At 35.0% G+C, this 72,089-nt stretch overlaps 2 protein-coding genes across 8 annotated transcripts in view; both read right to left on the bottom strand.

The window, feature by feature from the left end:
• Window positions 1-28,874: 28,874 nt before the first annotated feature.
• On the bottom strand, window positions 28,875-46,457 carry LOC114380020 (germinal center kinase 1-like). Of its 7 annotated transcripts, none has more exons than XM_028338906.1 (21): window positions 46,354-46,457; window positions 45,659-45,804; window positions 39,859-39,915; window positions 36,085-36,112; window positions 35,867-35,989; window positions 33,915-34,026; window positions 33,737-33,774; window positions 33,569-33,622; window positions 33,420-33,488; window positions 33,166-33,282; window positions 32,973-33,041; window positions 32,555-32,634; window positions 32,100-32,228; window positions 31,750-32,026; window positions 31,287-31,376; window positions 31,008-31,178; window positions 30,548-30,675; window positions 30,328-30,460; window positions 29,704-29,828; window positions 29,435-29,602; window positions 28,875-29,151 (listed from the first exon to the last, which is right to left on the bottom strand). In XM_028338906.1, the coding sequence occupies exons 2-21, from the start codon at window positions 45,751-45,753 to the stop codon at window positions 29,112-29,114; spliced, it is 2,103 nt and encodes a 700-aa protein (XP_028194707.1). In that variant the 5' UTR covers window positions 45,754-45,804; window positions 46,354-46,457; the 3' UTR covers window positions 28,875-29,111. The 7 variants fall into 7 exon arrangements, with proteins under 7 accessions (XP_028194707.1, XP_028194705.1, XP_028194706.1 ...); XM_028338904.1 differs by having other exon boundaries at window positions 30,328-30,472; XM_028338905.1 differs by having other exon boundaries at window positions 31,287-31,379.
• Window positions 46,458-68,428: 21,971 nt separating this feature from the next.
• The window catches only part of LOC114378945, a 24,801-nt gene continuing 21,140 nt past the window's right edge, over window positions 68,429-72,089 (bottom strand). The window contains exon 3 of the mRNA XM_028337524.1: window positions 68,429-69,192. Coding sequence (XP_028193325.1) covers window positions 68,429-69,192 — 764 coding nt within the window. The remainder of the gene's footprint in view (window positions 69,193-72,089) is intronic.

A 72,089-nucleotide genomic window follows, 5' to 3' on the forward strand; every position in this document is an offset into this window, starting at 1 on the left:
AATTGGTTTTAAAATTACATATATATTAAATTAAATTTTATAATTTTGTTTTTTTATTTTTTTTAAATAAAAAATATACAAATAAAGAATAATAAAAAAATTGGATAAAATTAGAGTACAATGTTTTAGTTACTTTGTATGTACTTTTGTAGTTAAATTTATGTGTTGATATTTTTTTTGTTATGTTCGTTAATTAAAAAAATAAGAAAATTAGTTAGTAGTATTAAAATAAACTACAAAACACAGTAAAAAAATAATTGATACATCTATCTTATACAATAGACATAAAATTTCAAAGAGTAGTAGCTGCTATATTGAAAATATCTTGAAAAATATTTATTTAGCCGTTATTTTTGGCTTAAGTGATAAGAATTGATATTTTTATTATTTATGGCTTGCAGATATGAAAAGAAAAGGTTAAAATATCCAAAAGATACTGATAACTACTAAATATGTGATATTTTTTATAATAAAAATATATTAAAAATATCTTTAAAGATATTTAATTAGCAATTATTTTTTGCTGTCACCCGAATCAATGTGCAAGAATATGGACGAGATCAATGGGGTCCTAATCCAAGGAGAAAGAGGACGACAAAGGGTCGTCCGTTTCAACTCGCATGCCTACTAAGATGGACGAAGAAGAAAATGAACGGAAAAGTAGAAAAAAAATGTGGAATTTGCCGGCAAAGATGGTCATAACAGAAACAATTGTCCTAACATATCTCCATCTTAAGTTTTTCCTTAGTCAAGTGTAATTTTTTAAGTATTTTATTGATAATGCAATATAATGTTTTTCTATAAATAAGTTGTTAAGCAAAAAGTCTTCTCATTTTTAATTAAATCTAATGACATAAATAAACTAATTATATTTAGTAATATAATTATATTAAAAATAATTATATTAGAAAATTCAGATTTTAAATAAAAATATTCACCTAAAAAATATATTAAGTAAATTAAATAATAAAACAAAAATAATTATATTTAATAATATCATTTTCTTTAAAAAAATTATAAAATTTAATTTAATAAATAAGTAATTTTAAAACCAATTAAAAAAATTATATAATATAATATTTATATTTCATAATATTTTAAATTAAAAAAACAAAAAGGAGAAAGAAAGTCCCAAGTAGTGTATATTGGGAATTAAATTTCAAAGTAGTGTAGATTAGGAAAAAACATGAGAGAGAAGGTGTATTTACGGGAAAAAACCGAATTGGAACCTCAAAGGCCATTTATTCACCAAGTATAAAGAGAAGAATAAGAAGAAAGATAAGAAGTTTTATGTGATTTTTTTGCTTTAATCTTTCTAAGCTCAAACTTTCATGCTCTTTGTTGTTACAAAGTTTTGTAACTAAGCTTATCTTGTATATCTTCTCTATTGAGAGTTATCTTGTAAGTCTTTAAAACTTAATTGGTTTGTGAAAGCTTGGAAAGGCTCAATATTAAAGAATACATAGGTTAAGTGATTTTGGTTATAGATAGCATTGTTGTAATTAGGGTGCCTCAAGAGGTTGTGAAGAATACTTAGTTGTAATCCAAAGTTGGTTAGTGAAAATCCTTGAAAAAGAATGGACTAGACATAGTTTCAAGTTATAAATAGATGTATAAAATCTTTGTGTTCTCTTCTCTCTATCTTTTTTCTCCTTTTACATTTTCCTTAGTGGACACTCTTATTTTTGAACTTATAGTTGTATTTTGCAAAAAACACTTTTAAGTACGTTAACAGACAAATCAAGCCCCTTTCTTATGTTTTATCGATTTATTTCAACAAGATACTTACACATGCAAACAATTAGAACATTGGCTAGTACCACCATTCTTAATCTTATAATAGCATAGCATTAATTTCAATGGTCAATATTATTTAATAATTTGAATTAATCTAATAATTCAAAATAATAATATTGATTTCACTAAAAAAAACTCAACAATTTTTGACTTGGATAAAACCAATTAAACTATTAGAGATTAAAAATGATTACTAGAACCAAATATCAATCGGTTTCAAGTACATATTGATATGGAAAAATATTACAAGTGCACGGTTTTCGTTGGTTAAAAAATATTGAATTCGTAGAGACTATGTTTTACAATTATCATTTTATTATTAATAAAAAAGATTAAAAAAATGGGAGATTTAATAATTTAAGGAGAAAGAATAATGAGAATCAAGATAAAAGATGGGATAATTGTTCATTTTTCCCCCGTAGTTACTTTTTGTCCAATTTTTCTTCAACTATATTCAAGGGAAATGAAACACCGGAAAGCGCACTAGGTCATCGAGTATTTAAAATTAAAACGGAGTGATCCGAGTATCGAACTCAGGGAACTTGCTTATTAGGCAGAGTTTTATTCAAAAGTAAGGCATTGTTGGAACAACATTGATAATCGATGGTTAAAAACAAAAATAAACTACTTCTATGGTAAAAACAGTAAATGCAAGTAAGTAAAAGTTGACAGCAATAGGTAAAAAGCGTTGGGTCTTTCTAACAAACAAGCTGATGCATATGAAGATATTTCTCTGATCAATCATACTTTTGTGTTCTATGTTGTAGCCTAAAATACTAAACCTCGATCCTTCGTAAGTTTAGACTAATTCAACCTATGCTTCGTCCGCAAATTCCTCTTATAAGACTAGGCTTAACTTAAACAGCATTATCATAATAGCATATTCAGAAAACCAAAACCCCAACAATCCATCCCTGGTAATGTGGTTATTCAGTCCTGCTTCTATCAAGTTCTAAGGCAACAGTACATTTCCCAATGCTAAAGTCACCTAACTGTACACACAAATGGGTGATCAGACCAAGAGCATGCAGAAATTAAGCATTGAAAGAAGCATTGAACACATAAAATACAATTAATTAGATATTAAAGTAATTACATCAGTTGTTCCTTAGAAATCCCCAACAAGGGTGTTTAGCCAGCCATTACAGAAAAACCCTAACACAAATGAGATTGAGAGTATAGAATAATTGTTCCTTACACAAGAAAGGGGATCCCTCTTCCTCCTCTTAGCACCTCACAATCACTCTACAACTCACTAATCTCTCTCTAATTGAAGAACCCTAGGCTTCTCTGCAATGCTGCTCCTCTTGCTGCCTCCAGAGCTTCTATCTCGAAATTAGCACTGTGGTGTACTTGCTCTGGAATTTAGTACTGTCGGCTAAAATTCTCTGCCCTAATTATGCACAAGACAGGCTTTAAGTAGGCTTTGAATCCGCGACGCTGCGCTTAGCGCCACCCTCGCACTTAGAGCGAGTAAGTGGATTTGGGTTTGGCGCCAATCTTGCGCTGAGCCTAGCAAGAGACAAACGTCTCGCTTAGCGAGCTGATCTCGTGCTTAGCCCGCGACCTTGATCCTTATGCTCTTCCATATTCCCTTGTCACGCTAAGCGCGCTGAAGTTGCGCTTAGCGGTGGATGCGCGTTGAGCCCAAATGGTCCGCTTAGCACGACTACTCCTTTTAGCACGTCAAGATTTTAGCCTCTTTTGACCTGAAATTGAACATATTTCATCATTAAATCAAATGGAAAATATTCTAGAGACAACTATAACAATAAAACAAGATTTATTTACAAATCCCTACAAAATAAGTATAAATTGGTTAAACTATACAAGTTTTAGAAAATGTTTTCTATACAAAAGTTAGTCGTATAAGACGACTAACAAACTCCCTCATATTTACAGTTTTGCTTGTCCTTAAGCAAAGAAAGAACAGTTCACTTGTCCTCAAGTGACAAAATACAGTGGTCAATCCAAATGGTGTTTGCTTCACATATAAATTCAATCATATGAAATGAATATCATGGAATGTTTCAATCAATTGTTGTTTACAAACATGCAGCTTTTCAAAGATAGGAACATATGCATTAGAGTCACAACTGAAATAAGCTACTGACAATGTTAGATATCAAGGAAAGAATCATCAACCAAAGCCTCACAGTCATTGTTTCACTCAAGCTCAAGTGTTTAGGCCTATTCCATTATAAACAACTAACACAAGTCCCAACTTTTGCAAATGATCTCATACCATACTGAAATAAACACACAAAATGAATCTGAAGGACTTTCTAGGCTTGTAATGAGGTTAGGCTACCAACAAATCATGGTTTTTCTAGGATTCAAAAGCTTATATTCTAGGAGAGCATTCATCCAGAGATGAACCTTTACTCTTTTTTTATTCCTACCCCATACTTGCCTTTTATTTAAGCACTTAGCATCGTTTCATTACTTTGCAGCATACACACTTATTAAATTCATTTGTACTTACAGTTTTTTTAACATATATACAGAAACAGTATGTGTATATACAGAAATAGCGTGTGTATGCTATTTACTTTAACCATTTCAATTCTTACCCAATATTTCCCCCAAATTTGGAACAAATTTACCTTGGCAATTACTCCCCCAAATTTGGGACAAATTTACTTTGAACCAAGCTTTCTGTGGATGATGCTCTCCTACACCCTAAAACAAGGTAGTAGGAGATAACACTGTATAGGCTCAAGGTTCAATCAATCAATAATTCATTTAGCTCAAACTGGGTGCAAGGGATAAATCATTCAAGCACAAGGTCAGCTTTTTGGCTAAGTAGCTATCACAATCAAAACATGGCCTTCATCATCCTCAATTCATGCTTTCAATCCATACTTCAGAGATTCATGCAAAAATCAGTAGTAAATTATAGTCGTTTCTCTCAAAATTTAAGGATCACACTCTCACCAGGATACAATCAATGCATTCCTTCACAATCAATCTGACAAACTGACTAACATTTTCAGTCATACTTCTAATCACATGTTCTTTTTCTTCTAATGGTTGCAAGCTTGATCAAAAAAACATCTAATCATTCCAGTCCACTCAATTCATACATGATGTAAGCTCCATTGGAGCATGTAGGCCTAGGATCTTCTTCATCAATGGATTCCTTTGCTACTTGGAAGATGAATAGCAGCAGAATGGAGAAGGAAGAGATAGAGGAGATGCCACTTCAAGGAGAAGATGAGTCTAGAAGAAGCTCACCACCATAGGAGGTCATGGATAAGAGCTTGGAGGAAAAAGGAGATGAGTGAAGGGAGAGGAAGAGAAGAGCACGAAATTTTGTGCTCTAAAAGAGCTCTGAAATCTGAAGTTTAATTTTCAAATGATCAAAGTTGGAAAAATGCACACACATAGCCCCTAATCCAAGATCAAGTCCACGATTCTCCAAGATCAGCCCACTAATCCAAGATCAAGTCCAAGATTTTCCACTAAGTGTGCTTAGGTGTCATGAGGCATGTAAAGCATGAAGGACATGCACAAAGTGTGACTATATGATGTGGCAATGGGGTGTAGCACGCAAATACTCACCTCCCCCTCTAAAATTTAATTGGATTGGGCTTCTCCCAATTCAATTAAATTTATTTCTCAACACACACATCAAATATTCACTTAATGCATATGAAATTACAAAACTACCCCAAATACAAAAACTAGTCTAGGTGCCCTAAAAGACAAGGGCTGGAAAATCCTACATTTCTAGGGTACCCTGCCTACATTATGAAGCCCTAAATACAAGGCCCAAAATTAATGAAACCTTAATCAAATTTGTATAAAGATAAGTGGGCTCATACTAAGCCCATGGGACCGAAATCTACCCTAAGGCTCATGAGAACCCTTTGTTGGATCAAGTGGCCTTGGAATAATTAAGAAGGGGGGTTGAATTAATTATGAACGACTAATTAAAAATCTATCGTTCTTAATGTTACCAGATTCAATTAGGCTTTTGCTACTAAGTTAAAAAAATAAAGAACAGAAATAGAAACTTAACCAAAAGTAAAAGCGATAATTAAAAGTACAGTGAAAATTAAAGAGTGTAGGGAAGAAGAAGAAAAACAAAAGATTTATACTGGTTCGGCCACAAACCGTGCCTACATTCAGTCCCCAACCAACCTGCGGTTCTTGAGATTTCTTTTCAACCATGTAAAATCCTTTACAAGCCAAAGATCCACAAGGGATGTACCCTCCCTTGTTCTTTCTGAATAACCAAGTGGATGTACCCTACACTTGAACTAATCCACAAGAGATGTACCCTCTCTTGTTCTCGGTATAAAAATCTCTAAGTAGATGTACCCTCTACTTGTACCACAAAGGATGTACCCTCCAATGTGTTGGGACAAAGAATTCTCAGGCAATTAGTCCTTTGAATCTTTGTAAGGGGAAACAAAAGATATCTCAGGCAGTTAGTCCTTTGAAATCTTTTGCTTAAGGGGAAGGGAAGAATCAAAATAATTCTCAGGCGGTTAGTCCTTTGAATCTTTTGTAAGAGAGAAGAGAGACACAAAAGAATTTAGGCGGTTAGTCCTTCTATTCTTTTGGCAAAGTGAGAAGTGAATGAAAAAGATGAATAGCACAAGTTTTTGAACAAAGAAATTTCCTTGGAAGAGAAAGTGGTGAACAAAAACTTTTTAGAAAGATGAAGAGAAATGAATTGCAAAATTCTGTTGAAAGTATTGAAAGAGATGAAAGAAGATATTGAAAGATCATTTTTAAAATTCATGTCATGGTCACATATTTATAATCTCTTGATGACTCAAGTTAAAGTTTGTGACTCTTGACAATTTCTTTAAAACTAGTCACCTTTTAAAGTTGTGACTCTTCTGAAAACTAGTCACTTAAAAAGTTGTGACTTTTGGAAAAATCTTCAGAAACAAGTCACTTGAAGAATTGTGACTTTGGAAATTTATTTTTCGAAATTAGTCACTGGTAATCGATTACCATTAAGGTGTAATCGATTACACATCAACAGATGTGACTCCTCAGTTTAAATTTTGAAAATCAAAACGTTTAGAAGCTCTGGTAATCGATTACAAGTATTGTGTAATAGATTACACAAGTTTAAAATGGTTTGAAAATGTTTGAACACAAGTTGTGACTCTTGAAATTTGAAATCTAACGTTTTAAAACACTGGTAATCGATTACTACCTTCTGGTAATCGATTACCAGAGAGTAAAACTCTTTGGTAATGATTTTGTGAAAACTTCTTGTGCTACTCAATGTTTTGAAAAACTTTTTTAGTACTTATCTTGATTGAGTCTTCTCTTGATTCTTGAATCTTGAGTCTTGAATCTTGATCTTCAATCTTGATTCTTGAAACTTGATTCTTGAATCTTGTATCTTGAAACTTTGGAATTTGCTTTACTCTTGATTCTTTAGCATCATCAAAATAATCTTGGAAGGCATTGCTTCCACAATCTCCCCCTTTTTGATGATGACAATCCTGAAATGAAGAGAGTACATACAAGTTTTGTTCTACCGTTCACTCATCCCTTTCTCCCCCTTTCTTTTTGAATTTATGCTTAATTTTAAAGTTTTAAAAAAAGTAATATCTTGATTTCTTAAAATACCCATTTTTCTCTCCCCCTTTGGCAACATCAAAAAGGCCGAAGTGCGTAAAACATACATAATTTAAAACATACACAAAGCTTACTTTGTAAAACAAACATAAAAGATTCTAAACCATTCATGAAGCAAGACATGAATAAACCAAATTAAAATGCAAACCACATAGTCATATATCACAATCCATAAATATTCAGTCATACTAAGCAAATATTAAAAATACTAAGTGTTCAAATGTCATAAGCATATAGCCAAATACAAGGCTTTAGAAACAAAATATAATAATAATAATAATAATAATAATAAAGTCTAAACTGATGGTGGTGGTGGAGGTAAATCAAGGCAGTCACGAATGATGGTGACATCTTCTTCAACCTTTGTGATCCTTGAGTCCATTGCATCAAATCGCATGTCCACTTGTCGTTCCAAAGCATCAAACCTTTCACCAACATAGGTTTGGAGTCCATCGAACCTGTCCAAAATACTCTGAAGGAGAGAAGAGTCCCCTTCAACCGGTAATTGTCCTTCATCATCATTTGGTTGAGCACCCTTTTTTACCCAAAAGCCATCATGCTCTTTGTGGTAACCAAAGGACGCAACCACAGAGCACCGATCAAGAAAGATCTCTTGATTGGAATATATGGTTCAGAATCAAGAGGGATGTTAAAATGTTGAAGGAATAGAGTGACTAAATGTGGATATGGTAAAGGAGCATTTAATTGCAATGCCTTATGAATGCAATACCGGACTAAGTGTGCCCAATCAATTATTTGGCCAGTATGAAAGGCCCACATGACTATAAGATCTTCTTCAGAAACCTGTGCAAGGTTTGAAGATCTTGGGAGTAAGATACGAACAATAAGATAGTGAAGGATGCGGCTTTCAAGAGCCAATGAACTGGCAAGCAACCTTCCGATCATATCAGCTTGGTTAGTGCAAACCAACCAACGGGCATCATGCATAGAAAAATCAAATTTCCAATCATCATCTAGTGTACCTTCAAATGGTACACCTTCGCTAGACAATTGAGTCAAATCATAGAAGAAGGATTGGTCAATGACCATCTTTATCCATTAAACTTCTGAAATCAAGGTACTTTCTTGAATTTCAAGATTAGAATAAAAAGCTTTTACCAATTCAGAATACACAGGTAATTTTAGAGACATAAAAGGAATGAGATTTGAGTTTTGACATGCTTGAATGCATTTGAAACTCTCATTAGAAAAGAAATCCATATCTATGAACTTAGGGTCTATGATAGAACGAGAGGAGAAGAGATTTGTGTACCGTATACGTTGTTTTTCTGATGAGAACAATGCGGAGGAGGAAATGGAGGAAGGAATTGGAATATCCTGAGCCTCGGAGTGTCGTTGGCTTCTACTTGAAGAACCTTTGTGCTTCTTTGATGGTTCCACCATTTGAGAGACTTATTTGAAATTTCAATCGGTTGAAATGAAAGAGAATGAAAAAGATGAATTTTGGGCTTTGTGGAAAGTGATTTGGATAAGAAATGAGTGAGTTATGGTAGAAAGAAAAATTGGGAACGAGGGTTTCGCGAGAGAAATGGAGGTTCTGGTTTGTGAATTCTGAAATTTGAATTTATAAGCACCAGGGACACGTTGTAATTGATTACAGCATTTGGTAATCAATTACACTTAGCCTGACTCGTTGTAATCAATTACATATTGTGGTAATCGATTACCAGAGATCTTTTTAGGAAAAACTAAGTGCTGAATGAATTCTTAGAGTCAAAGGATTTGAAAAGGGGTCAAAATATTTTATATCTAAAAACTCTTATATGAAAATAAATATATATAACATAATAGATTTTAAAAAAGCATTATGAATATCTTTTAAGCAAGTAATTCACATATCATAAAAAAATCATGCAAGAATCATATGTACTATTAACTATTTGTTTTAATAATAAACATCATGCTTCAAGAAAGAAAATAACTCAATCAAACACAAAATTCACAATAGCAATCAATCAAGACAAACCAATAAAATTTTGTTAGTCATCATATAAACAAGTTAATTGAAAGGAAAGTTTCAACCAACTTAATTTAAAAGAGAATGGTTTTGATGTTACCTTTTTCATGATTTAAGTGCCTAGATCTTCAAAGATGGAAGTCAGACTTTTGCTTTTTGCTTAATCTTCTTGAGAGATGTTCTCATCACTTCCATAGTCCTTGGATAGAAGATTGATCTCCTTCTCCGAACCATCGGATGAGTCATTGTCATCCCAAGCAACATACGCCTTCTTGGATCTTCTTTCTTTATAGCTTTTCTTCTCATTCTTCTCGGGCCATGACTCATTTGAGGGGCAGTTTGCTTTCATGTGATTGGGTTGATTACACTTATAGAATTTAAGTGTTGGAGAAACTTCTTGGGATCTTTTCCCATTGTTGAAGTTACGGCTTCTCTCGATTCTTCTATTTTTGACGAATTTATGAAACTTCTTCACAAAGAGTGAGAAGTCCTCTTCATCATCAGATTCTTCTTCTTCTTCTTCTTCTTCTTCTTCTTCTTCTTCTTCTTCTTCTTCTTCTTGTATTGAGGAGGCTTTGAGTGCTATGCTTCTTTTCCTTTTGTCGGTCTCTTCATTTTGGTTGAGACATTGAAGTTCCATTTCATGTTCCTGCAATTTGCCAAACAAAGTGGCAAGAGACATAGAGGAAAGATCTTTACATTCAGAAATGGCAGTTAACTTGGGCTGCCATTCCCTACTTAAGCATCTTAAAACTTTATTAATTAAATCTTTATTAGGGAAGATTTTTCTTAAGGAGGCAAGATGGTTAACTATGTGTGTGAATCTTTTCTGCATACTTTGGATGTTCTCATTAGGGTTCATCCTAAATAATTCATATTCATATGTAAGGGTATTGACTCTAGATCTTTTCACATCAGTGGTGCCTTTATGTGTAAGTTGGAGAGTATCCCACATCTCATTTGCATTTGAATAGTTTGACACTCTAAAATATTCATCAATTCCTAGGGCAAAAGTGATAATGTTTTTGGCTTTAAGATTATATTGGATTCTTCTTCTATCCTCTTCAGTCCACTTATCTCTAGGTTTTTGTGTTGTTGTGCTAGTGCTTGCATCTACTATGATGGGTATGTAAGGTCCTATTTCTATTGCTTCCCAAATGTTTAAGTCTATGGCTTCAATAAAGATTTGCATTCGGGTTTTCCAATAGTGGTAACCCTCACCATTAAAGATAGGTGGCCTATGGATGGAGTTTCCTTCAGGAAACAGAGAATTTGAGGAGGCCATGAATCTTGAAGTTGTGACACTTTCTACAAGATACCTGCTCTGATACCACTTGTTGGATCAAGTGACCTCAGAATAATTAAGAAGGGGGGTTGAATTAATTATGAACGTGTCTTGACTAATTAAAAATCTATCCTTCTTAATGTTACTAGATTCAATTAGGCTTTTACTACTAAGTTAACAAAATAAAGAATTGAAATAGAAACTTAATCAAAAGTAAAAGCGATAATTGAAAGTACACAGCGGAAATTAAAGAGTGTAGGAAAGAAGAACACAAACACAAGATTTATACTGGTTCGGCCACAAACCTTGCCTACATCCAGTCCCCAAGCAACTTGCGGTTCTTGAGATTTCTTTTCAACCTTGTAAAATCCTTTACAAGCCAAAGATCCACAAGGGATGTACCCTCTCTTGTTCTCTTTGAATAACCAAGTGGATGTACCCTCCACTTGAACTGATCCACAAGAGATGTACCCTCTCTTGTTCTCAGTATAACAATCCCCAAGTAGATGTACACTCCACTTGTACCACAAAGGATGTATCCTCCAATGTTTTGGGACAAAGAATTCTCAGGCGGTTAGTCCTTTGAATCTTTGTAAGGGGAAACAAAAGATATCTCAGGCAGTTAGTCCTTTGAAATCTTTTGTTTAAGGGAAAGGGAAGAATCAAAAGAATTCTCAGGCGGTTAGTCCTTTGAATCTTTTGTAAGAGAGAAAAGAGACACAAAAGAATTCAGGCGGTTAGTCCTTCTATTCTTTTGGCAAAGGGAGAAGTGAATGAAAAATATGAATAGCACAAGTTTTTGAACAAAGAACTTTCCTTGGAAGAGAAAGTGTTGAACAAAAACTTTTTAGAAAGATGAAGAGAAATGAATTGGAAAATTCTGTTGAAAGTATTGAAAGAGATGAAATAAGATATTGAAATATCATTTTTAAAATTCATGCCATGGTCACATATTTATAATCTCTTGATGACTCAAGTTAAAGTTTGTGACTCTTGACAATTTCTTTAAAACTAGTCACCTTTTAAAATTGTGACTCTTTTGAAAACTAGTCACTTAAAAAGTTATGACTTTTGAAATAATCTTCAGAAACAAGTCACTTGAAGAATTGTGAGTTTTGGAAATTTATTTTTCGAAATCAGACACTGGTAATCGATTACCATTAAGGTGTAATCGATTACACATCAACAGATGTGACTCCTCAGTTTAAATTTTGAAAATCAAAACGTTTAGAAGCTCTGGTAATCGATTACAAGTATTGTGTAATCGATTACACAAGTTTAAAATGGTTTGAAAATGTTTAAACACAAGTTGTGACTCTTGAAATTTGAAATCTAACGTTTTAAAACACTAGTAATCGATTGCATGCTCATGGTAATCGATTACAGCTTTGTAAATCAGTTTGAAAAACAATGTTGGCTAGTGCTAATCGATTACTACCTTCTGGTAATCGATTACCAGAGAGTAAAACTCTTTGGTAATGATTTTGAGAAAAATTCTTGTGCTACTCAATGTTTTGAAAAACTTTTTTAGTACTTATCTTGATTGAGTCTTCTCTTGATTCCTGAATCTTGAGTCTTGAATATTGATCTTAAATCTTGAATCTTGATTCTTGAAACTTGATTCTTGAATCGTGTATCTCGAAACTTTGGAATTTGCTTAACTCTTGATTCTTTGGCATCATCAAAATAATCTTGGAAGGCATTGCTTACACACCCTTGGGCTTTCTCTTGCATCTTTGGTCCAATCTTCTTAGAGTCTTCTATCCAATGCCCTTGGGGGGTAGGATTGCATCAATACATTTGCTCATTCAAGTCATTCACAAACACTCATTTCATATCAAACAAACCATTGAAACATGATTCAATCATTTCACTGTTCAAACAAGCTTTTTGTACAAGCAATCAACAATAAAATAACTGGAATTTAAATGACTGAAACATAAAGCAACTAAATAACTAATAACTAAATTGTTCATGATTTGCAGAAATTAAAACAAAACAAAATTTAAACATCCTACTCATCTTGTGGCTGATCTTCATTTAAATCCAACACTGGAGCAGCTAGTACATCTTGAAGAATGGGCTGCTCTGGCTCCATGGCTGGTGCTGATGGCATGGTGTCCTCAGATATGGGTACTGGAGAGATAGGAACTGGAGAAGTAGGCTCTTGAGCTGTTGCTTCCTCCTGAGCGACTGGATCAGTCTAAAAAATAAATGGCTCAGGAGGAACAAGCTCATCCTCTGCATTTGGCACAGGCTCCTTTGCTGGCACAGGCTCTTGGGCTACAGAAGCCTCACCCCCTCCAGTAGGAGAAGGCTGGACTCCTGGCCAAGCCACTTGTGCAAGAAACTCATCCACACTCATAGTTGGCTGCTGGCCAAAGCTCTGCAATCTCTGTATGATGATGATCTAGCCTCTATGCAGGCTTTGCAGCATGGCAAATAATGTCTCAGATGTGAAAGAAGATGGTCATGTAGGACGAGCTAATAAGGGAGTGAGAGCTGAAGCTGGTAACTGTGGAAGATGTGGAGTCAAAGTAGATGGTGCTGAAGGATCTGGTAAAGCAAATGAAGAAGGAGTAGAAGCATCTATTGTTGCTGAAGTAGGGGGAGCCTCAGGTTTCATACCCCTGGCCTTCCTTGGCCCTCTGAATGTCACTGTTGGATCATCTAGATTCCAACAGTTCTTCTTTATATATGCCAAGTTAATGGCAGGGCTAAGGCTCTCCAAAGATCTAGAATCTGATGTGACTCCTCTAGCTTTACACAAAGTTATGATTAAGGCTGGAAATCCAAGCCTAGAGAAGTCATGTTGGGCAATGATAGAAATCTGGTGGGAGATGAGGTACCTCAGATTCATGTCCATCTTCATGATAATGCCATAAATCAACTTGGCCCGATCCAGTGTGATGTCAAAAGTGTGGGAGGTAGGGACCAAGTTGAAGTAAGAAAGAACATTAAGCTCAAATGCCCTCCCTGCGATGCAGAGCTTAGCAGCCAACTCTTGAGGATCAGGCCTGAAGAGTGCAAATCTAGAGTAGGCAGGCAGCTCTTCCCCCTCCTCAATTATCACAAGGGTCTTCAAGAAAGTGTTCAGAGTGTCTACATCAAAATTCACCAAATGGCCTCTCACCCTCACCTGCTTAGGTGATTTATCCTCGGGATCATAAAGATTAGCATAAAACTCTTTCACAATGGCAACATCAATGTTGCCTTCATCAAAACTGGTCAATTCCTCATCCCATTTTCTTATCTCCAGTTCTTCCTTGAACTCATCAAACTCAGTGTGGTAGATTACCACATTTCGCTCTGGGATTATCTTTCTGGGTACCACAATATCAGTGTACCTTTCCCAGGCCTCAGGAGAAGTGAACCTGGATCGTTCATATCAGACCTGGGAAGGTGTGGCAGGTGCCTTTCTCTTCTTTGATGCCATCTGAAAATATAAGATCAAACAATAAGATTAATCAAGTTTATTTTCAACAAAATAGAAAAATAAAACTAAAAATTTGACTGGGCGCTTAGCTCAGAAGGCTGGGCTTAGCGCACCTTATAAAATTTTACTCATGGGCTAAGCGCAGCAGACTCGCACTTAGCCTAAAGACATAGAAAATATTTTTTTGCAAATTAGGCTTAGCGCAACATGTTGGGCTTAGCCTAAATCTACAATTTTCAAAACAAAAGAGGGTCTAAGCTTAGCGCAACATGGCGCCCTTAGCTTTAGCCTAATAAAAAAAACTCAAAAACAGTGAGAGAGTTGAGCTTAGCACAGCAAGGCGCGCTAAGCTCAACCTCCTTGACACACAACAAGGGCTTAACGCAGCAGCTGCACTTAGCCTTCTTTAAAGGCTGAGACAAAATTTAAAAAGAATTCAAAAGCGTCTAAACATTGGTGACGCTTAGCGCGAAGGTGCGCTTATTGTCTTCGTCGTTCGTGTTCATTAGAAGTGATGAACGTGCTTAGCGCGACATGGTCAGCTTAGCACAATCAACTGGAAAATCCAAAAATTTTGTCAGATGCGATGAACAGGCTAAGCGTAGCAGGCACGCTTAGCGCGTTCGTTGCGATTCTCAGCAGAACGAAGGGGTCTTGGCCCCTTTCAGCCACATTGCCCCTAATGGGCTTCTAAGTTACCTAAAATCTTAAAATGACTAACCCTCAAACTAAAAACCCTAACTTAACACACTACTAACTAAGAAAGCACGAAATCATCTACCCTATGGTTTGAAAGATGAAAATGAAATTGAAAATGTACTCACTTACTTGGATTATGATTGCAATGTAGAATAAAGCAAGAACAATGCAGACAAGTAGGTTTCAGTTCACAGTAGAAAACGCAAAAGCTCAGGGTTAGCAAAGGCAAAAGCTTTGGTGTAAAGGTAATTCCCATTGGCAGTTCTATATAATTTTAACATTTTCGTTTGGCGTGCTTAGCGCATAGCTGCACTTAGCGTGCCAACGTGACGTTTGAGTTTAAAACCCATGCGCTTAGCCTAACCTCGCGCTAAGCCCAACTTGAAGTTTCAAATTCCAGTGAGCATCTGGGGCTTAGCGTAGTAAGTGGGGCTTAGCGCTTTCTACAACACAAAAATTTCTGCAATATGCGCTTAGCCTGAGATGTAAGGCTTAGCGTGCAATCACACTTCAACTTACAGAGAGTAGTTTAGGCTTAGCGCAACAGGCGCGCTAAGCGCACTTCCAATAATTCAAAAACAGTAAGGTATTGGCGCTTAGCGCATCCTACCGCTAAGCCCAACTCGTGAAAGTTCAATTCCAGAATGGGTATGGGGTTTAGCTCAAGACAGCGCGCTTAGCGCTACCACAATAATTTTTTCTAGAGAAGAGGTGGCTCTTAGCGAATCATCTCCGCTAAGCCCACTGTTTGAAGTTTACTTCCAGTAAAGATGTTGGGCTTAGTGCAGTGATGTGCGCTTAGCTGAACTATTCAACCAACTAGCCAGGGGTCTAAGTGCTTAGCACAAGCAAGCTCAGGCTTAGCGCATGAAGACATGGCGCTTAGCGCAAGGGTTGCGCTTAGCGGATGGACAACTGAAAATTTTTTTCTGAGTCTTTTCTGTCCATCTCTTCACCTAGGCTTAAAAACCCCCCTTGTTCACTACTAAACAAGCTGCAAAATTAATCACAATCACAAGCAACTATCCTAACTACATGCAAGAGATACAAAATGAAAAAGAGAAAAGGGAAAGAAAAGTTGGGTTGCCTCCTAGTAAGCGCTCTTTTAACGTCATTAGCTTGACGCATCATCCTGTTATCCTGGGTCCAACAAGGTTCCAACTTCCAGAACCTTCTTCTCTAGTCTCATTTCCTCCATCACAATCACCTTCAAACAAACATTTTGGTTAGGCAAAGCTTTCTCTTCATGAAACATATCAAAACTGATTTGCTGGTCTTCTATGGCCATTTGTAGTTTCCTCTTCCCTATGTCTACCACACAGCTTGCGGTAGACATAAAAGGTCTTCCAAGAATTAGGGGAATGTCAGCATCTTCTTCAATGTCTATCACTACAAGATCAGCTGGAAAGATCAAATGTTTGACCCTAACCAAAACATCTTCGATCACTCCATATGGTCTTGTGATGAAGAGATCAGCCAACTGGAGGGTCATGCGTGTGGGCATTATCTCTATCACTCCAAGTCGTCGGCACATGGAAAGAGACATTAAATTGATACTAGCTCACAAGTCTATGAGAGCTTTACCCACAACAACCTCGCCAATGGAACACGGTATAGTGACACTTCTGGGATCCTTATGCTTGGGTGGAAGGATGCGTTGAATAACCACGCTACAATTGCCCTCCACAACAATTGTGTCACTATGAATGTATCGATTCTTCTTGGTTAGCATATCTTTCAAGAACTTGGCATAGAGGGGCATTTGTTGGAGAGCTTCTCCAAAAGGCAAAGTAATTTCCAGTTTCTTGAAAATATCAAGAAATCTAGCCAAATGTCGCTCTTTATCGTTCTTGGAAGGTACCAATGGATATGGTACTTCCTTGCCTTCAGCTGAAGTAATCTCTCTCTTTTCTCTCTTGAAACCTCACTCTTGCTCTTCTTTTTCTCCTCAACAACCTTCTCTTTTTCTTTTTCATTTTTCTAATTTTTTTCTTTTTCTACTTCTTCTTTTTCTTTTTCTTTTTCTTTTTCTTTTCTTGATCTTCCTTCATCTTTATTCCTATTTCACTCTCTTTTATTGGTGTCTCTCTCTCCTTTTGGTCATCTTCATCTTCCACAACTTCCTCAAGTTCAATAAGATCAAAAACTGGTTCCAATGTCGGCTTAGTTGTCGACTGTTGTTTATATCCCTCCACCTTCTCTTTAGCTCTACCTTCATCAGCCTGAATTGCCATTCTGCTCCTTGTCATTATAGCTTTACATTCTTCCTTCGGATTCTTCTCAGTGTTGGCACTAAAGCTGCTTGATGGCCTATCCGCTAACTATTTTGTCAACTGTCCCACTTGGACTTCCAAATTCTTTATGGCAGACTCTGTGCTCTTATTGTTTGACATATATACCTGCATAAATTGAGCTAGAGTCTCTTCCAACTTTGTTGTTCGATCATAGAGACTAGGCCCTTGCTGTTGTGGCCTTGTAGATGGAGCACCCTGGTCTCTGTTGAATTGGTTACCAGGGTGATTCCTCCATTGTCCCTGCTATGAATTATATGGCTAGCCATGTTGAAACCCGTAATGTCCACCTGCATTGAAATTTTTCCTTGACCGGTTCCCCATATAATTGACTTCATGAGCTGGTTTTTCATTGGGGATACAGCAACCATAATTGTGAGCTCTACCACAGATGGCACACCCTGCAACCTGCAAAACAGTAGATGGTAAAGATTGCGTAGAATGTATTTGAGTTGGCAACTTACTTAGTGTTTTGGTCAATGCTTCCAATTGCTTGGACAGCAACTTATTCTATGCCAACAATGCATCTTGCAATGTAAGTTCCAGAAGACTTTTCTTTGTTGGTATATGGGCTCTATCTCTGAGAATAGCAATGTCACTTGCAGCCATATTTTCAATAAGATTCATGGCTTCTTCAGGGGTCTTCAACTTTATCTTTCCCCCAGCAGAAGCATCTAATAGCTGCTTGGACTGTGGCCTTAACCCATCAATAAAAATGTTGAGCTGAATCGGTTCGGAAAATCCTGAATGGGTGTCTTTCTTAATAGACCACGGAATCTTTCTAAGGCCTCACTCAGGGATTCAGGGGTCTTCAACTTTATCTTTCCCCCAGCAGAAGCGTCTAATAGCTGCTTGGACTGTGGCCTTAACCCATCAATAAAAATGTTGAGCTGAATCGGTTCGGAAAATCCTGAATGGGTGTCTTTCTTAATAGACCACGGAATCTTTCTAAGGCCTCACTCAGGGATTCATCTGGAAATTGGTGAAAAGAAGAGATGGCTGCTTTTCCTTCTGCAATCTTAGACTCCGGGAAATACTTCTTCAGAAATTTCTCAACCACTTCATCCCAAGTCTTAAGACTGTTACCTTTGAACGAGTGACCTCTTAGCTTCTCCAGACAATGAGAATGAAAACAAACTCAATCGAATTGCATCTTCAGGCACACCAGCCAATCAAATAGTATTGCATATTTCAATGTAAGTGGCCAGGAGTGCATATGGGTCTTCATTTGGTAGACCATGAAACAAATTATTTTGAATCAGTTGTATCAAAGAAGGAGGATATGTGATTGTTTGTGCCTGAACCTCTGGTTGTGCAATGCTGGTGAAAAATTGTGGCATACTTGAACTTGAGTAATCTTCTAGGGTCACTCTCCTTGGCTCTTCAGCCATGATAACTTCTTCAATTAAATCTGTATGAGATTGCCCTAGAATAGGAAAACTAGAAAACACCTCGGAAGATCGAGGTTCTTCTTCTGGAGTTGTTGTTGCTTGTAAGTCCTGCAAAAACTTTCTAATTCTCTCTGCGTTGCGCCTCCTACAAGTAGCATTAATCTCCAAATCGATGGGGATCAAATCACCTGCAGTAGATCTTCTTTGCATACAAGAGAAACAAAATAGCAATTATCTAGTTCAAAAGAACAATGAATTTGTACAGTAACTAAAATATGAACAAAAAGAATCAATGAATCAAAGAGAAAAATATAAAGCAATGTCGTAAAACTGAACTGAACTCTTCCAATGAATTAAGTTCCCCGGCAACGGTGACATAAATACTTTGTTCATTTTTCCCCTGTAGTTACTTTTTGTCCAATTTTTCTTCAACTATATTCAAGGGATATGAAACACCGGAAAGCGCACCGGGTTGTCAAGTATTTAAAATTAAAACAGAGTGATCCGAGTATCGAACTCAGGGAACTTGCTTATTAGACAGAGTTTTATTCAGAAGTAAGGTATTGTTGGAACAACATTGATAATCGATGGTTAAAAACAAAAATAAACTACTTCTATGGTAAAAACAGTAAATGCAAGTAAGTAAAAGTTGACAGCAATAGGTAAAAAGCGTTGGGTCTTTCTAACAAATAAGCTGATGCATATGAAAATATTTATCTAATCAATCATACTTTTGTGTTCTATGCTGTAGCCTAAAATACTAAACCTCGATCCCTCATAAGTTTATACTAATTTAACCTAAGCTTCGCCCGCAGATCCCTCTTGTAAGACTAGGCTTAACTTAAACAGCATTATCGTAACAACATATTTAGAAAACCAAAACCCCAACAATCCGTCCCTGGTAATGTGGTTATTTAGTCTTGCTTCTATCAAGTTCTAAGGCAACAGTACATTTCCCAATGCTAAAGTCACCTTACTATACACACAAATGGGTGATCAGACCAAGAGCATACAAAAATTAAGCATTGAAAGAAGCATTGAACACATAAAACACAATTAATTAGATATTAAAGTACTTACATCAGTTGTTCCTTAGAAATCCCCAACAAGGGTGTTTAGCCAGCCATTACAGAAAAACCCTAGCACAAATGAGATTGAGAGTACAGAATAATTGTTCCTTACACAAGAAGGGGGATCCCTCCTCCTCTTCTCAGCACCTCACAATCACTCTGCAACTCACTAACCTCTCTCTAATTGAAGAACCCTAGGCTTCTCTGCAAAGCTGCTCCTCTTGCTGCCTCCAGAGCTTCTATCTCGAAATTAGCATTGTAGTGTACTTGCTCTGGAATTTTGTACTGCTTGCTAAAATTCTATGCCCTAATTCTACACAAGTAGGCTTTAAATAGGTTCTGAATCTGCAACATTGCGTTTAGCACCACCCTCGCGCTTAGCGCGAGTAAGTGGATTTGGGCTTGGTGCCAGTCTGGCGCTGAGCCTAGCAAGAGACAAATGTCTCGCTTAGTGAGTTGATCTCGCGCTTAGCGTGCAGTCTTGATCCTTGTGCTCTTCCAGATTCCCTTGTCATGCTAAGCGCGCTGAAGCTGCACTTAGCGGTGGATGCGCGCTGAGCCCAAATGGTCCGCTTAGCGCGACTGCTCCTTTTAGCACTTCAAGATTTTAGTCTCTTTTGACCTAAAATTGAACAGATTTTATCATTAAATCAAATGGAAAATATTCTAGAGACAGTTATAACAATAAAACAAGATTTATTTACAAATCCCTACAAAATAACTATAAATTGGGGAAACTATACAAGTTTTGGAAAATGTTTTCTATACAGAAGTTAGTCGTATAAGACAACTAACAATAATGAACAAGATAAGAATTAACAAGATTGGGAGAAATTAATATCGAAAATAGTTTTTGGGATTGAGATTATGATAATGATAATTAATGAATCCAGATTGATTACTTTATTATTAAGATTAAATTTCTTTAGAGATGAATTATGTCATTCAAGTTTAGGCTCCCTTTCCAGATACAAAGACAATGCCAAATTGAATTGCCTCTTACTTTCGTGCTAGATATGTTTAATTAAACCTATTAAGTTTCATAATAATTCATAGGTGTTTCTAGCAAAACTCAAAACTACTTTCGTGATTTAGATTATATGTTTAAATTCATATTATTCCAACAATCAGGTTTACTTTTCTGCTCTTCTCTAATTATATAATTGGTGCAAACAAGTGCCTAGCAAATTAATACAAATAAACTTAATAAGAATCAAACCAAAGGGAATTCCAACATTAACACTAGTGGGAAAACAATAAATTTGAAATCACTATTGTATCATGGGCATTGTTGAATCCCAAAATCTAAAGAAAGAACTTGATAATACTAAACAAGAAACCACAAAGATGAAGCAAAGTAGGAAGAATACTAAAGGAAGAATATTCAAACTAGGAAGAGGGAAACAAGATGAATCATCCTTGTGTCGTTGCTCCTCCCCATGGTTTTCCTTGGTTGGGGACTTACTAAAACAAATCCTGAAAGGTCTATTTATACCTATGGACCTAAAAGGGGCTCATGCTTATTACAATTTATAAAAAAAAAAAAACAAAGACGGTATATGGTATTGTAGCAAGTGTCACTTGCACTAATAGCGACAAAAATCATGGCCGAAGAAAGTTGTAAATAACTTTGTCCTTAAAATCTAGGCACTAATCTCACAAAGTTTTGATTCCTATAACTCAAGATATTTTAAAAGCACTACACCAATGTTATGTTGTCTAGTGCACGTCACTACCATGGCAATTCCATATCCCGGCTGTGGTGCATTCTAGTTACCAATTTATTCTTCCCGACACCTTCTAGATACCATTTTCTCCATCGAGTGATACTCTATGAAAATGTTGGTATGATGAACGTATAAGTGGGTGAAAAATAAATTTGTGGTTTAAAAAAATTAGGCCCATTATAGGGTAATTTTTTAGTTGAGTTTCAAATTTTAAAAAAACTCCATTTTTAGTTTTCAAATTTTAGTTTTGATTTTATACTTAGTTTTTAGTTTTAAAATAAACTCATTTTGAAAGTTTCTTATGCTATTAAAATTAATCTAAGAGTGCTTTTATATAGTGGTAACAATGATGGCAACAATGACAACCATAATAATGATGTTCACGTCGTGATTGGTAGTAGCGACGGTGGTGATGACAATGGTAGTGGTAAAAATAGTGTTGGTGGTAGGTGGTAGCAATGGCTACGACCACGATGATAGTGGTGGTGATGGTGGTAGTGATAACGACTGTTGAACTGTTCAAAAACAAATAAAACTAGAAAATTTTTGTAGCACGGGATTAACCTAAGTCAAACTCAGAAATATGATTCAATATAGTTCCAACATTCATCACTTATAAACATAAAGGAGGGAATTTTATCAAACATCTTGTAAGCAACTATAAAGGAATGCGAAAATATAGAAATAGAGTTGAAGAAACAACACAGAACAAGAATAGAACACAATTCAAGTTTAAAAGCATCAATCCAGTTCACCAAACCAATGCAAATAAAATTATCACAGTTACTACAAATGATGTTCAATGTGAAAGTTCACTCAAATGCATTAGAGAAAGTTCAATTGAATCTCTAAATTGTTTGAAATTGCAAATTAGAGTGGACAATTGTAACATCCCAATTTTTTCGTAAATAAATTTAAAAAGCTTTTTAGTAAAAAAATAAATAAATAAATAAATATAGAGCAAATAATAGACTGAGTACCCTAGGTATAAATAGTTATGTTAAGTCAGCTGCCTCCTTTTTGGCTTCATTTTCGTTTTTCCCCTTCTCCTCTCAAAACTCTTTCTTTTTCCCGCAGCCCACCAAACCTGTCTCAGAAAAACGACGATCTCGAACCCGTTCACCGTTGGATCGTCGTGAAATTTGAGTATCATGTTTGCAACCCAATTCCAAACATTCTCACCGTTGAGAATTTCAAAATCATATCTGAGCTTAGAGGAAAACCCTTCGCATTGTAGCATTTTAATTTCCCGCAGAAACCCAAATTTGTCTCGGTAAAACTACGATCCCGGTTTCGTTAGCCGTTGGATTTTGATGAAATTTGGATATGTTGTTCGAAATTCAATTCCGCACGCTTTCACCGTTGGGATTTGCGATATAATATTCGTGGAGGGAGAAAAAGGAATCACTTGAAGACAGTACAAGTGGAGGTTTCAATCTCTTCTCCGTCTCTCTGACGTTTGGGAATTCTATCGGAGCAGTCGGATGAATAATTGAAAGAATTTCAGGGAACCGCTAGAGATGTTGCTATCGCTGGCTGAAGACACGTGAGTCCGCCCAGAGGTAAGGGATGAGTTATTCACAATTGGGGATTAGTGAGAACATGTGTAGGGATCCTTAGAGGATTAAATTGGGGTTTTATTTTGGGATGTTTGTTAAATTACAATTTTTCCTTTATGATTATAAATAAAATATTCATGTCCTAATGAAGATTGCTTGATAAATTGTGCTCTTGATATTTGTATGTTTCGACCTATGATTTTGATATAATTGTGTAATATTATTTGAGGGGTTTTAGTCCTCATGTTGTGATGGTCTTTTATATAAATTGTTATATTGAGGATATAAAATGATGATTCAAATTGTGAGTATGTGATGAATTGTAGAATAACATGTTGCTTTGAGATTATAATATTGTTATTGAGATTGAGTATAAGTGTAAAGTTGAACATGTGTTAATTTGTGAGATACGTGTAAACATGTGATGGTGGATTGTCACACTATGAGAAGTGAAATTGTGAATGAGTTCTAGTTGTGGATAAGTGTGTAGTTAACACTTGATGTGAAATTACTTGTGTTGTAAGCTATGAATTGTACAATAACCCGACCAGTGTTATCTTGAGAAAAGCGTTGATGCGCAGTGTTAAAGAGAAAATGTAGGTTTCCTATTTAGGAGCCAGTGTTAAATCATAGCGCAATTGTGTTGAACGTGTTTAAAACACGAGTGTAAGGTCGTGGGTATTGTATAATTCATGAGCAGTGTCTGCATGCAAAAATTATTTTAGGGGTTGGACTTGAATCAGCAGGGAGAGGCCCTGACGGACTCTTCGGAGTGTAGGCCTTGGGGGTCACCGGGTTTGAGTGCTCCTTTAAGCCTATGCTGATCTCATATGGTTGGAGCATTCTCGCAAAACATCGTGACCCTGACTGGTCTCCCTATGATCTTACTTAGTGAGAGTGACCTGACAAACCCATTGTGTGGTGTGTCTTGTTATGTACTCCTAAGCGCCCTAGGGTGGTTTTTCACTGACATGGTACCACATTGCATATAGGATTGAGTCTTAGCATAACTATTGCATATGCTTGCTAATTGATGTGTTATTATATCTTGATCGAAGTGTGAGATTCTTGTGTAATGTGATTGATAATTGAAAAGTAAATTTTGAATGATGAAGTGATGAAGTTACGTGAGCTATGTTTAAGCAAGTGGTATCTCATTTATATAATATGTATATTTAATTGTCTTGTTTCTCTATTAGCTAGGAATGTGATAACTCACTCCCTGTGTGTTGTTGTGTTTGGATCCTGTGATGATCTTGAACTTGTGTTCGGGGGAGCAGATGAATAGGTGGATGACTATGAAGAATCTCATGCTAGAAGACACGGGAACACAACGTTCTGATAGGATGTGACATTAGGATATAGGTTCTATATTAATTGTATGAAGCTTAGACGACCTTGTTGAGTCGAGAATACTTTATTATTTATTTGGACAAGTTTGAATATGATGTAGAAGAAAATGAATGTGAGCCTTTTTTCCCCTTTGAAAGACTTGTTTAAAAAAATGTTTTAAAATTACTTTTAATTAATATTTGAATTTTTTTTATTCCTTATTAGTATATATGTGAGGGGTAGAGGGTGTCACAACAATCATCCAAACAATTTATGATTAATTTTTGAAATTAGGAAATAAATTCATAACCTAATCCATTTTCAATCCTAAACATAATCACAATCATGAAAAATAAAAATAGGATTGGAGAGAAAGAAGAATATTCACAAAGAGTAGAAATACCAAACCATGACTCAAATTCAGCCTTGCTTGAAGTGGATCCTTGAATTGATTAATTGTTCAACTCTCCATGATCATCACCAATGGAAAAGCCACAAAATTTTGTACAATAAAATGATGGAACAGAAATGAAAAGATGAAGAAGAATGAAGAACAATTGAGAAAAAAAGAGAAAGCTTGCAGAACAAGTTTTATACAAAAAGTTCTTTGTGAAGTTCAACTAAAGTCTAGTCACTAACTATTAACTAACTAACTCTAATATATAGAGTTTTAGTAAGTAACTAACTAACTACCTAACTAACTAATTACACAAAACAAAATCCCAACTCACAGTCCAACTATTCAAGTACAGAGATTCTGATTTCCAAGCTCAATTTGACCCTTGAGATGACGGAGTTTGCCAAAGCATATTTGTAACAAAATTGAAGATCTTTTTGATATCTTTCTAGGGACTACTCTCACACATTTCCATTTCGAGTTTTGTAGTGTACTCTAGGCCCTGCACGAGGTAGATAGGTCAAGTAAGACCAAAACTGAGTTAAAGTGAGAAAATAAGAGTCAAGGAGATGTCAAATGAGCTAAGAAGAATAGAAAAATATTAAACTACAAATGTTCAATCAGGTAACTGTGCTAGTGGTGGCAATGATAATGATGATGGTGATAGTGACAACGATGAAGTTAATGGTGGTGGTGATAACCGTGGCAATGACAACAATAATAGTGCTGGTAACGATGCCAGTGGTGGCGGAGGCAACAGTAGTGGTTGTGGTGACACTGGTGGAGGTGACATTAGTCATAGTTGTAACATCCCATTTTTTTCATAAATAAATTTAAAAAGTTTTTTAGTAAAAATAATAAAAATAAATAAATAGAGTAAATAATAGGTTGTAAATGCCCCTAGCTATAAATAGCAACATGCTAGGTTTTTCAGACTCACTCCTCAGCCTCCTCTGCCTCTCATTTTCATTTTTCCCCTTCTCCTCTCAAAACCCTTTTTCCCGCAGCTCACTAAACCTGTCTAAAAAAAACGACGATCTCAGACTCATTCACCGTTGGATCATCATGAAATTTAAACACCAGGTTCACAACCCAATTCCGAGAATTCTCACCGTTGGCAATTTTAAAATTATGTTTGTGCTTATAGTAAAACCCTTCGCATTGTAGCCTTTTAATTTCCCGCAGAAACCCAAAACTGTCTCGGTAAAATTATGATCCCGGTTTCGTTAACCGTTGGATTTTCATGAAATTTGGATATGTTGTTCGAAATTCAATTGCGCACACTTATACCGTTGGGATTTGAGAGATAATATTCTTGGAGGGAGAAAAAGGAATCGCATGAAGACAGTACAAGTGAAGGTTTCAATCTCTTCTCCGTCTCTCTGACGTTTGGGAATTCTATCGAAGCAGTCGGAGGAATAACTGAAGGAATCTCAAGGAACCTCTAGAGATGCTGCTATCGCTGGCTGAAGACACGTGAGTCCACTCAGAGGTAAGGGATGAGTTATTCACGATTGGGAATTAGTGAGAACATGTGCAGGGATCCTTAGAGTATCAATTAGAATGGGTTTTGGGGTGTTTCTACAATTTTTACTTTATCCTTATAATTATAACTATGAGTTATATATAAATTATATATGTTTGATGAATCATTTGATGTCCCAATGAGAAATTTTTGTGAAATTAATGTGCTCTTGTGTTGAGTGTGAACCGTAGTTGATGAAATTAAGTAAGGAGATATTGAGTTTGTATTTTTCCCCTTTTCATGCTTTTTAGTTTCTTTATAGTTTAAAATTGATATTATATTTGAAATTGAGAAAAGAATTCTAATAGACTATGTGTTGTATTCTTAGATAATATACATATGAATTCATGTATACTTATATATATGAGAAAGTGTTTATATAATTATTTAGAATTAGTACATTGAAAAATTTCTTAAAATTCATGATCAAATATGATATACGTTGCTGGATTTATATATATAGATTTAGTTATATATATTTATTTATATTAATATTTTATGTAAATAATGTTGTAATGTTGTTATTGTGTGATTCCAAAAATTATTCAAGTGTTGGAGTTTGAGAATACTATGTTTAGATTTGAGATACATGTGTATTGAGATGTGTGTATTGAGTTATGAGCTGTAAATTATACAATAACCCAACCAGTGTTGATATTGAGAAAATTGTTTATGCGCAGTGTTAAAAAGAAAGTGTAGGTTCCTAGTTAAGAACCAGTGTTAAATTGTAGCGCAATTATGTTAAACATGTTTGAAACATAAGTGTGAGGTCGTGGTATTGTATAACTCATGAGTAGTGTTTATAAATGAAATATGTGATGAATTATGGAATAATATGTTGCCTTGAGATTATAATATTGTTATTGAGATTGAGTAAAAGTGTAAAGTAGAACATGTGTTGAATTGTGAGATACGTGAAAACATGTGATGGTGCATTGTGACATTATGAGATGTGAAATTGTGAATGAGTTTTGGTTGTGAATAAGTGTGTGATTAACTCTTAATGTGACATTATTTGTGTTATAAGCTGTGAATTGTACAATAACCCGATCAGTGTTATCTTGAGAAAAGTGTAAATGCACAGTGTTAAAGAGAAAGTGCAGGTTTCCTATTTAGGAACCAGTGTTAAATTGTAGCGCAATATGTTGTACGTGTTTAACACACGAGTGTGAGGTCATGGGTATTGTATAATTCATTAGCAGTGTTTGTGTGCTAAAATGATTTTAGGGGTTGGACCTGAATCAAGAGGGAGAGGCCCTGACTTCGGAGTGTAGGCCTTGGTGCTCCTTTAAACCTATGCTGATCCCCATATGGTTGGAGCATTCTCGCAAAACATCGTGACCCTGACTGGTCTCCCTATGATCTTACTTAGTGAGAGTGACCTGACAAACCCATTTCTTGGTGTGTCTTGTTATGTACTCCTAAGCGCCCCAGGGTGGTTTTTCACTGACATGGTACCACATTGCATATAGGCTTGAGTCTTAGCATAACTGTCTCAGGCGCTTGCTAATTGTTTATTATGAAATTGATGTGTTATTATATCTTGATCAGAGCGTGTGATTTTTGTGTAATGTGATTGATGATTAAAAAGTGAACTTTGAATGACAAAGTGGTGGAATTACGTGAATTACGTGTAACTAAGTTTTATTTGGTTTATATGATATGTATATCTAGTTGTTTTATTTCTCTATTAGTTAGGAATGTGATAACTCACTCCCCGTGTGTTGTTTGTGTTTGGATCCTGTGATGATATTGAACTTTGTGTTCGGGGGAGCAGATGACTAGGTGAATTACTTTAAGGAACCATGTACTGAAGGACGTCGGGACACAACGCTCTGACAGGATATGACATTGGGGTATAGGGTTTTATAGACGGCCTTGTTTGAGCCGAAGTGAATTTATTATTTATTTAGAAAAATTTTATGATGATGTTAGAAAGGTGAATGTGAGCCTGCTACCCTCTTGAAAGGCTTGTATTTAAATATGTTTTAAAAACTTGAATTAAGTTTAATTTTTTTTAATTATTTCTTTTATCATTAGTACATATATGTGTGGGATAGAGGGTGTCACAATAGTAGCAATACCAATGGCCAATGACAGATCTAGAAAAATTGTTTAATGGGAGCAAAAAAATAGTCCATAATATTTTCATAGAAAAATAATGCTATAAATTTTTTCAAAATACATTATCTCATGACAAAAATTTCCAAAATTTATAATTTTATAAATTACAACTACCTTCTACACATCAATTTATTCTTTCTTTTATCTCTTATAACTTTTTATGCTCATTTTAAACAAAATTGTCTTGTGGGACAACATCCATTTTTTTATGGGGGCAAATATTCTTTTTATTAAAGATCTTTAGGTAAAAAGCAGTTTACTTGTGGGGGCAATTGTCCCCCTAATGATGTGAATGCATCTGCAACTGCCAATAGCAATGGCAGTGGTAGCATAAAGAACTATGTCAAAAACAAAATTGAAAATCGAAATTTGAATTTTATGATGGTTAAAAACAAAATTTAAAAATGATAAGGACACATATTTTTTAAATGATGACATATAAAACATTGTCATGTGATTGTCACATAACCATGTCATACTAGTTTAGATAACAAATCCTGTGGTACCACATTAGTAAATAACAAAACCAACATGTCACTTGACTCTAGGAATAAACGGTACAGATTAAAAAACACAGAAACTCTCAAAATATCAATTCAGAAGCAGATGAGTTTTCCTAATCAGCAAAAACAAAAAATAATTCACGAGTTGGCTCATCCTTTAAAAATGCAAAGATGCATCTATTAGTAAATAGGAATCAATGTATTATGGTACAATTTTGATGCAACTAAGCAAACACCACTAATTATACAATAATGGTGTCACTATCTCTATAAAGAAAATTTTATAAGGAAAACAAAAAATAAATATATTAATAACCACATATGTACATTTAATCAGAATAAATATAGAAACAAAAACTCCACGCAAAAATTAACTTCTGAGTCCGCTCAAGCTGGATTTAGATCCCGCGAGGTTTGGCCTTGCCATCTGTAAAACAAAAAGCATATTATTCACAAGCACATCTGATGCCACAGATAATGTAGAAGTACAAGGACAACGATGAAATAATTATTACTTTGATTAATAATGTATCTATTGTTACTTCTGTTTAAATAATTCTTATTAAAATGTCCTTTTTTATTATTCAATCTAATAGTTTAAAGAAACTATAGAAAAAATATTTAAAAAGGAGTGACAATAGACACATAAAAGTAGCAACAGACACTACTTTTATATTAATAAATCAGTGTAAACGATAACTTCCACAAACCTTGATAGAAGAAATCTTGCAAGAGGGCTTAAATTGCTATTTGAATGGACTTCCTTGTTTTGTTTCTTGTTATCAGACTCTGCATTTCGGGTTTCTTCAGATGACTTTGTCTTGCTGAATATTTGGCCAGCAAGTTCTTGCAGGTCCTTAAATGAAGATTCCTTTGAACTGCACAAATTGTTTTTCTAGGAGTAAGGAATTAAGATTGATGATATACACATTTAATTTCCTCTCACATGTTCCATGATGAAGGTTAGTAGAGTGCAAACCTTGCCAACTGCTGAAGCAACTTTTTGACAAAAACATCACAGGATTGGGGCTTTGTACTCTCCATGTTTACAAGAGCATTGATAACAATTTGCACTATTGACCCATCTGGATCATCAGCAATGGCCTACAAAATAAACACAAACATACTGTAACAAAATTCATAAATTATAGAATCTATTCTGCCTATAATTAAGTTGCTACTTCTCATTTACTAGGGACAAATCCACCCATTCATCCCAGAGATACATCTTGAGATGCTGCTGGTTATTTAATTGCCTTTTCCTTTTGTATTTTCCTTCTTTTTCCAGAATGCACTAGTGTCTATGAGTTCAAAAAATCATCATGTAGGATTAATAATCATTTTAATCTTTTTCAGAAAATTCAATGGTGCATCATAGTCTTGCTGCATTTCAGCAGAAATTAGTATTTCCAATATATGTACCAAAAATTCAGGATATGGTCCAAATAAAATAATTATATCTATAACAATTCTAATAGTGGAGCCCTTCAACGATCCCAACATCATTCAGCACAGTGCAAGCAGCTCTATTTGGTATCACAAACTTATTTTAAACAAGAAAAAGCCAAAATACAATTAAAATAAAATATGTGCTTGAATTCACCTCTTTTAATGAAGGAATAAGCAAAACGGATAGCGGCACAGAGGATGAGATTATTTTGGCACTTTCTTCATCATCAATAGAATAATGTGATCTTGAAAATGCCTTTGGTGCATCAAAATATTCACGAGATGGTCTGAAAAAAATACTGCTTGAAAAATCAAAATCACTTTTTTATATAATCAATATTTACCGATTACCAACATTATGGCAATGGAAGTACCTTGAAGAATCAGAGCTGCTTGACATTTGATCTCTCTTGCTATCCTGTACATCATTGTTGAGTTTTCCCAGTGCAAATCTCTCCCGGACATTCACTTTCCTTAATCCGCCTTGGATAGCAGCCTTTGCCTACAAAGAAAAATAGGCACAAAAATTATTTTAAAGATAAGAAATTCCTATATAACCAAGTAATAGAATTAGTTCCAAAGTAATCACAAACATGTCTTCCAATAGTAAAATGTAAATCAACATAATTAAATAAAGGTACCTTAAAAGTACTTAAAATGTAAGGCTAACTTGTGAAATATGTAAAATGGTAGAATTAATAAATATATTATTGACTGTTCCCCCATAAAAAAATATCACTGAAACCCTACAAACAGCAAAGAGAATAAACAGCTTATCTTGCCCACAATTAGCATACAAGTGAAATTCACAGCTTAGATAAAAATAAATAGAACCTCAACAAGATTTGTAGCACTATCTTCCAGTGAGGCATTTGAATTTCTGCTATTAAGTCCCAGTCGGGACCTTGGTGTCTGTGGAGAATCAGAATCGTCATGCTGGCTATGCAAAACAACAACAGTTCCGCTAGTAGAAACATCTTCAAAAGAAGCATAGCTGCTGCTAGACTGTGTGACAATAAAATTCTTAATAAATAAATGCATTGAAGAGCAACAATAACTAACCAGGTTTGAAATATGAATTTAAAAAAAAAAAAATCAGAGCATTAAAAATACCTGGGAACTTTGGTCACGAAACATTGATGGCTGTGGTCCTTTTGGAGATCGAATAACAACAGTTCCTGATCCATTCCCAGAAAATTCATCCTGCTAAATTCAGGATTCACTATATCAAAGCATGTTCAAGTTTAAAATCAAGTTCAACCTAGTTCATGGGATTTTCATTAGACTTTTATATACTATTAGGTGAACTCTTTAAATGATTATTATACTGCTGTAGACATTTTAATTGTTGTTTATATGTTTGCTATGGGCAGCAAGAAGTAAAAAGAAAATTTATCAGCTTCAGATCAAAATATCTAAAAATACAGCTTGTTACAACTCACAGATAAGCATTTATCACAGATCCAATGTTTCAGAAACAAATGAAAAGTCTCCCACATTTCTTGTGTGGAGATATATCATTTAATTGAACTCAACATTTTTGGAAAGGAAAGACCAACATAGTGAGAGTAATTACATTTTCTAGGTGATTATCCGGATGTTCATCATGGTAGGGAACTCCAAGATCTTTTCCAAAAGAAGTTTCTAGCAACTCATTAAGTGCACTTTTATTTCCAGATTCCCCTTGATAGCCACTCTCTGGAATTTTTCTTTGGTTAAGCTGATGATCCGAAACTTCAGTTTTCTTATCTCTAAACTGAGGTGGCCGTGACACACTACGAAAGGTTCCAGTACCCTGTGATCCACCAATGCTGAAGTCCCATCCAGAACTTCTCAGGGTTTTACCTTGGCCACTGCAATTTAGAAATTGTCCATCAGAAAATTCACTTTAACATAAAAAGCAGTAACTAAACACTTGCAACCTACCTAGGCTGATTAGTTTCGTCACCCCTTAAATCTTTTGCAACCTTAATAGTATCAGATGCCTCCCCCATCCCCCTTGGGGCATTTCTAGGTGTTGTCTGATCTTCCTTTATTTGGTACTTTGGACGCTCCCTGTCATGAAAACACAAAGTATGAAATCAATCACAAGCTGCGAAATAACTGGATTTTTGTTATTTTCTGGTCATGCATAGTGTTCAAAGTGTATTGGCACAAGGGTTTCAATAGTTACTACAAACATCACATCTTATGTATCAACACAAGGGTTTCAATAGTTACTTCAAACATCACATCTTTTAAATTCAAATATATAAACTAATGATTAACAAATAAAAAGGAAAAAGAAGAAAAGAGGCGGGGGGGGGACTCAACAGACGAAGGAAAAAAAATGTAGATTTAAGTACATAAGATAAAGCAAGGTTGAAAGTAATAATTAGTACCTTATTCTCTCCAATAGCTTTGGACTCTTCCTAGCATTCCGAATGAAACGATGTCTCAAAAGCTCCTTAGCACTTGGCCTCTGGAATTAAAGCCATTAAATGGGGGGAAAGTTAGGGAAGAGACCAACAGAAAGAGTCACCTTTGCTAGTTCCAATACAAGTTTAGTATAATAAGCTACTAACTAGTAAAATCTCATCAATACATTGCACTAGGTTGACAAATGACAGATACAAATTTCAATAGAACAAATCCAAATAAATACATATCCCACTACTTACTAATTAGGGTGCAAACTTAACACATGAATCCCAATATTTCTTATTATTATCCCCCCCAAATACATAGACACTGGTCAAACATACAGAGCAAGAAAGAAAAAGAAATGGTAGTGAGAGTAGGTAAAGCATAGACACTTGCCTCAGCAGGAACCTTCTTCAAGCACAATGAAACAAATTCTTTCATATAGCGAGAAAAGTGTTCATCTAGCTGCCCAAAACATCATCAAATGTTAACTCTTTAACTGGGGAAAAAATCTCATCAAAACTTTATGAAGTCAAAATACTTTGCAACTTGAAACATCAATTAATCTGATATTATAGAAACACAGAACTTGTGGTGGATTCTCTCGGGGTATGATGAAAAGCACTCTCATTGGATGAAGATCAGCAAGTGGAGGCTCCCCTTTTGCCATCTCAATCGCAGTAATGCCCAGAGACCAGATATCTGCCTGTATAAACAAGATACAGAGTGATGATTCTTAGGGGATAAAAACAAAAACAATAAAGGAACAGAGGATGAAAAGAAATATGTTAGGATGAACTCAGAAAGCATAATAAATGATTTGAGTAGTAACTATAAGATAACCTTCTCATTATATCCTTCTGAATTTTGAATAACCTCGGGTGCCATCCAAAACGGTGTTCCTACAAAGGTCTGCAGTTATTCAAACAATTAGCATATCCAGTTGAAATGAAGTGCACTAATCAATATTATCATTAATTAAATATGCTTACCTTTCTCCTTGATATAGTTCTTGTTAACTGTGCAGAAACACCAAAATCTGCAACCTGTAAGAAAGTCACAAAATGACAGAAATTCATATGCAAATGCATGTTAGTTCACGTATCAAATTATTTTGTACTGTTTTTTGAAGTCCTCTAGTCTTATAAAAATACACAAACCTTTACATCACCGTTATCAGTCAATAAAATGTTTGCAGCTGCAAAATTGATATGCAAATTCTGTGAATTTAGAGCTAATAAAAAAATTGAAGTCCACGATTATAAAAATTCTAATTATGGGAGGGGGGAAGCAGCTTCAAAGCACAGGAAAGACAATGGAGAGTGTCACTGTTGATACCTTTAATGTCTCTATGAATTTTTCCTTCATTATGAAGGTAATCAATTGCATGAAGCAAATCACGTAGAATGCAAGCTATTGACATTTCATCAAGTGGAGGACCTGATTGGAGCTGCAAAAGCACCATATAGCCATATTGAACATGAGCAAGAAAAAAAATATACAAGTAATAAAAAAATTAAAAAAAAAAATATGTATTGGGATTAAAGTTTAGGAAAAGAAGGAAAAACAGATATATAAAGACTTTGAATAATATTGCTCAAACACTAGAGAGATCAGCATCACTCAAAAAGATAACTCAACAAAATGATTAGAATGGTGAAGGTAAGATTTTTCTGGAAAGACGTACAGGGGAAATTCCCTAGCTACCAATTATTCACAACAAGAACTTAAACTTTCCCAAGTTTCTGTATTTGAAAGTTTCAAACCATGGGAATACTAATGAGATTCAATAAAAACTTTGAAATGATTACAAGGCTGGTCTGAGTCACAGCTAACACAAGTCACCATCAGAATGACCACTATAGGGAAGAATCATTGCAAGTAGGATTGTCGATAGGAAGATATTATAAACATCAACATTATAGTTATAGTAGGGTTAGGGTCATCGTTCCAATTCTCCCCATCCGTGTATGCTAGCATTCGAAAAACCAACAATAACACCAACTAAGAGAAGATTTTCATCAAAGATGAAGATTTAATAACAATATTTTGGGAAAAGGAAAAAGTCACCAAAAAAGTGAAGCATGGCAAAACAATAGGAAATAAAAGAGAAATAAAAACTACAGTGAATCATAAGGTAAAGACATCATGTAAGAGGAGTTCTAGATTTTAAGGAAGTTGGCAAAGGAATAATGGCAAGACTAGGTTACAAATGGTACCACTCAAATACCATGTTAAAGTTATAGTAGTTTTTAGGCAGACAAAAAAAAGAGGGGGGTAAGGAAGACTTGAAACAATATTTTACTACATTGGCATTATGTGTAATAATGTGATATAAAATTATGACCTAATAATTATTAGGTCAAGTACTAGAGTAGTATTACTAGTATAATCCAAAGCTTGCTGATACAAATAAGACTACTAAGCCTAATACTAGAAGGAAACAAATGAAGAAACATAATGAATAAGAAATACCCCCTAACTAAGATTGCTTCTTCACTTAGATGATTAATTCATTGATCCCAGAGTATATTCCTAAGATATTATAAATATATTATGGAGATATGATAAGATATTCTAAAATACTCGAGATATTTAGAGATATTCTAACAAAGTTAAAGGTGAATAATGACCATGTATATATATTTTTTTCTTTTGCATTGTGTGGGGGCCTAGGGATTAAAAATAAAATTAGTAAGTAAAAAGAAATGGGGACAAGGACATGAAATTCTTTTAGAAATTAGAACAAGCAATAAACAAGCATAACAAATGTGAGGAAAGGATTAGAACAAAGTTGTGAGTAAATAAACACAAGTGTAGTTGGAGACTCAAACAAAACCAACAAACATCAATCAACAAAGATATTTGGTACCATGCATAAAGGAATTATAATTTAAACCAAACTCAATTCTTCATTGAAATATGAACATCATACTCTAATTTTTAACATTTATCTGGTCCACTAGAACAATGGGGTAGCCTATCACCCTCTCATAAATCCCAACCCTCCCAATTAGAACCGAACCTTGGACGTCCAAGACAAAGTGTAGCAAGTCCCTAACTGTTGTGGCCTCCCCTTAGGGGCATTCTAGGCATACTTTTAATGTTTATGTGTAATTATGAAGAAGTACCCAGATTTTCTACTCAGCAATTGTACTTTAACAATTCAACGCATGAAAAATTTCAAGAACAAGCAAGGGATGTTTTATTAATGGAGGCAACTTCTGAAGAAGATCAACGTTATTTTCAGGCATTGAACATATAGAAGCAAGTCAATAGAAGTAACCTACTAGATCAGCAACAGAGCCTCCAGCCATGTATTCCATTATTATCCAAAGTTTAGTTTGATTAAGAAAGGAACCATAATACTCAGTAATGTATGGAGATCGACATTGCGACAGAACAGAAATTTCCTGGAAAAAAAAAATTAATTGAAGAAATAACATTAAACATTTGGTAAAAGGTGCCTATTGTAAAGTAGTAGTAATCTGTAAGATTCTATGTATACCTTCTGAATGTCCTCAATTTCATCCTCTCTGCAGACAGTGGAAAAGAAAGAAGAGGAATGTTTTTTTTAGATACAGAAAGAGGAACGTTACAAAGTAACCCAAAGCAACAATTGCATCAGAATTATGAGTTCAACAAGGCAATAAAATGTAGATAAGAATGGCAACATTCTACAAAGAGACAAAATCTAAGTTAAATACTTAACATATATGAGAAGGTCCACTTGGTTTTGCTACAATGTGTGCTACTTCCCTATACTATTAAATGGATGAAATGCATGTCACTAAAAAAAATAAAAAATAAAAAATCTCTTTTCAGTTAATAATGTTCAGCTTTTAAATGGAAAACAAAAAATTAAATGGATGTTACCCCTATTCTTCTAATCAAATGGAGAACAAAAATTAAATGGATGTTGCCCGCACATCCTTATAAGATTGTTGGCAACTTCTTGCATTGGGTGGAATGTAAATCACATGCATATAAATAAAGTTACCCTAACAGAGTCCAATGTTACCAAAAAGAATAGTATTTAACGCCTACAGTTACTGTGAACATGGACCAATATATGCACTTGTGTAGAGTAAGTGTCATCCTTGCAATAGGTGGTGGTTCAACAACAATTTTCCAATACTTTGTGTTAGAGATCTAAAATCATTCATTTGTCTTTACATAAAAATTTAGCTTTTGGGATAGTTGGTGCATGACATGGTATCTTATTTGGGCCACTTGTAAATGTCCAATCCTGTAAAATTTACATTCCAAATTCCTAATCCTGAGCTTAGGGGTGAGTTAAGATCTCACATTGGCTAGATGTATGCCCAAAGTACTCCGTATAACAATGACTTGGCCACTTGGGTAATCCTCTCCTTTGAGTTAGCTTTTAGGATTGTCATAACCAGTTCATTCCCAGTTCAAATAAAAACAAGAAAATATGGTTTCTCTCAAAGATATTTTCAATTTTTGTTTTCTGGTTCCCATGGGTATCCTCCGAAAAAAATCGTGTTCGAGTCATGGTTGGGCACTAAACGGGGACACCTATTCCAATGGAGATTCAAACCATGGTCTGTCACATTGTGGGTGACTAGATAAAGTATGTGAAATGGTCATAGATAAAGTATGTGAATCTAATCATATAAGTAATGATCCATCACCCACATAACTGGAAAACAACAAGTAATTTTTCAGTTTTTCGGACTAACAAATTTGATTAATGATATTGAACACAGGACCATGGAGAAAACTCATCTAATAAATGCTCCTATTAATTGTACCAAAATTGAGTGAAATTAAGTGGAGTGGATAGATCAATACAGCTGCAGGATTCCATACTTCTTTTACAAAGAACATATTAAGAAGGCAGTCAGCATTTATAGAAGGCAGGCACATGTTGTATAGTGCGTTGATTGCAAATTAGGTAATAGATGAAGCTAGAAGATGTCACAAACCTTGCATGGTTTTCAAAGTGGATTATGAGAAGGCGTATGACTCTGTTAGCTGGAATTTTCTGATTTACATGATGAGTCGTATGGGATTTTGCACCAAATGGATCAGGTGGATGGAGGGATGCCTAAAGTCAGCATCAATTTCAGTGTTGGTCAATGGAAGCCCTTCAACAGAGTTCTTGCCTCAGAGAGGACTCAGGCAAGGAGATCCTCTATCACCTCTCCTGTTTAACATAATTGCGGAGGCATTGAATGGAATTATGACTTAGGCGCTAGAGAAGGGGTTGTACAAGGGATTTTTGTGTGGCAAAAACAAGGTGGAAATTAGTCTCCTTCAATATGTGGATGATACTATCTTCTTTGGAGAAGCATCAATGGCAAATGTTAGAGCTATCAAAGCAATATTGAGGGTTTTTGAGCTAGCCTCGGGTCTCAAAATCAATTTTGCTAAAAGTGGATTTGGAGCTTTCAGGGCGACGGAGACATGGCAAAGTGAGGCTGTTGATTATCTCAATTGTAGCTTGTTGACACTCCCTTTCACATACCTTGGTGTTCCTATTGGAGCAAATCCGAGAAGATATCAGACATGGGATCCTATTATCTCTAAGTGTGAGAGAAAATTAGTGAAGTGGAAACAGAGAAACCTGTCGTTCGGGGGGAGAGTGACTCTTCTAAAATCAGTGCAAACATCTATTCCTATTTTCTTTCTCTCTTTTTACTGGGTTCCTCATAAGGTGGTGGATGAGTTAGTAAGAATTCAGAGGAATTTTCTATGGAGTGGTGATCAGCAGCAGAGGAAAATAGCATGGGTCAAATGGAAGACGGTATGCATGCCAAAGGAAGCAGGGGGCCTAGGAGTCAAAGACATTAATTCCTTTAACTTATCTTTACTGGGTAAGTGGAATTGGAACCTATTTCAGCGACCGGGGGAGTTGTGGGCTAGGGTGCTGGACTCGAAATATGGTGGTTGGAGGGGCTTGAGCGATGCAACTAGAGCAAAGACAAAATCTATATGGTGGAGGGACCTAAAGCTTGTGTTTCAACACCCACAACATGGTGTGCTAATCAACAACTCAACATTATGGAAGGTGGGTTGTGGGGACAGGTTTAAATTTTGGGAGGACGCATGGATGGGTGGGGAAGAATCGCTGCTAGCAAGATACCCCAGGTTGTATAGAATATCTTCACAGCAAAATCAGTATATACAGCATATGGGGGTCTTCAGAGATACAGGGTGGGAATGGGATTTCAGATGGAGGAGACCGTTGTTCGATAATGAAGTAGATATGGCAGCATCTTTCCTAAGAGAGGTCGAGTGTCTCAGGATTCAGGCTCAGCAAGGCGACCAGTGGGTGTGGAAGGCAGATTCGAGTGGGCAATACACAGCCAAATCAGCCTATTGTGTTCTACGGGACGAGCTGATTGATGGGAACCTGGATGGAGCTTTTGAGGAACTGTGGAAGCTTAAGATTCCCTCAAAAATTACAGTATTCGATTGGAGACTCATAAGAGATAGGCTACCGACAAGGTCAAATTTGCGGAGGAGGCAAATTGAGGTAGATGATCCAAGGTGCCCTTTCTACAGATCCGAGGAGGAAAGTGCATCACATTTATTCTTTCATTGTAATAGGATATCTCCAGTTTGGTGGGAATCATTGTCGTGGGTGAATTTGACGGGGGCTTTCCCAAAGCACCCAAGGCAACATTTTCTTTACCACATTCACGGAGCGTTAGAGGGAAAGAGGGCTAGTAGACGGAAATGGTGGTGGCTTGCATTGACTTGGACCATTTGGAAGAAAGAAATGACATGATATTCTCCAATGGGACATTCAATGCTAACAGACTATTAGATGATGCACTTTTTTTGTTATGGACATGGCTCACACATTTGGAGAAGGATTTCAATATACATTTCAATCAATGGTCATCCAATATCAGAGCAGGATTCTCTAATAGTATAGGATAGGATCCTCAGACAAACTTTGTATTATCTTTATTCCCTCAGCATTGGTTCATCTACTGTATAGGGACCAATTCTGAGTTGTCTATTGTATTTTTTAGTACCTCTGGTACTCAATTAATATACTATTATTTTTTCTGATAAAAAAAAAACAAAGAACATATTAAGGAAGACAAGGAGAAACTGTTATTTTCCAGCGCAGTACTTGATATTTATTTCATAATTCTAATAAACAAACAATCGGAGATAATCTAGTGTAAGAGTGTTTTAATGTATTTTCAGATACCCTGTTATTATCAGTAAATGTACCAAATAAATACAAACAATCCTGCAGATCTTTGTATTTTGACATTGTTGAAAAGAATATACTTACGATTCTTCCAAATCAATCACTTTGATAGCAACTTCTTTGTTGAGCTCCTTGTCAAACCTGGGAAAAGAGAGTGCAACAAAGTGAGAAACAACTGATTATCCACGTATGACTTTAGGTAATGTTAATAAAAGTTATCCAGAGCAATAACCAGTTCCTTACACAAGGTTATTCACATTGCCAGCTAGGTAGCTTTATGGGAACTAGGACATGAGATGCCCAAAAAGACAGCAATAAATTTACTAGTATTAATTTGTAAGTGCACTACTTTGGCATTCATATGGATGTGACAAATCACTTCAAATCATAAAAATATTAAGACAAAGAATAGGGAAAGTCAACATAAGAACATTTTACAACTATGTAAGAGTTAATAACAAGTGACACTAAACAAAAAAGATCTACATCCTTAAAAATGACATTTACAATAATTTTCCAAATGAACCTTCCAATTAGTCATAACCTGCTTCTAAGTAACAAATATATGAAATTAGACTTGTCCTAAGAAATAACTAAACCCGAATTAATGTTGCATGAAACATCCCTACCTTAATTTTCTTTTCACATTAGTCTATTAAAATAACTTTATCAATCAATAGTAATAAAATTTCTGTCACCTTATTCGCAATTAAAAACAACCCAATCTAATATTACCCTACATTGGTAACAAACCATGTTAAAGATGCAAGGACAACAGATGCTTGAATAGTTAGTAATTCAGAATCAGTGCCTGATAAGTAAAGTGCACAGTTTCTCTTCTCTCTCTCTCTCTCTCTCTCTCTCTCTCTCTCTCTCTATCCTCTCAGTTCTATTTATTCTTCTCTCTTCCCTTCTCTCTTTTTGTTTCTTTCTCTTTTCCCACTTAAATTCTATATCAGTGCCACTAAACGTTCTTTCATTTCCTTTCTCCTTAAATATAGAATAGAACCCAGTCAGCAATGTTACACTCAATTTGAGTTGCAGAAACTGCCACTGAACATGAGAACCTTGATTTGAGAAACAAAACTGTAGGAATTAATAGAAGATATTGCAGTTTCCTATATTAGATGAATCAGAGATTTGATTTACTTTGTTTTAAAATAAGATCTTTATCATTGTTAGCTATTATTTGTTTCCTTTATTATTCCTTGTATCAAGGAACAGACCTTATTGTAATATTTCTATATAAGCAGTACTTTTACTGCCTGAATAAAATAAGAAAGTCTTTCCTATTACTTTCTACATTGTATCAGAGCTCTAGGTTTACCAATCTAGGGTTTTTCTCTCTCTTCCCTAATGGCAGCATGCCCTGATGGCAGCACCAACGACTTAGCCACCACAGCTTTCTTAGAAATAAGGACAGAAGAAGCACGACAAAGAGTCATGTTGAACAAGCCAGCCCTTGTTTTAGAAGCATAAGGTTCTGCCCTTGCTGCAAAGAACCTAAATGAAGAAGGGAAGAGAGATGAAAAAAAAATCTGACAGACCAAGATGCAATCATTGCAAGCGTCCATGGCATACACACGAAACTTTCCTTAGTGTCAATTCCAATTATACTTGGATTGTTGATTTCGGTGCTTCCGATCATATGACGGGAGAGTCTAGTTTCTTTGCTTCATATAGTCCTTGTGCAGGTAACCAAAAAATTAAGATTGCAGATGGCTCTTTTTCAGCCATTGCAGGAAAAGGTTGTGTTGTCATATCCCCAACACTCATTCTCCAAAATGTCTTGCATGTTCCTAACTTATCTTGTAACCTATTGTCTGTGAGTAAATTAGTTCCAGATATAAATTGTCTAGCTAATTTCTTTCGTTCTCATTGTGTGCTTAAGGATTTGTACTCGGGGAGGACGATTGGCAGTGCTAAGGAGAGTGGAGGACTCTACCTCCTTGAAGAGGTATGTGGATCAAGACAACAATTACAATCAATGAGTTCCTGTTTTGAATCAGTTTTTGTTTCAAATAATAATAAGGATATCATGTTATGACATTTTCGGTTAGGCCACCCAAGTTTTAGATATTTAAAACACATATTTCCCAAGTTGTTTGTTAATAAAGACCCTTCAATGCTTCATCATGAAATCTGTGAATTTGCAAAGCATCATCGTACTTTTTTTCCTGTGCAGTCTTATAATCCATCAAAACCATTTGCTATTATTCACAATGATGTTTGGGGTCCAAATAAAATAAGGACACTTTCCAACAAAAAATGGTTCATCATTTTTATAGATGACCAAATAAAATTGATTTTGCACCATTTTAAAGAAATTTCTGAAGATGAACAAGATGTCAGAAATTTCTTTAGAATGGTGCAAAATCAATTTCAAACTAATATACAAGTCTTCAGAAGTGATAATGGGAGGGAATATTTTAACACGATCCTAGGAAATTTTTTTCTTGAAAATGGGATTGTCCATCATAGTTCTTGTGCTAATACACCCCAACAAAATAGGATTGCGGAGAGAAAAAATAAACACCTTTTAGAGGTGGCTAGGGCTTTACTCTTTTCTACTAAAGTTCCCAAATATCTATGGGGTGAGGCTCTTTTGACAGCTGCATATTTAATTAACCGCATGCCTTCCAAAGTTTTACAATTTCAAACTCCTTTGCATGTTTTTAAAGAGTATTTCCCTATGGCATGCGTTTCAGCTGATTTACCATTAAAAATATTTGGTTGTACTGCTTTTGTTCATGAACATAAGCAGATCGGAAAACTTGACCCACGTGCAATGAAGTGTGTTTTCATTGGTTACTTTCCAACCCAAAAAGGATATAAATGTTTTGATCCAAAATCAAAAAAAAAAAATCGTAAGTATGGATGTTACTTTCTTTGAGAACCAACCTTTTTATAATGACATTCATCTTCATGGGGGGAGATCAAAGGAAGATTATTTTGAAAATATAATTCTTTTAAATGATGTCCTTATTTCACAAGATTCTGAAACTTGCATTGCTGCACCGAAACAAAAAGGCCAAGATTCATTAGTTGAACCCACTCTCATAATGAGTGAGGTCCTTGCTGAATCCAGGGCTACATCTTCAAAGCAAAAATATAACAAACAATCTTTGGATACTGGAAATAAAGAAGAATTAACCTTAATGCCACAACATGATAATTCTTGTAAGGAAATAGCAAACAAGCTCATTGATTGTCACCGAATTTGGAAAGGAAAGGTTTACATGAGGAGAAACAAGGAAGTTGTAGATGCACAAACTCTCCAGCATAACCATGAGTCTGAACCGAGGGAGAATTTAATTAGTGGTACAGGTAAACCTTCTTCTTCTAACTCCAATGATCAAGATAACCCTTCTGAAATGAATATACCCATAGCTCTTAGAAAAGGAGTTAGATCTTGTACTAAGCATCCTCTATCCAAATTTGTGTCATATTCAAATTTATCTTCATCTTTTGTTGTGTTTACCTCCTGGTAGTCTTGTGTATAAGTTCCAAAAAATATACAGGAAGCTATAAAGGTTCCGAAGTGGAAGGAAGCTATCCTTGTGGAGATGAGAGCTCTTGAGAAGAACCAGACTTGGAGTGTTATGCCTTTGCCAACTGGAAAGAATACTGTGGGTGTTCACCGTCAAGTATAACTCTGATGGTTCAGTGGAAAGATACAAGGCACGATTGGTGGCTAAGGGATTCACTCAGATATAGACTACTCAGAGACCTTTTCCCCGGTCGCAAAGTTAAACATGGTTAGAATTCTCCTATCACTTGCAACAAACTTGGATTGGCCTTTGCACCAATTAGATGTTAAAAATGCATTCCTCAATGGCGACTTGGAGGAAGAGATATACATGAATAGTCCTCCTGGCTTCGAACACAGATTTGGGACAAAGGTTTGTAAACTAGAAAAGTCTCTTTATGGACTCAAGCAGTCTCCAAGGGCATGGTTCGAAACATTTACCCAATCGGTTAAAAAACAAGGATATTCTCAAGGCCAAGCAGATCATACCTTATTTACAAAATTTTCTTCTAAAGGAAAAATAGCTGCACTAGTCTATGTTGACAACATCATCCTCACTGGAGATGATGAAGTGGAATTGGCTAGGCTAAAAAAGAACTTGGCAGCAGAATTTGAGATCAAGGACTTGGGATCCTTAAGGTACTTTTTTGGCATGGAGGTTGCTCGCTCAAAAAGGGGAATTGTTGTTTCACAACAGAAGTATATTCTAGACCTCTTGGAAGAAACGGGAATGAGTGATTGTAGACTAGCAGATACCCCCATGGATCCCAATGGGAAACTTTGGGAAAAAGGAAGTGTTTTTGTTGATGTTGGAAGATACCAAAGGTTAGTTGGCAAATTGATTTACTTGTCTCATACCCGACCTGACATTGCTTTTTCAATGAGTGTTGTGAGTCAGTTTATGCACTTTCCTTATGAAGAACACCTTGAGGCAGTCCCGAATTTTGAGCTACTTAAAAAGCAATCCTGGAAAAGGTTTTTTTTTTTAAGAAAAATAGTGAAAGGAATGTTGCTGTTTTCACTGATGCAGATTGGGCAGGGTCTGTTACAGACAGAAAATCTACTTCAGGATATTGCACCTATGTGTGGGGAAATCTAGTGACTTGGAGAAGCAAAAAACAAGGTGTTGTTGCCAGAAGCAGTGCAGAAGCTGAATTTAGAGCAATGGCCCAAGGGATTTGTGAAGGATTGTGGATTTATAGAGTCTTAGAAGAACTCAAGATGACAATAGAACTCCCATTGAAGTTGTACTATGACAGCAAGGCTGCAATAAGCATAGCTCACAATCCTGTTCAGCATGATAGAACGAAGCACATTGAGATTGATCGCCACTTTATAAAGGAGAAATTGTATGCTGGAAATATTTGCTTGCCATTTGTGGCTTCCAATCAGCAAACAGCTGACATCTTGACCAAGAGCCTAGCAAGACCCATTTTTGAGCATTTAACAAGCAAGTTGGGCATTATGGATATCTATGCACCAACTTGAGGGGGGTTGTAGGAATTAATAGAAGATATTGAAGTTTCCTATATTAGATGAATCAGAGATTTGATTTACTTTGTTTTAAAATAAGATCTTTATCATTATTAGCTATTATTTATTTCCTTTATTATTCCTTGAATCAAGGAACAGACTTATTTGTAATATTTCTAAATAAGCAGTACTTTTACTGCCTGAATCAAATAAGAAAGTCTTCCCTATTACTTTCTATAAAAACTATCTTTAATACTACTGTAAGTTAACATGTAAGAAAGATATGGTTCAATTTTCAAACTTTGAAATAATAAGCCAATAGAATCATGTCCAAGCATGAAGTCATCCTCCATTGCAATGGGTTCACAGAAATTATCAGATCATCAGAATCAACCAGCAATTGAATATTTAGCAGTCAAAAGAGATCTAGTGTAGCTTGTACATCAAGAACACCTAAATGTTAAACAAAACAAAATGTTAAGTGGTTCAATATTTATGCCTCAATTTCCAAATTTTGGAGAATAAAATTCAAACAATAAGTATGGCATTCATAAAATTCAAATATCAATAACAAGATACAACATTAATACTAAGGTTTCCTAACCTACTCAACTCTTCATAAAAAAATAAACCCTTTATTTACCTTATCATCAAATACAGATGCCAACACAATACATTCTGTTATCCTTCACTATCAAATGAGCAAGTAAAGAATGAGTAAAAAGCATAAGATTTGTATAAAAAAAACAAAAAATTAATCATATTCCACCTGCAGAAGCAACAAGACAGAAAGCCTCACACTAAGAAGCACGCCCTTCAACTCAAATTCAATTTCTCAGGGCACATTACAATAAGCTCAAATGTCCAAAATCAAACACTTACCCTTTATACACGTCGCCAAATGATCCCTGCCCAATGAGCTCCAATGAACTAAACCTTGCCCCTGCAGCCTCAGCCAGACCTGCTATGTCAGCCATTCTCAGGAGCAACCCTTCAGAACCCTCACACACTGCACATTACACAATCATCTGAAAAAAGACACCAAACATCACACTTGAGAGTTGACACAAACAGCACATTCTCATTACCTCATATCAACCAAATCAAACCCAAACACACACCCCAACTATTCACTTTCAAAAATGACAGCAATAATCAATCAAAATCAATAAAAAGACAAAAAAAGAAAAATCAAAGCCAACCCCACTACCCCAAGTAAACCAAACTTCAAGGGGGGACCAAAAAACCAAAAATTTGTAAAAACAAAAAGACAAAACAGGCAATAGCAATCCGAAAAGTAACTCAATGCAGCAAAACACTGCACTTGGACTCAAAGCAAAGTAAAAGAGAAAGATGGGGTGTGCGTGAGGGTGTATGTGTGTGTGTGATAAAAAAAAGTTAGGTGGAAGTGCGATGCTACTGAAGTGACCACGCAACAGAATTGAATGCACGAGGGCACTGAGCGAAAACGAAAGGAAAGCGAAACAGCAACAGCAACAGCACCAACGTCGCATGAATGAAGAAGATTTTGTTCGAATCGTAGAGGAACAGGAATAGGAATAAGAACGGAAACTCACCAAGAGCAAGAAGATGAATTCCAAGTTGGGGCTTTGCTTCGTTCCACAGAGGAATCGAACGCCAAGTATGCTGTGTCAGTGTTTGTCTGTTTAATAGAAATGAAATGTCTTGACTGTCTTATTCCCTACTTCTAGTATTAATAATTAATAATTGATTAATTAATTCATTTTAGAGTCTTCTCCCTTATTTGTATTATTAATTAGTTAATTAATTTTGTTATAAATGAATTAATTATTAATTAATGAATTATTAATTATTTTTTGCCTCCTAAAACTATTCATAATTGTCTGTGTCGAAAATTTCTATCTGTCATACGGTGCGTTTTGGTTTTTTTTTATAAAAAGAAAACATATTGACCAGAAGTCTAGAAGTACAAGACATGTTTTGTAGTACTTTTTTTATTATTATTATTATGTTTTGTGAAGGTGAAAAAGTCACTGCTCCTTAAAAATATAAAGTATTCACGTTAGTATTTGAAATTAATAACATTCTAAATAAATTCCTCAATTTTCTAGTTATTATATTTAAGTATCTAACTTTAACTATTTATTATCATTTTGATATTTGAATGTGTTAATATTATAACTTAAGTCATACATTTTTATTATTTTGAATTATAGTGATTAATAATTTTTTATTTTCAAAAAAAAAAAATTGGTCTTGTTAGTTTTAGGTTCAAAGATTAACGTGACATATTATAGGAATCACAATAATCTTTTATTCTTTTATTTTATGAGGAAAAAAAGATTAATTATACACCTATTCTTTTATTTTATGAGGAAAAAAAAGATTAATCATACATCAATAATGTAAAATATTTTTATTCAATTTCAACATATTTTATATAATAAATTTTTTTATTTTTTTAATAATTATCTTAAAATTCATATTAAAAATAAATTGTGATTAGATGACAATATAAAATATTTTTATACATTGTCATTATGTAATCATTACATTCTTGTATTATACACTTTTAATAATTATTGCAATTTAAGTTGAACCTTTTTAAACAAAAATTTTAGATTTTGAAAAACAATATTTATTGCATTTATAATAGAATTTATATAAATAAATAAAATAATTTTTTTATATGATATTTCTTATTGCATTTATTCAATAAAATATATAATTAAATTTTATTATATTATTAAATATGATATTTATTAAATTGCAATAAAAATAATAGTAGATATTTATTAAATAATTATTACAAAAAAAATACTTGAATATATACATATATATTTAATATTAAAAAAATATTTTATAAAATAAAATTTTTAAAAAAGATTTTTCTAAACTGGGTAAAAAAAATGCATACTTGAAGAATCTTTAGAAGAGTGAACAACATTTGATAATCTATCAAAGTCTCATCAACTTACAAACTTGATATAAGATAACAATACTTCAAGGATAATATAATATATATATATATATATATATATATATATATATATATATATATATATGTGGATGGTCCGTAAGTGTATTTGAAGGAGGGATTAAATTTTTTTTACATAATTATTTAAATAAAATTTAACAAAAAGTTATTATTAATTTTACATATAAAATTAAAGATAGGATACATTAGTAGAAGAAAATTAAGCAAAAAATTAAATCAAAAAACTTTTTTTTTCTTTTTTTTCTTATATATACACTCAACGGATCTTGAAGAAGGGGGGCAATGGTACCTACTTGCATCCTCCCATCATGTTTGTGTGTGTGTTTTGGGGGACGGGATTACTTGTGCCTTATTTTTAATTGGAGTATTTTAGCAACTTACACCAAAATCTTTAGACAAAAAACAAATTACTCTTTTTTATATTCGTAAAAATTAGATACATATACTAGGAGATTTACAATGCTCATACTCTGCTGAACTAACTAAGCATGACCTCTTTGATCACTCCTTTGTTATAATAAATTTATTTTGAGGATATTGTGCTAACTTATTTATATCAAAAAAATTAAAAATCTCATTTCTTCCTCTTATCCCATTAATTTTTGTTTCCACTCTCATCACATATTTCTCTCTCATCTCTTAATCACTTATATTTCTTTCTTTTCTCATTATTGATTTCTCTTTTCTGTCCTATCTCATTCATGTCATTTTTAGCTCCTCCAAAGTTTATCATCAAGATATTAACGTAAGAAATTCAATGTCTGGTTGAATCAATGGTTAAAGAACATGAAAACTTGTAACTCTTCAAGAATATTGTTTTGCACTAATGATAAAGAGAACAAGATCATAGTTGCCAAGAACATATTGAATTCTACTTTATAAAAGAAAAAGTAATTTTATGAGATAATTTAATCGGAGTAATAATTTAGACATTTTATTGATGAAGATGAATTGTATTGGCGGTGGAAAGCATGCAAAGAGACTTCAAAGATGTTGATACAAGCTTTTGAAATATGAAAAGTTATAGAAAATTATTGAACAACATATATCATTTTAAAATTTAATTATGCATAAAGAATTATTCTATAACACTAGAATAATTTTGTTGAGTGTGAAGTTAGATACTTGAGTGATAGCTAACTTGTTCCTTTTTCAAGTTAAGGAGAACCTATTTTAGGATCTCTTTTGTATTTTAACTCATATTCATCATTTTCTATTATTAATGAGGTCTTGGGATTTGAGATACCTAGGCAACATAGTTTTTTAACCATGTTCTTAATATGGAAGCTTTAACTTATTTTTCTCATGATTTCATTTTAACACACCTAGGCAAGGTCTTTGTTAAAAACTGTTTGTAAAAGTTGTTTTAAGCTTTTGGACAATCTTTTAAAGATATTGTTTCCTAAGTCCATTGTAAAATCTATTTTAGAAAAAATATCATTATTCTGAAAATTATTTTAAGTTTACATGCATACACTATTCAACCCCTTCTTCTAATCTGTTTCGGATATTTCCAATTTATTAATAAATGTTAATCTTTGTATGAAAACAATAGTTTCTTGATATATCTCATATCATAAAAATCTTACTTTGGTGTGAAAGATTTTCATTTTCTTTCCATATACTTCTAGACCATTTTCTCTTATTATTTCTACCAATTTATTAAGGTGATTATTATGTTGGTTTATTCCTTTTGGAAAACAAGAATGTCATCAAATATACTAAAGTAAATTATGTGTATTAATTAAATATATCATTCATAATATTTTGAAATTCACTAGGGAAATTTTTAAGTCTTTGTGACATTGTATTCCATTCATATAGACCAACAAAAGGGACTATAAATGTATTTTTGTATTTATTTTCCTTTATTATCGAGATTTGATAATATCTTGATTGTATGTCAAATTTTGAAAAGATTATGCATCATATAATCATTTCATTCAACTAGACATAATGAGGATTATGTATATTATCCATTTTAGTACATTTACTAAAATGTCTAGATTTAATAACTTATCTTAGGTCTTTCTAGCTCACATGAATTCATAGCATAAAATTTTGTGCAACTCCATTAAGATTTACTAACCTAATTAATTCCATATCTAAGTATATTGAATTTCTTGTAGCTCATCAAGAATATTGTCTTATACTAATGGTAAAGTACAAGATTATAGTTGTAAACCACATATTGAATTCTACTTTATAATAAGAAATGTAATATATAGGATAATTTAATAGAAGTAACTTATAAAATAAAGATAAAAAAAGTTTTATTGATGAAGGGAAGTTGTTTTGATTGCCGAAAGAAAACACATGCTTAAAAAATGTTGATACAAACTCTTGAAATGCAAAAGGATATAAAAAATTATTGAATAGAACATTTTGAAATTTTGTAATGCATAAAGAATTTATATTTTAATAACAACATAATTGTGTTAAGCAAGATGCTAGAACATAAGTGATCTAACATCTTTTTCCTTTTTAGAGTTTTGGAATAACCTATTTTAGGATCCATATATATATATATATATGCATAAGTTTTCATTATTAATGAGGTCAAAAATAGGAAGAAAGTAAGTTATTAAAAGAAAGTTAACACAAGAAATCAAGTAATGTTATCACTAAATTGGAAGGATAACAAGTAACATTGCCAGTGATATCAAGTAACTATGAAAAATAAGTCACTAATACTAAATAGGTTTTTCCTTCAACACAACTTGTTGAAAGAATGTATTGGTTCAGTCGTTGTAGTAGTACTATCCTACTAGTACACGTATTTTCAATAACTATGAGATTTAAGGGACCAAACTATAATTTTAAAAAGTTAGATATATTTATAACAATCATTTAAAACAAGTTTAACTTATTCAATTTATTTTTTTTCAGTGATTGAATTCCCTAATTTTTGTATGACCTTTGTTTTCCCTATTTCACCACCACCTTTAGGATTCCTACAAGAAAGCAGGGTGTTCCTCCCTCTCTAACTTCTTGTCTTGTAGTTGATGGAGGCCCATTGTTAAACCCTTAACCTCCATTAGCATTCATCCATTTTCCCTCTCTTACCTAATTGATGGAGGACCCCAATTTACCTCATTTTCTTTTTTATGGTGATAGTGGTTGGTGTAAAAAGATTCAAAATGAATACGACTTCCAAGTGGGGAAACCCAATGGCACAAGAATGGTAAGACCAAAGCAGTGACGGTGAATTGGGAAACAAAAAGGTTGCAAGAAGATTCAAGTGTTGTACACTAATTTCGGGAAGAATAGAAAACTTGAAAAGACCAACTAGGTGGTGCACTAGTACATGATTTCCTTTTCCCTTAACTTCCTTGTGACCTTCTTTCTTTCCTTATTTCACCCTACTGTTTAGTGTTGATAATGTAAAGCAAGGCCTTCTTCCCTATTCATATTTGTTTTCTCCTTAAATGATGAATGCTCTCTGTTGAATTTTTAACTTCTATTTGCATCATTATTCATTGATCTTCATTCGATGTGACAATAATGGTTTGTCAATCTTTTCTGTGGTGAATCATTTGTGGTTTCACTCCATTGTAAGGTATTTTGAATTGATTGTAAGGTTGTACAACCTTTGGAGAAGAATAATCATTTGTATGATGACCTTTTTCCATTTTGTGGTCATTTATTTTCACCCTTTAATGGTTTTTTCTGACTTTGTAAGTATCTTATTATTCTGCAATTTAGAAAACAATTTGTGGACCATAAAAAGGTTAACATTGTAAACTTTTTGTTATATATTTTTTGTTGTTGAACTTAGTTGTTGAGTAGTGTTGTAGAATTGTGACATCTAAGGCTTTGTTATTGTATTTTTTTTTTCATATTGGCAATTACCTTTGATATTAATATGGCCTTTGAGGTTTGTAAACTTTTTATTATATTTTTTCCACAAGAATATAAAAACATGAGGATAATCTCTTTGGATGGTGAAAGGTACGATTTGACCACTCTAGACTATCACTCGAAATAAATATGGACGATGTTTCTACTCCATCAAGATGAGTCTTTTGAAATCATATTCTATAAAAGGACTCTTCAATATGAATTTTGGAAGGAATGATAGTCCAACATATCTGAATCCTTGGAGGCAAATGACTTATTATCATCAAAGATCATTCTGGTAGAGTTCAATGCATCTCTTGACAAAACTGTCAGATGAAATAACACCACCCAAACAATCAACAACTAATACTTCCTCTAACTAATTTGAAGTTATGAGAAACAAGGTATGGTTAGTTATCAAACTCTCACAACAAAAAGGTACATTCTTTAACTTAGCTTATTATTATGGTTTATTCATATATCTAAGTGTGTTGGTTAAGCATCCAATGAACCTATCGTCCAAAAGAACTTAACTATTACATTGCACTTCATAAAGCATGTTACATCCAATGTATGAACAATTACACATTTATTAGTCACATATTTCAATTCCTTTAATATGTTTTTTTTTGTGAGACGAGCTCTTTTTAGTTAAGTCAAGAGCAATGCTCTTTGTTGAGTAATTTATGGCAACTAATCATACACTCTTAATCTACCAAAACACTTCACGTGCCACTCAACATTTTGAATTGAAAACCTCCTCGCATTCTCTTAGAAAAACCACAAATAGTTGATTATTTCCAAGACCCATTTTATCGATTATTTACTTGAAATAGTCGACTACCTACGAAATTGGAAATTTCCATATGCGAGATAGTCAATTATTTACTTGAAATAGTCTACTATTTGTGTTGGATGAAGTTTACAACTTCAAGAATGCATGAAATAGTCAATTATTTGCAAACAAAATCGACTAAGTGCGAATAGCGAGCACTTATGCACACACAAAACACATATATAAAATGCTCATTTCATACAAGTCTTGTTACCAAACAAACACATACCAAACTAGACATACATAAACACCATAAAACCAAAAAAGAAACAAGACATAAAATTAAATCTACATACACACGCATGCATATGCATGTTATACTAGATAACCTTCATCTAGAATGCATGACATGATATTTGGTTAAGTTGATTGCACTTGTATTGTCACATCTCAAGGGAATGTGATCAAGGTAGATACCAAAATCCTCTTGTTGTTGCTTCATCCAAAGGAACAAAACAACTACCAAAAGCAACATATTCAACCTCAGCTATAGATAAAGCCACACAAGTTTGTTTCTTAGAGTGCCACGAAACCAAAGTTCTCCTAAGCAAAGGACTTGTTCCACTAGTAGCCTTTCTATCTACCTTACATCCTGCATAATCTAAATTGGAATACCCAAATAAGCTAATAGATGCACCCTTAGAATACCACAGTCCTACTTTTAATGCACCCTTAATGTACATAAGAATCCTCTTTAAAACCACTAAATGAGATTCCTTAGGATTAGCTTGAAATCTAGCATATACACAAACATTATGCATAATATCACGATGACTAGGAGTTAGATATAATAGTGAGCCAATTATACCTTTATATCTTGATTCATATACATGTTTAGCTTTTTCATCAAGGTAGCATGAGGTCAACATAGGTGTTGATGACTCTTTAGACTTCTTCATACCGAACTTCTTAAGTTAATACAATACTTGGATTGGTTGATGAAGATACCACTTTCTAACTGTTTTATTTGGAGTACTATGAAGTAGAATAACTCCCCCATCATGGACATTTCAAACACTCCCTTCATGGTCTTAGCAAAGTCTTTACATAAAGCATCATTAGTAGCACCAAATATAATGTCATCATATATATTTGAACTAGTAATATGTCATTTCTAGTTTTCTTAATGAGCAAGGTTGTGTCAACTTTACCTCTTTCAAACTTTTGTTCAAGTAAGAAATTACTCAACCTTTCATATCAAGACCAATGGGCTTGCTTAAGTCCATAAATTGCTTTCTTTAGTTTGTATAAAAGATTAGGAAAGCCATAATCAATAAATCCAGGGGGTTGAGAAACATAGACTTCCTCTTTTATGTATCCATCCAAAAATGTACTTTTGGCATCCATTTGGAAAAGCAATCCACTAAGGAAGCAAAAGCTAAAAGGAGTCTTATGGCCTCAAGTCTTGCAATAGGGTCATAAGTCTAATCATAACAATAGCTTCTTCTTGTCTATAACCTTTGGCTACTAAACAAGCTTTGTTTTTGGTTATAAAACCAGTTTTATAAATTTCATTTCTAAATACCCATTTAGTTCCAATTACTTGTTGAGCATTAGTTTTTGGCACAAGATCCCAAACTTCATTTCTTTTAAATTGATTTAACTCTTCTTGCATTGCCAATAACCAATGTTCATCAAGTAAATCTTATTCAATAGATTTTGGCTCTACATGGGATACAAAAGCCACATATCTACAACAATTATTAAAAGAGCTATGAGTGGTTACCCCTTTGTTTATATCACCTATTATGTTGCGAAGTGATAAGTCCCTAGAGGTTCTCCATTCTTTGGGAAACTCCTTGCAAATTGTTGACTTGTATCAACATTTTGCTTCTTTAATATCAATGGTCTAGTCTCCTCAAGATTGCTAGATCCTTCAAGATTTCTTGTATAATCACCATCTAGATCTTCCATTGACTCATGAGTTTTGTTCTCATGATCACTCAATTCATCAAAAGCAAATGTATAGATTCTTCAAATACTAAGTTTTTTCTATTGAAAAATCTATATGCTTTTCTTCATCGACTTTTGAATCAAACTTGCCCAAGTTATTTTTTCCATTATTCAAAACAAAGCATTTGCTTCCAAAGACCCTTAACTGCAATATATTAGGCTTTCTTCCTTTGTAAGGCTCATAAGGTGTGGATTTCAAAATAGGGCTTATTAAAACCCTATTGAGAACATAGCAAGTTATACTTATGGCATCCGACCAAAAATACTTTGGTAAGTTGGTTTCATTTAACATATATAGTTCTTGCTAGTTCTTGCAAAACCCAATTTTTTTCTCTCTACAACCCCATTTTGTTTTGGAGTTCTAGGAGTAGAAAAAATTATGTGAAATCTCATTTTTCTTCACAAAAGGTTTTAAAATCTTCATTTTGGAATTCTCCTCCTTGATCACTTCTCAAGGTCTTATTTGAATAACTTTTGCAAGTTTCTTGAAAGCTTTAAAAAATCACTTTTTAGAGTAAGAAAAAGAGTCCATGTAAATCTTGAGTAATCATTACCAATAACAAGAGCATAATAGTTACCTCCCAAACTCGTAGTTCTAGAGGGACCAACCAAGTTCAAGTGTAGAAGTTCCAAAGGTTAAGATGTAGAGACTACACCTTTTGGTTTAAAAGAGACTTTGACTTGTTTGCCTTTTTGATAAGTAGTTATATCATTTTGAAATTTCATTTTAGGAAGTCCTATTACAAGATATTTGGAATCGAGTTTATTCAAATGATCCATATGAATATGTGCAAAACGTCTGTGCCAAAGCCATGCATCATCATTCTTACTCAACAAGCATTTTGATTAACTTATAGATTTTTTTTCTAGATCTAGCATGTAGATTTTATCAAGTCTATTTCCTATCAACTTCATGTCATTTAAAGGATTGCAAATTATACAAAAACTTGAAATGAAGGAAATATAAAAGCCTTTATCACACAATTGACTTATCCTAAGCAAATTATGCTTTAGACCTTCCACATATAGAACATTTTCAATACAAGTATTGTAGAAGCAAGATATTTTGATGTTTTGATGATGCCAAAGGATCAAGTTCTTCTCAAGTTTAATTCAATACAAGAATCCAAGAAAATCAAGATATATGATCAAGTTGATCTCTAGAATCTTAGGAAGAAGTTTCCAAATTGAAAAAGCAAAAGGTTTAGCCAAAGAATTTTATCTAAATCATTTTAAAGTGAGATTTACTCTCTGGTAATTGATTACCAGAGGATGTAATCGATTACCAGTGGCCAATATGCTTTCTGAAAAGGTTTTAAATATTTTAGATAGCATGTAATCGATTACACATGGCTTGTAATCGATTAACAGAGGTTTCAAACGTTTTAAAACAGCCATAAGAAATTTGAATTTAAATTTCAAAGTTGTGTAATCGATTACAGTAAGTTGGCAATTGATTACCAGTGTTTAAATATTCAAATTTCAAATGAGAAGAGTCATAACTCTTCAGAAGTAACTGTGTAATTGATTACACCATTATTGTAATCGATTACCAGTGAGGATTTTCGAATATAACTCCCAACAGTCACCTATTTTCAAATGTTTCTGAATGGCCATCAAAGGCCTATATATAAGTGACTTGGGATACGAAAATTCTTGAGAGTTTTTATTGCCCAAAAAGTCTTATCCTCTCAAAAGATTAAGAGAGTTTTTCTGAACTGAAATGTCTTATCCTCTCAAAAAGGATTCTTTGGTCAAACACTTTTATATTCAATAAGGAATCTTGATTGATCTTCAATTGCAATATCTTTCTCTTTCAAGAGAGATTTCTTCTTCTCTTCTTCTTACTTCTGAAAAGGGATTAAGAGACCGAGGGTCTCTTGTTGTAAAGGATTCCTGAACACAAGGGAAGGGTTGTCCCTGTGTGGTTCAGACTTTGTAAAAGGAGTTTTACAAAGAGAGTGAAAAATCTCAAGTGGGTTGCTTGAGGACTGGACGTAGGCACGGGAAGTGATCGAACCAGTATAAATCAAGTTTGCATTTCTCTTTTCCCTTAAACTTCTTTTATTTATTACCATAACCTAGAATCTTCCATTTGTTGTTGTCACCATAGGTAATGAATCCTTCTTATTTTGTTGTTAGAGAGAGAAACTTTGACTTGTTTCCAGTCATATGCCTTGAGTAGCTGCTATTTAAATACCACATTGATTGCTTCGCTTTAAGGCATGTTAGACATTGGACGATCCATCACTGGATGACCCAAACATCTCTTAAGGTTTTGATGAAAACAAAGATATAAATTTGTATTAACCTTTCTGTTACATATAAGTTAAATAGGTTTGATGACTGGAAACAACACCATGTGAGACTTATCCATTAGCGGATACCTCGACTTTTGGAAGCAAGAAGTACTCGTCCAATCCATCCAAACAACAATTAGAATATGCATTTTTATTTGAATTACTAATTTATGCCAGTTTATATGATTGTGTTTTAAATGGAATAAAACTACGAATCAATCTTATATTTCCTTTTATGAGTCTAGTGGCCATATTAAGTTATGAATGACACATATGGAAAGTCCTGATCCTATCAGATAGAAACATGAAGTATCTACTTATTTCAAGAAACAAGATCAAGTTGCACAACGGTCATATTGTTCAATCCTGAAGATTCTCTCCATAATTGTGATCTTCTATCTACCTATAAATACGACATCAAGGACTGAAGAACAATAATGAATATGTATAGAAAAACAAGAGAAAAGAAAAACATTAGTTATATACTAAGCTTAAGAAAGTCCATCCTTTGTAATATACAAAGTACTTGTAAGAGATTAGAACTTCATTTTAAATTCACTCTTTGAGTGTTGTAAAGAATCTTTGACTCTATATCAAACTTTTGATTATGAAACAATATTTGGGTTGTTCTTAGATTCTGGGGGAGTCTAAGGGTTGTGCCAAAAGTGGCCTTGAGAATACTTATAAGCCAGAAGTGACAGAAAAGAATACTTGTAATTAAGTTTGATTAGTGGAACCCTTTACTAGTTGGTAAAGGAGAATTAGACATAGCTCAGGTTGAGTAAACCAGTATAAAAAAAAAAGTATTTTTACTACTATTCTTTAGCTTATCAAAGTATTTCAAAGTCCATTATTGATACATTCTGCACACAAGGTTTTCACTAAAATTAAGTTTTATACATCATTGGACGACAATTCACTTGTACTTCCCACTTGGAACACCAAATCTTTTAATGAAACATGATAAAGAGCTATGACATTTATACATGCAATAGTGAAATGAAATGAAAGGTGAGATGGAGGGTGTAGAGAAGTTAAAGAAGTTCTATAAGCTTTTTGTTTTCTCTTTAAACCATACCTAATTCTAGCCTTACCCATGACACATTTTTGAGAACTCAACAAGACTTCTAAGTTTTCTCTTCCACTTGTGAACTTTGCAAGTGTCTTTTCAAGATAATTAATTTTTCACTAAAAATGCTTGCAATTTTCACAATTTGAGCTAGAAGCAAATATTGCTAGATTTACATTTACAAATGGAATCTTCAATAGATTTTTCTAAATCCACTTTCTCTTTTCTCAAATCATGGGATTCCTTTTATAAAATAATAAATTTCTCAATATGCCATCTAACTTGGCCTCTTCATGTAACTCTTTGAATGCATCAAGAAGATTGTCATAATTTGTATTAGATTCGGAAAAAGAGTCACTTACATTGCTTTTGGTCTCATCTTCATCAATGTCAACCATGAGACATAGATTTTCTTCTTCCTCCTCACTTGAGGAACTTGCATCATTATCATCCCAAGCTATATATGTTTTGTTTCGTATCACCTCCTTGTTGTTTCTTTAGGCAGGTTGGACTATCCCCTTTTATGTGGCCTTGCTTCCTACACTCAAAACATGTGTAGCTTTTAGGGGTGATGAAGTCACTTTTCTTTGTGCTCTTCTTTTGAAAGTTTCCTTTGTCTTTTCCTTTCTTTTTCATGAACTTGGAGAACTTTTTAACAAGCAAATTCATATTTGCATCAACCAAATTTACTGAAGGGTCTTCATCACTAGCTTCATGATGTGAAGTGCTTATCTTTAAGGCTAATTCATTATTCTTCTTGTCAACTTCTTCATCCTTTAGTCTCCCAAGCTCTAAGTCATTCTCCCTTAGCTTGCCAATTATAGCTACCATCATGGTTATTAAATCATTCAATTCCAATATAGCCATACTTTTAGGTTGCCAAGTTCAAGTGAGACTTTTCATAACTTTGACATTGAGCTCCTCTCTTTCAAAAGTCTTGCCAAGAGCCAACAAATGGTTCACCACATGTGTAAAATGTTTATGCACATCCAAAATGCTTTCTCCCAACAACATTCTAAACATTACATATTCATGAATGAGAGTGTTCTTTCTTGCCCTCTTGACCTTGATAGTTCCTTCATGAGTTACTTCCAAGATTTCCTAAATTTCTTTGGCATCTGCACATTGAGAAGCACGATAAAACTCATCAAGGATTAAAGCAAAAAATAATAATATTTTTAGCTCAAACATTATATTGAGCACGCTTATTTTTTTCCGTGTCTAAGAATTAAAGTCTTTTTCCACCTCTTTTACCTGAATAACAAATTTTGGAATGTAAGGACCATTTACAACAACATCCCATACTCCTCAATCAAAAGATTCAAGGAAAATTATTAAGTGTGCTTTCCAAAACGGATAGTTTAATCCGGTAAAAAGAGGGGGTTGGTTTATAAAAGCATTTTCCATAAAGGTTTGATAACTTTTAGCCATTATAAGAATCTTTTTCAAAAACCGTTGGAATGACTATAAAAAAAAGCTATAATAACCAATTGTTAGAAATAACGGTGCAAGAAAAAACAAACCAAGAGGGGGTGAATTGGTTTTAAACTGATTTTATACTCAAATTGAAACTTTTTACAAGCAACTTCCTTTTATCCAATTGAAACAGGAGATTCGGATCTGTTGCAAATATCCTTTGATTTCTTAATCACAATTAACCAATTACACAATGATAAAAATCAAAATATCAACACACAAAAGTTAAGAAACTTAAGCAAGAAGCAATAAAAGAGTTGAAGGGTTAGAGAAAAGATGCAACCACAATTTACACTAGTTCAATTTCTAAGAAATCTACATCCAATTGATCCATAGTAGGATCTTTTCAATGTAATCTTTGAGTTAAAACCAAACTCACAAGCAAATCCACTCTCATATGTACTAATCCTTGAAAACCTATCAAGAATTAAAACCTACATGTAGAAAACCCACTACATGAACACCATTGAGTAACCCACTCAATGAAAACAAAAGTCAAAACACATATTAAGGAAAGATTTCACCTGATAAGTGAAAGATACAAAAGTTTAAAAACACTTCCTATGTAGTATAAACTTCTCTTCATGATCCAATGTTAGGTCTGGACGACCACTTTTCATATCTACCTTGGATTTTGATGATTAACAATAAGTATAAATATTGATATTTTAATGAGTTTATGACAAGTGGACGTGATCAATGTTGTAACATCCCATTTTTCATAAAATAAATAAAAAATTTATTTAAAAATTAATAGAGTTTTTAGAAATCAAATAAATCAAAGGAAAGTGTTTTTGTTAATCAAAATAAGGGTTTCATATTATTAGAAAGTAAATAGAGTAAAATAATGTTTTAGAAAATAAAATGATGTTTTGATTGGTTATTTTTTAATGAAAGAGTAAAATAGAGTTCCTTTTTATAAAATAATAAAATAAAGAAAAACAAAGCGAATAATAGGCTCAGAGTATCCTAGCTACAAATAGAGAGACATATTAGGTCATTTTTTTACATTTACAATATGTTTCTACGCTCTTCCTTCCTTCCAAATCCCCTCTGCTTTCTTCCTCTCTCAAAACCCTCTCTTTTTCTCGCATACACCAAAACCTGTACTAGTAAAACTATGATCCCAGACTCATTAACTGTTGGATCATTCTAAAATTTGGACACCACCTTTGGAACTCATTTTCTCACATTCTCAGACTCTCACATTCCCACTATAAAGAGAGAAATACCCCTCGCACAGAGACAATAAAATTGAGGCTCTAATCCCTTCTCCTTCTCTCTAACGCATGAAAAACCTAGCAGAACAACCGAAGGAAAAGCTTGAGGAATCTTAGGGAATTGCTAGAAATGTTGCTATCGTTGTTAGACTACACACGTGAGTCCACTTAGAGGTCAAAGATGAGTTTATCGCTATTGGGGTTAGAATGAACATCTGTAGGGATCCTTAAAGGATCAAATTGGGGTTTATTTTGGGATGTTTACTATTTTGTAATTCTGCCTTTATGATTATAATCACGAGATTGTTATGTTTGACATGCCAATTGATGCTCTGATGCGAAGTGGTTGATAAAATTGAGTTCTCTTGGTGCTTTCATGTTTTTAAACCTATGATTTTGATTCCTTTGATTTTGATATGATTATGTGAAATTGTTTGAGGGGTTTTACTCCCTATGTTGTGAGAAGTATTTTTGTATAATTTGTTTGAGTTTTGGACAAGATTTACTAGATTAGCGTGAGTTGTGTTCATTGATGATATCCTAGTGTATTCAAGAAATAAGGAGGAGCATGAGAAGCACTTGAGGATTGTGTTGCATATCCTGAGGGATAGGAAGTTGTTCGCCAAATTGTCGAAATGTGAATTTTGGTTGGAGAAAGTGCAGTTCTTGGGGCACGTGATTTCTAAGGACGGGGTTGCGGTGGATCCGAACAAGGTGGAGTCAGTTATGGAGTGGCAACAACCGACAACTCCAACGGAGGTTCGAAGTTTCTTGGGGTTAGCTGGCTATTATAGAAAATTCATTGAGGGATTTTCTAAATTGGCATTGCCCCTAACTAAATTGACTCGTAAGACTGAGAAGTTTGTCTAGAATGAGAAGTGTGATCAAAGTTTCCAAGAGTTGAAGAGACGGTTGACGACAGCTCCAGTGTTAATTTTACCCGACCCTAAGAGACCATTTGAAGTGTATTGCGATGCAAGCGGGCAAGGCTTGGGGTGTGTGTTAATGCAAGAGGGAAGAGTAGTGGCGTATGCTTCACGTCAATTACGTCCTCATGAAGTTAACTATCCGACCCATGACTTGGAACTAGCAGCGGTGGTCTTTGCTTTAAAGATTTGGAGGCATTATTTGTACGGTACTCGCTTTGAAGTTTTCAGTGATCACAAGAGTCTCAAATACTTGTTCGATCAGAAGGAACTCAATATGAGGCAACGAAGATGGATGGAGTTCCTCAAGGATTATGATTTTGGTCTTTCCTACCACCCGGGAAAGGCTAATGTAGTAGCCGATGCGCTAAGCCAAAAATCTTTACATGTTGCGACTATGATGAGTTTGGAGCAGAGATTGATAGAGGAGTTCCGAGATTTGAATCTAGCAATCGAGATGCGACCCAAGAGCTTATTTGTGGGAGCGTTGCAGATTACCAATGAATTCGTAGATCACATACGCGAAGCTCAAGAGAATGACCCGTTTTTGCAAGGCAAGGTGTTAGATGTAATGGGGGATAAGGATGTGGAGTTTGAGAAGGACACAACCGGGTTAATTAGATTCAAGGGGAGGATATGTGTGCCATCTTTAGCTGATTTGAAAGTTAAGATCTTGGAAGAAGCGCATAAAAGTCGTCTTAGTTTCCATCCAGGAATGACTAAGATGTACCAAGATTTGAAAAGAAGTTTTTGGTGGCATGGCATGAAGAAAGATGTAGCTGAATATGTAGCGAGATGTTTGACATGTCAAAAGGCTAAGGCTGAGCACCAGCGACCATCAGGAGAATTGAAGCCATTGGAAATTCCGGAATGGAAATGGGAGAGCATATCTATGGATTTTGTATCTAGTTTACCCAAGACTAGTCGTGGACATGATGCTGTGTGGGTCATAGTAGATCGACTCACCAAATCTGCTCATTTTATTCCGGTGAATATGAAGTATAGAATGGAGAAGCTAGTGGAGTTGTACATCAAGGAAGTAGTGAGGTTGCATGGAATTCCTTCTAGTATTGTATCTGACAGGGATCCGAGGTTCACTTCGTGATTTTGGACAAGTCTACATGAAGCCTTGGGGACAAAGCTAAAGCTTAGTTCAGCTTATCATCCTCAAACAGATGGTCAGACTGAACGAACTATTCAGACTCTGGAAGATCTACTTCGGGCGTGTATTATAGAGCAACAAGGTAGCTGGATGGATTGTTTGCCATTGATTGAGTTTACTTACAACAATAGCTACCAAGCCAGTATTGGTATGGCTCCTTTTGAAGCTCTATATGGACGAAAGTGCAAAACTCCTATTTGTTGGTACGATGATGGAGAAGCAGTACTTCTTGGACCTGAAATGCTACAACAAATTAACGAACAAGTGAAATCGATTCGAGAGAAGATAAAAGCATCTCAGGATAGGCAGAAGAGCTATTATGATAGACGGAGGAAGCCACTAGATTTTCAGGAAGGAGAACATGTGTTTTTGAAGGTTTCTCCCGTAACCGGGGTCGAAAGAGCTCTCAAATCTAGGAAGTTGACACCCAAGTATCTAGGTCCGTATCAGATTTTGAAGAAGATTGGGCCTGTAGCTTATCATATCGCCTTACCTCTGAGTTTATCGAATTTGCATCCTGTGTTTCATGTCTCTCAACTGAGACGGTACAACCCAGATCCATCACATATACTTGCACTGGATGAGGTACAGGTGAAGGATAACCTCACCTATAAAGCACAACCTCAGAAGATCACTGACTAAAGAATGAAGTCGTTGAGAGGAAAGGAGATCGCGTTGGTGAAGGTACAGTGGGGAACCGATGAGGGTGATTCTACATGGGAGTTGGAGGATAGGATGAGAGAATTGTACCCAAGTTTGTTCATAGAGTAGTTAATTTCGGGGACGAAATTCCTAAAAGGGTGGGAGTATTGTGACATCCTGGAAATTTCTACCCGGAATTTTTGAAAACGATGCATTTTGCATGATTATATATATATATATATATATATATATATATATATATATATATATATATATATATATAAGTATTATTTAGTGTCTATGCCTATATGTTCTTGGTAGAAGTAGGAATAGTGGGGGCAAGATATGCGGGTTAGGCTAATTAAGGAAGAGAAATCCATAACTGGGAGGTTATGGGTTAATTCTTAATTAATTAGTTTAAAAATCATCGTTTTGCGTGCGACTTAAAATTTAACGAAACCAACCTCTGAACCACGCTCGGGGTTTTATTCTGAGCGTTTTGATATATATATTGGTTACTTTCGAAAATTGGCCCCGATGGACGCAGAGAAACGCGAGGAACTGAAACCAGAGAAACGGCACGCAAACCGAGGCAAGATTTTAGCGTTTCAAAGGACAGATTTTTCTCACTTTTTGTGGCTGAGTATGGGTCACAATCAAAAGAGAAAGTGGGCCCTTCTTGATCCACTCAAATGGAGACATGTGGCATAGCTTAAATAAAATAATAGAAAAAGAGAAAACCCTTTATTTAAAACCAAAAGCTGTTCTCTCTCCTCACTCAGCAAAACAGAAAAATTCAGAAGCTCTCCGTCTCTCTCACGCAGCCTTCTCCTTCTTTTCTCCCATCCACCATTGTTGCCCAACAAAGCTTCAACCTTTGGTGCCCATTTCTGCTCCAAATCGCGAAAGGAGGGCATTTTCGGAGTCGTGAAGCGCGCCTCTACGTGTGGGACTTCGAAATTTCAGGTTTGGGTGGACTTCTTTCTCCTTTGATTTTTGTGGGTATGGGGTTTTGGGAGATATGATGGGTAGTTTTGCTAGTTTTCTGCTTCATGATAGTTATTTGTGAAGACTCTTGTTGAAAGCTTGTTGAACTTGCCATGTTTGGATGAGTTAAGTTTACCCATTCAATTTTAGGGTTTTTATGATGATGCTTGTGATGCTTATGTGCTGAAATTGCTTATGGAAAACTGTTAGAGATTAAGGGTAGAATTAACCTAGGGTTAGAAAGTGAGAATGTGGTGTTATGAGTGGAAAAAGAGTGAGGCTTGAGAGTTGGAAGGTTAAATCTGGATTCTGTGGTAAATGGATGTTAAAGTGAGTTAATTCTAGCTTGAAATGTCATTTAGGACTTATGAGAAAGCTTGGACTGTGATAGGGAGAAAAACAAATGACCAAAGTGAACCAAGAGCCATTTCTAGGGCAAAATTGGGTGTTGAGGAGTCAAATTTTGATTCGGTGGAATTTTAGGTGTAAATCCAGTTTGAGCAAGTTTAGATTGATGTTATGGACTTGTGTGAGGTGAGAGTTTGCTTCAAATTTACCTCATTCTAAATTTCACTTCTCAAGCCTAGGAAATCCATTAAATTGAGGGGTTTTGGACACCTAGATTTTGTGTTGCTGTGGTTTGAAGCTTGACTTTGGTTTAGACATGATTGATACATGATTTGGGACTTGTAGGATTTGATTTGGGCAAGATTGGATGAGGGGAAGTGTGGTTTTCGAAATCTGCACTTTGTGCAGATTTTTGCTGTGAAATTGTGCAGCAGAATTTTGCACAAGTGCAGAAAAATGCTTGTGTGAGATTGGCTGTGGAAAGAGTAGTGCAGAATGAGTTATGGATATTTGCTAGTAGATCCCAACGGTCAAAATGTAGGCTTATGTACTAGAGACTTCCAGTAAATTTTTCGAGTCGATCCAACGGTTAATGAACCGGAACGAAGGAATTGTTACTGAGGTCTTTAAGTGTTGGTGTTTTGGGCAGAGTTTTCTGCCTTTGCCCTATTTTGCTTGGCTGTGATAGCTTGTGCTGTTTGAATGTTGTATTACTTTGATGTTGGGGAAGCTTGGGAGGATTGATGTGGACCCGGTGTTGAGAGAAACGAGGATATGGGCTACGTGGGAGTACGTGAGCTCAGTTGGAGGTGGGCAACATGGGATGGTGGGTTTATGCGCGCATTGTGGATGTGGAAAACTTGTTGTGCACCATCGCCCGACCGCCACCTAGTACCACATGTGATGGGTACCCCATAATCCTACAAGCTTGAGATGAGGAAGTGTAGAAGGGTGAAACTTCCTGCTTTTACTCGTTGACCACAGAGTGGTACCTGGAGATATGTCGCGGGGGTCAGGAGACCTTGGGGACGTCAGGTGGGGTGCTATTGCCCAAAACCAAGCTTGACCAATCCCGACCCAACCCGGGCATAGTCAGTCAGTGAGAACCTGTGATGTACCTAAACAGGCGAGCTCCTGACAGTCAACCTGTGATGCGCCAAGTTGTTCAAGGCCTCGGTAAGAAGTCGTTCTCGCTCATTTCTCACAGCCATTACTTCCTATGTCATGCAAGAAACAAAACTTTGAAGAAAAAAAAATAAAATAAAAATATACCAACACAATAGAGTACACCTCTAATCAAACAAAACAAACACAACACATCAGAGTACACAAGGAAACACAGAAAGCTCATAACACACATGGCCGAAAGGTTCGACCTGCTCTGATACCACTAAATGTGACACCCTCTACCCTTACAATTATAACTAACTAATTAAATAAATCATACAAAATTTAATTAAAAGACTATAAACACATAATAATAAAAGAAGAAAAAAAAACATGCAAAATTAATTAATAATTTTTCTTTTTAAACACATTTAATTTAATCAATTCAAAAGTATAAAGGTTCACATCCACTTAGTGAAAACATAATAGAATTTTTTTTTAATAAAAGATAAGATTATCCCGGCTCAAAACAAGGCCGTCCACTCTAAATAAATAATAAAAAGAAACTAAAGTAGAAAAGTATAACACAATTATATCATTCAGTAAATCATAATCCCTATCACAGACTAAGTCTCTCCATCTCTAGCATGTGACTCATCATATGAAGGCTCACCTGAAACAAAGTGGCAATCAGCCCAAACACAAACACACATTGGGAGTGAGTTATCACATTCATATATAATAAAACATTAGAGCATGTGAAACATATAATACTTAAAGCTGAATTTATATAAATAACATTACTGCACAAAATCGCACACATTATTCACACCCATTCAAGTTTACACACTCCATAAAATAACATCAACCACAATTGTTAACTCAATGAAATTCAAACACAAGCGTTATGCAACAATTATACTAAGACTCAAGACTATATGCAATGTGGTACCATGTCAGTGAAAAACAACACTGGGGCGCTTAGGAGTACATGACAAAGCACACCACACAATGGGTATACTCGGTCACTCTCACTAAGTAACATCATAAGGTGACCAGTCAGGGTTACTCTGTTTTGCGAGAATGCCCCAACCACATGGGATCAACATGGGCTTAAAGGAGCACTCAAACCGAGTATCTTTACCCCCAAGGCCTAGACTCCGAAGAATCCGTTTGGGCCTCACCTTCCTGATTCAGGTCCAACCCCTAAAATATTTTTTTTTATTTGCACGCAGACACTGTTTATGAGTTATATAATACCCACGACCTTACTCTTATATTTCAAACATATTTAACAAATTGCACTATAGTTTAACCCTTCAGGATCCTAACTAGGAATCCTACAATTTTCTTTAACACTGCGCATAAAAGTTCTCTCAAGGTACACACTGGTCGGGTTACTGTATAACTCATAACTCACATGACAAGTAATATCACTACAAATATCAATCACACACTCATTCACAACCATGTTTCATGTCTACAGTTTAACATTTCAGACTCTAACTAATTACAAAATATACTCAACAATTAGATAACAATGTATCATAATAATAATAACATACAATATTTAACTTCAAGGCTTATAAACAAGTAACTATAAAATACACGTAAAATATATATATATATATATATATATATATATATATATATAAGTATATTATATTCAAAATATATAACAAAATATATATTAACGTAAACGTAAACGTACATATTATATATAACATATAAAAAGTATTAAATATATATTAATATAAAGTAATCACAATAATATCAAATATATTATTAAGTAAATACAAATTATATATAACAATAAAATATATACTCATATTGATTTCTATGAACAACATGTATACCTATATTTTAAATATATTTCAACTAAGTTGCCAACATCAAGAAAATGCCTAATTACAATGTGAATACAACTTTAGTTAATTTCTTTAAATGATTTTAGCCAATTCAATTATCCAACAATCCTTACACCTATGAATTTCATGACAAGAAATCACCCACGTGAAATAAAATATACAGTTTGTAAAAAAAACAGTATCAATATATATGTACACGTATACACTGCGGTGTAAAAATAATTATCCGGATACAATATACATTAGCACAGGAACAAGATTGAAAGGCCAACATATCTGGTATAAACAAAATCACCACCACACAATTTTTATGCTAATTATAAAGAATTCTAATTCCTAAGGTACACACCTAACACAGAAACACATCAATCCTACAACAAACTCGCAACAGAACACATCAATTCTACAACAAACTCGCAACAGAACACCAATTGGTTCATCAAACACACTCAATCCGCGATTAAACATGAAAACCTAATTAAATTCATAAACACCCCAAAATAACCCAAAAGTTGATCCTCTAGGGATCCCTACACATGTTCATTCTAATCCCCAAGCGTGAGTAACTCATCCCTTACCTCGAGGTAGTCGCTTAAATGCTCTCTGTTAGCAATGGTGGCATCTCTGGTGCTCTCTAGAGCTCCTCCTCTGATTGCTCTGTTAGGGTTCTTGTGCGTCAGAAAAGAAGAAAGGAACAGAATGTGTTTTCCAAAAAGCTGCTCTAGGTTAACATTTGGCTTATATAGTGGGAATTTATGACCTAATAATTTTTATTTTATTTTTTCTTATTTATTTATGTATTAATTTATTAATTTATTATTTTCTTATTTACTTATTAAAGTTACGGCTGTTACAATTCCACCCCCCTAAAAAAAAAGTTTCGCCCCCGAAACTTACCGGTATCGAATAAGGTAGGATATGCATCACGCATCTGACCCTCTAGTTCCCATGTGGCATCCTCGCCGAAGCACTTCCCCATACTACTTTGACCAAGGGAATCTCTTTCCCCCTTATCTGCTTAACCATACGATCGTCGATCCTCAGTGGTTGTGTTTCATATGTCAAGTTCTCTTTCACTTGGACATTATCTAATTCGATCACGTGCGACGGATCATGGACATATTTTCTGAGCTGAGAGATATGGAAGACACTGTGGAGATTTGAGAGAGATGGTGGCAAAGCCACCTGATATGCAACTGGGCCGACACGCTTTAGGATTTCAAAAGGACCAATGAATCTAGGTGTGAGCTTACGGGACTTCAGCGCCCTACCAACCCCAGTCCACGGAGTGACTCTCAGAAATACATGATCACCTACAGCAAATTCAAGATCCTTTCTTCTCTTATCATAGTAGCTCTTCTGCCTACTTTGGGCTGCTCTCATCCTTTCTTGGATTAACTTGACCTTTTCTGTGGTTTGCTGAACTACCTCAGGTCCTAAGGCAATGCTCTCACTGGAATCTACCCAACATAGAGGTGTCCTACATCTTCTACCATACAATGCCTCGTAAGGCGCCATACCTATACTGGAGTGAAAACTATTGTTGTAGGTAAACTCTATCAAGGGTAAGAAACTATCCCAACTACCCCTCTGCTGTAACACATAGGCTCTCAAGAGGTCCTCTAAGGATTGGATGGTGCGCTCGGTTTGACCGTCAGTCTGTGGGTGGTAAGCAGAACTCAACCTAAGCTTGGTCCCCAAGGCTTTATGAAGACTCTCCCAAAATCTAGAGGTAAATCTGGGATCTCTATCAGAAACTATGCTAGAAGGAACACCGTGTAGTCTAACTATCTCACTGACGTACAAGCTAGTCAACCTCTCTAAAGAATATCTGATGTTTATTGGGATGAAGTGAGCAGATTTGGTCAACCTGTCTACAATAATCCAAATGGAATCTAAACCTTTGGGGGTCCTAGGTAACCCCACTACGAAATCCATGGAGATGCTATCCCACTTCCACTCAGGTATCTCTGTCATACCCTAATTTCGTCCGGGGACCTTTGCTTGATGACATGCGACCTTTCTTTGGTCCTTGTGAGGTGCTTGGCATCCATCATTAGGCAATTTGTGAAATTCCAGGACATGCCGAAAAACCAAAAATATATTGATGCACAATCCGTAAGTTTCCGTGACACACCGGAAATCAAATGGAAGCATCGTTGCATAATTAAGTGAGGTTCCGTAACATTCCGTAAGTCAAAAAGGGGATGATTATGTAATCCGCAAGGTTCCGTAACATTACGGAAAGAAAACAAGTATCGTTACGAAATTCGTAAGTTTCCGTAACTTTACGAAAAAAGAATCACCAAAAAACAGCAGAGGGGGGTGTACTTAGTAAAAATGGGGGTGCAAATAGCACCCAGGCCCACTTGGGCCCTCCAGAATATTCCTCCAGAAGGCTGTTGCTTCTGGAGGAAGCAACCTGGCTCGCCTGGGTGAGCTGAGCTCGCCTGGGCGAGCTGAGCTCGCCTGGGCGAGCTGAGCTCGCCTGGGCGAGCTGGGCGGCAACCACCTCCCCTATTTTGTTATAAATAGGGGAGGAAGTGAAGAAGAAAAGGGTTCAGCCCCTTTGGTACTTCTCTCTCTTTCGAATTTGCTTGGAAAAATTGTTTCCGTGAAGAAAATCTAAGCCGAGGCGCTTCCGAAACGTTTCCGTAACGTTTTCCGTGAGGAATTTCGCAAAGGTTTCAACCGTTCTTCGACGTTCTTCATTCGTTCTTCATCGTTCTTCGATCTTCAACGGGTAAGTACCTCGAACCAAGCTTTTCGATTCATTCTATGTACCCGTAGTGGTCCACATTGTGTTTCGTGCATTTTTATTCTCGTTTTGTTTACTTTTTATACCCCCTTTTGACGTGCTTAAGCCATTTTACTTAAGTCATTTCTCGCTTAACTTAAAAATAAAATCAATTTCCACCGAACGTTTGAATTGTATTATCCGTTAACTTCGGTTAAAATGAATTCCGACCGTTCGGTCGTGCCGTAACCACGTTGGAAATCAAAAAGAGGTAAAAAATAATATAATAATAAAAAAAACATCTTTTAGTAAAATAAAGCGAAAAATCAATCGGACGTTTTTTCTCTTTGGGATTTCTCATTCTTAATCGAATTGATTAATAACTAAAGTGAAACTAAGGCTAAAATCAACTCACCTAGTCAAGCTCGTCCACAAAAATAGGCTTTTGAAGTTTGTCATTTCAATTTCTCACTAAGTAAAATGGATCATTTTTAAGGTCCAACGCCTTAAAATGATCACCACTTAAGTAAAAAAGAATCACTTGATAAGAAAGAACTACGTAGGTCTGAGTTCCTCATGGAGGATACGTAGGAGCAAAAGCCCCGCTTTTGTCGACCACCCCAAGAGATCGTTAATGGTCCAATGCCTTAACGTTTCTCTCCTTTCAAAAACAAGAGATCGTTAATGGTCCAATGCCTTAACGTTTCTCTCATTTCAAAAACAAGAGATCGTTAATGGTCCAATGCCTTAACGTTTCTCCCCTTTCAAAATCAAAAGACCGTTTAATGGTTCAACACCTTAAATGACCTTTTGTTCAATAACAACAAATTTTGCAAAAAAAGACAAAAACAACTTAACCAAACACTTTGTTCCGAAAGAACTACGTAGGTCTGATTTCCTCATCGCAAAATTGAGGAATACGTAGGAGCAAAGGGAAACACCCTTGTCGACCACAAAAAGAGAAAAATATAAAAAGGGTATAAAGGATATAAGAACATAAAAAGGGAATATAAAAATCAAAGTCATGTTTGCACATTCGATTAAAGGCTGCCGTCCCTTGGGACGGACGTGTGGGGTGCTAATACCTTCCCCGCGCGTAAATACAACTCCCGAACCTTTCACTTAAAAGTTCGTAGATCGCGTCTTTTCCGGTTTTTCCGACGTTTTCCTCAAATAAACGTTGGTGGCGACTCCGCGCGTATTCCTTTCGTGGAACACGCATCCCGCGAGTCACGCGTCGCCCTCCCGCCGAAGGGTAGGTTGCGACAGTTGGCGACTCCACTGGGGACTGTTTAGAGAGTTAGGCCATTTAATCTTGTGCAATGTTTTATCATGACTTTCTCCTTTGTTGGTTTCCCTTTATTTGTCTTATGTTCTTGTGTATATAAACTATTTGTTGCTTTTAGTGTGTTTTAGAATGTATGCATGAGGTAAATATTTATTCATTTGATGCACACAAACACTAACACTATTTGCACACACTGTGAGTGAAAAAGGGCCCTATACCCGGGTTCATGGGAACATAAGGAGTGGAGGTGAATCTGTGATCATGCTAGGTCTCCGACTTGCTTGGTTACAGTGAACCCTCATCTAGAGCTTTTCTCTTTGAAAACTTATTGTTGCTAGTAGTCCCTACTGCTGCAATATGTTCTTCGAAGGGGATGATACCTCTAGAAACCATCAAGAGAGATATGACTACCTTGGGGGTTATTGCTAAAAGCCTAGTTAGTTCTCTCCCTTATAGGTCCCTTAAATAGGGGCACGGAGCACACACGCTGCGTGCCATTTTTCACACTGCCATGCATGAGTATCATATACCCTTTTGCTTATGTTCGGTAAATATTGTCACACTGCGTACATCCC

Source organism: Glycine soja, chromosome 12 (genome assembly GCF_004193775.1).
Source record: "Glycine soja cultivar W05 chromosome 12, ASM419377v2, whole genome shotgun sequence".
Classification (NCBI taxonomy): Eukaryota; Viridiplantae; Streptophyta; class Magnoliopsida; order Fabales; family Fabaceae; genus Glycine; species Glycine soja.

What these genes read in the sequence shown, in the direction of transcription:
- LOC114380020 (XM_028338903.1), bottom strand. Translation starts at nt 45,753, where the DNA reads ATGGCTGACATAGCAGGTCTGGCTGAGGCTGCAGGGGCAAGGTTTAGT. An exon ending in TTTGGCGACGTGTATAAAGG is followed by an intron (nt 39,916 to 45,658) that starts GTAAGTGTTTGA and finishes CTCTTTTCCCAG; the next exon opens with GTTTGACAAGGAGCTCAACA. An exon ending in CGGATAATCACCTAGAAAAT is followed by an intron (nt 31,380 to 31,749) that starts GTAATTACTCTC and finishes TCCTGAATTTAG; the next exon opens with CAGGATGAATTTTCTGGGAA.